Source organism: Mesocricetus auratus, unplaced genomic scaffold, assembly GCF_017639785.1.
Source record: "Mesocricetus auratus isolate SY011 unplaced genomic scaffold, BCM_Maur_2.0 Super-Scaffold_100024, whole genome shotgun sequence".
NCBI classification, from domain to species: domain Eukaryota; kingdom Metazoa; phylum Chordata; class Mammalia; order Rodentia; family Cricetidae; genus Mesocricetus; species Mesocricetus auratus.
The window spans coordinates 28,817,119-28,889,207 of NW_024429205.1; the positions used below are offsets into that span (position 1 = coordinate 28,817,119).

The 72,089-nt window shown below is 45.8% G+C and overlaps 1 protein-coding gene across 2 annotated transcripts; it reads right to left on the reverse strand.

Annotated features, from left to right (window-relative positions):
- Positions 1-14,773: 14,773 nt before the first annotated feature.
- Positions 14,774-36,845, reverse strand: Cdc42ep3 (CDC42 effector protein 3). 2 transcript variants are annotated; one of them, XM_021229287.2, is made up of 2 exons: positions 36,710-36,845; positions 14,774-16,481 (listed from the first exon to the last, which is right to left on the reverse strand). In XM_021229287.2, exon 2 carries the CDS (start codon positions 16,253-16,255, stop codon positions 15,491-15,493), a length of 765 nt encoding a protein of 254 aa, XP_021084946.1. In that variant the 5' UTR covers positions 16,256-16,481; positions 36,710-36,845; the 3' UTR covers positions 14,774-15,490. The 2 variants fall into 2 exon arrangements, with proteins under 2 accessions (XP_021084946.1, XP_005073665.1); XM_005073608.4 differs by having other exon boundaries at positions 36,627-36,841.
- Between the last annotated feature and the right edge of the window lie 35,244 nt (positions 36,846-72,089).

Here is a 72,089-nt window from a genome sequence, read left to right on the forward strand (position 1 = left end):
AGCCTCCCCGTTTTAGCAGCCACGACAGGCTACCACGTGCTTGCATGACCTTGCTGCTCCTGTCCTGGTCACTAGGAAGTCAGATGCCCTCCTCATGGCAAGGAGCCAATCAGAAGTTAGCTGGCAGGGCTGTGCTTTTCGGCTCTGGGTGTGCTTTACGGACAGTGCACAACAGTGACGTACAGAGCATAGCACAGAGCAGGTTGTCCAAACCTGGAAGCGCACCAATCCTGAGACTGTTTCATACCCCTAGACACTCCCCTTACACTGCCCTTTAAGATCCCTGCCTCGAGATTGCTTGGGGTCTTTCTCCAGCTATCTGCCATGGTGGCTGGGTGAAGGATCGGAGCTAATGGGTTTAGTTCTTTAAATAACTTTAATAAAAGACTCTATGCTTTTACATCGAAATGGGCCTCTTGGTGATTTGGAGGTTCAGAATTTGGACACAACAATCACCAGTATTGTGTAAGCCATACCTGTTCTCTGCTTCCCAACTGACCATATGATGATTCCTTAAAATCCAAGAAAGAACTACAATTGAAAAAATAATGAGTGGACTCTGCTATCTCTTTTCTACAAGGTTTCTCCAGAATTATGCTTGGCTGCCTGTTTCAGACCACTTGCTACAAGGTATCTTCCATACATAGTCTCTTAACCTTGAGATCAGCTGGGATTACCCCCTTCCCCTAACTAGGCACAGCGTTTGCTCCTCATAAAAGACACATGTAAAAGCCATGCGTGGTCATTTCTAGTCCCTCTCTTCTTGCCTCCCTTGGTTCTCAGGGTCTTTCGGGGAAGTCGAAGTCAGCCGCCTTCAGCGGAGCTCTCTTGTCCTTGAATGAGCTGTCCCTCTCTGCTTCCACAAAGTCACAGCAGTCTGGAGTGACAAATGAGGACAGGGTAGCCAACTGCACTAATTCACATCCCGTGGGGTAATATTATGATCCAAGATCAACTGAAACTTGCTTAGGCAAAAGGGGAATTCCTTGCCTCTCACACTAAACCTCCGTATGACAGGGAAGAGGCTGAACCTACAAGATGATTAGAAAGAGGGCTGGATCACTAGAAGCCCTCCCCCACCCCCTTTTCATCCGTGGCTTCTGCTGTCCTTTATGTTCAGGTTCCAATCTGTCTGACAAACATCTCCTGGACAGCTGGAGCTGAGATTAGCAGAAGCCCCACCCCTGTCTCCTAGTCCCCAACACCACGACCAGTTAGCGTGGATGGTAGCTGCTTTAGGTAACAGGGCTAGACTGGAGGAAAAACTCACTTCCCAAAGCTGAGGAACGCTCCTCACCAAAGGTATGTGGGTTTCAGATACATTGCTATACAAGCTGGTTGTGGGAGTCACAAATAAATGCCAGCAAAGCTGACTTTGCATTGCATAGGTTAATGTAGGTTTGAAACACTGACTTGCAACATCTGAAATTCTCACTACTTTGTGTAGCTGAAACAGGGATATGTAGGATGCATTGCATTTAAAATACACCAAGAGACAGCAGCTCCTTTTATGTACCTATTCTTTGGGTACACGATTGCAATTTTAATTTTATCATCATCTGTTCCTTTTGACTCATATTTCACATAATGGCAGGTCTCAATGGAAAGTATCTCTAATAAGTTTTGAAGAAAATGACAGTACAGAGGAAGAATTCAAGTGATGAGAATGTGTGTCTCCTCACCATTTCCCCTCAAGTTGTTTTTATAATGGTAAGCACACCTTAAGCTAACAAGTTTAAAATGTAGTTATTTTGCTAGCAAAATAATAGCTAATATTTATTGAATGTTTGCAAGTACAGGTAATTACAAAAGTCTTTTACTGTTGTTATCTGAACTGGTTCTCTAGCCAACTAATTGGCCTGTGAATCAAACTCAACAGTGTATTTATGTGTGTGTGTGTGTGTGTGTGTGTGTGTCTGTGTGTGTGCATGTGTGCTTGTACAATACCAGGTATCATTTTTCAAACACTGCCTCCATTCATTCATTCATTCATTCATAGGCAGGGACTTTAGTTGGCCTATAGACCCAGTGAGCTCCCAGGATCCATTAATCTCTGCCTCTCCAATCTGAAACTGCAAGCACTTGATCACTGCACCACACTCAGTTCTGTTTGCTTGTGTTTGTTTGTTTTTTGGCTGCTGGGCATTGAACCCAGGTCCTTGTGCTCACAGGGAAAGCACCTCAACAGCCCCGGTTCTTTTTATGTGGTTTTACTGGAGCACAGAGATGCTCATTCAGCAATGCATTGTCTGTCATTTTCCATGGCTCTCCTGCTACAGAACTGAGAGCTTGTGACAGAGACTGTGTGGACTACAAAGCTGAAAGCATTCATTATTGGTCTTATATAGCAAAGTTAGCTTAATCCTGGCAAAATGGTATTGTGAGATAAGACTGTCATTTAAAGTTACAGACTGGTGCTTATCATGATAGTGACTCAAGCTTTGTCTATCTGAGTACACAATATCCAGGTAACTTCACACAGGGAAACTTGGCTTCTGCAGCCAGGATACTTGGGTTCAAGTTAGACTATCACTTTGTAGCTGTGTGGAGGACACTAGCTTAGCTAGTCTGCTTCTTGGATTTTCCCATGACCCTTAGGGTTGGTGTGATGGCTAATCTTGCTGGTTTGATTTGACTAAGAAACATCTAGGAGACTAGAAAAGCATACTTCTGGGTGTGTCTGTGAGGGACTTCCAGAAAAAGAACTAATTCCATCATAAGGACCCATATCTAACCAATTGATAGATCACAATATGATGGCATTCTTGGAAGCTGGGGAAGAGTAAGTGCTGGGGCCTGATAGGACAAGTGGATTACTGTCTGTCAGTCCTTTCTGTCTCTCTCTCCTATCTGTAATGAGATGAAGAAGCTCTCATCCATCGTAGGCTTCCATTGCTATGATCTTCTGTCTAAGGGTGTGTGCCAAGGCACTGTAGACTCAGCCTCCCAAACCCAAGAGCCCAAATAAATTCTTTTCCTTCTTTAAGTTGTTCTGTCGCGTATTTGGTGACAGTGATGACAATTCTGGCTACTATGGTTGGTGAAAGCTGTGGTTGGTCACCCTCAGCTTAAGTACAGCTCTGGACCCTGACTGTTGCAGTCACAACAGTTCATCCCAGGGATCTCTATCCTTTGGATTTGCTTCTACAGTTCTAAAGCTTTGAGAAGATCTGGGCTAGCAGTGCCCTCTCAGTGGAGTGCCTGGACTTGAGAGCCTGGTGCCCACTTACCTTCTTTGTGGTGATCTCTAAGTTCTATTCGGTCACTCTCACGTAAGGTTCTCTAGAAGTCCAGACCTGACATTGGTGGGGTCATGTTAGGGCCGTGCTGGGACCCTAGGCCTGACCTTGATTCTAAGGCTGCTTGACAAGCTGCTCCTCAGATAAAGTCATTCTTAAGACTGTGTGCAGTTGGGCCCTGAGTGCATACGTGCTGATGTTGTTGTCTCTTAGTACTTGGTATCTATGAGTTCAAGACTCTGAGGTAGTTACCTGCCGTCTGTTGCTGACTACTACACTCAAGTTTCGTGTAGGGTCTATCAGCCCTTATCCCTTCACATCCTCCTGTCCATGACACCCTTGTTCTTGTCAACTTGTCAATCATGTGCTAAGATGGTCCGCAGACACCCCTGAGAAATGAGTCAGAGGTAGCCACACTCTTGTACTCAGACTTTTGGGAACTGTTGTCCTGCAAAGTCAGCAGACTCCCTGGTGATGCTGTCCCTGCCTCCATCTAGTGTGCTGACATGAAATCTACATGGGTGAGATGGGACCACTCTTAGTTTTCTATTCTTGGTCCCTTCCCACATTTCTCCCCTTTTCCATTGGAGATAGTGTGTGAAAGGCTAGGGGCCTTTTGCTGTTGGAAGAAATCAAATTACAGGAATGCAGCAATGTCCCTAGGGACTTCAAAGGAAGAAAGAGTTGGGAAAGATCTGTTGTAATTTTGCTATAAAATGCAAAATAATGAATACTGTATAAAAAATTAAATTAACATTAACACTTTCCTGAATATTTTGGATGAGGTAGGCCAAGCTGGTATTTGTGGGTGGCAGACTATTGAAGGCATATCATGAGTGACAATAGGACCAACATTAAATAAATGGCATCAGGGAAACACAGAAAATGGTATGAATATCCCAGGTGGCCTCTAGTATATGGTGTCATCCTCCTCAGTACTGGGATTATAGAACATATTCTGAAGAGCCATACAGTGTCTCTGTCCTTGTCTCTGAGCAAGAGATATGGAATTAGAACATCAGACAGCGAAGAACACTGCGGGTTGGTTGTGGCATCTACAGAAAATGCCACCTAATCATCACTTATACTGATTGGACAATAAGAGTAAGGAAAAAATACTTTCTATTCATTATTCTGAAATCTTGCTTAAAAATCATTATGCCTCATATAAGCACTAGAATTTTGTAAAATATTTTTTAAAATTTCTTATATAGACAAGGGGGGGTGTCCTTGAAAAAGGCTGCTAAGGGACATACTCGAGAGATGGGCAGCTTGGTGCTGGCTTTCCTGGTGATACTCTTGCTTCAAGTTTTGTGTTCTCCTGATTCTCCTCAAAATGTGTGTAATTCTCTATCTGTGACTCTGTCTCTGTCTCTGTCTCTCTGTCTCTCTGTCTCTTTCTCTCTCTCTCTCTCTCTCTCTCATGTGTGTGTGTGTGTGTGTGTGTGTGTGTGTGTGTGTGTGTGTGTGTACATGCCTGTGAAAGCATGAGGGTACTGATGTGTTTTTTCTTTTTTTCTCATTTAGGTTATTCTTTCTCTTTAGTCTTATTTTCAACTATTAATATCTTGTGATACTGTGTATTGTCCAACTTTTTCTGTCACACGTAACTTTGTTACCATTTGCTTCTGTCTTTTCAGTCATCTGACTGCCTTAGCTTGTCACTCATTCTCACTACACACACACACACACACACACACACACACGCACACACACACACACACTATACGTACATAAGCTGATGAACATTTTGTTTTAACATATAGGCATATCGGTGCAGAATCTGCTCCTCACTGTGACACTTGTGAACAGAAGTCTACAATCTGACACAACAAAGAGAAAACAGAATTGCCTGCCTTCATTCTTCATGCTTGCATCTAGACAGTCCATTCCCAGCACGCTCCAGGGAACAGTTCTCATTCAAACCACTGCAGATTCCAATTAGGATGTAAAATTATTTGCTCCTGACTTCCTTTTCCATTGTGTGCTCGTAACGGGGCAGGGCACCTGAAACACAGTGACTTGAGTGCATTTAGATAATGTATGGTGAAGGTGACAGGATTTTGTTTTCTTTCGTGCCAACTTGTACATTAGCATGTCTTAAGTGACAGATTAAAATTTTCTCAAAGCACTAATGTTGATTAAAAAATGTTTGTTTAGGCTTGTTCAGGACTCCTACAAGATCCAAGTCACATTCTTGTCCTTCAAGCATTTTAAAAGCCTTCCATAGCAGCTTTATCTCATTGTGTAAATAATGTTTTTCTATAGAACTACTTTTCTTTTATTAGGTAATTAACTAAAATCTCTAAATATAGAAAGCAACCAGGTCCAAGCAAGCATGTGTAAATGTGTATTTTTTGGAAATGGCTTTAATCCTGCTGGTCTCTTTGGTTTAACATGGTAGATATCTTAGGTTTTCTATTGCTGTGAAGAGACACCATAAACACAGCAACTCTTACAATGGGACACAGTTAACTGAGGTTTGCTTGCTGTTTCCGAGGTTAGGCCCAGAATCAGGATGGCGGGAAGCATGGTGGCATGCAGGCAGACATGGAGCTGCAGAAGTAACTGAGAGTTCTACATCTGGATCCACAGGCAGCAGGGAGAGAGAGAGAGAGAGAGAGAGAGAGAGAGAGAGAGAGAGAGAGAGAGAGAGAGAGAGAGAGAGAGAAAGAGAGAGACTCTGACTTGGGCTTTTGAAACCTCAAAGCTCACCCCCACTGACACACTTCCTCCAACAAATAGTTCCACTCCCTGGTGACCAAGCATCCAAATCTATGAGGCTATGGGGGTCATTCTTATTCAGAAACTCATACTTCCTTGTTCTCTTTTCCTCAAAGGTGCTCCTCTAAAATGATGCCATTTCTCCTATTCAGTTAAGGTCCATGTACGTTTTAAAAAGTTCTTGGATGACCATTAGCTTTAATTGCTGCTTTTAATCCACTTATTCATTCTCTCATCCTGTCTTTTATTGATCAATAGCTCCATGAAGGCCTGAAAACTACTGCACTTTGGGGGGGTAACTGCTGCCACTGTGAGAGACCCTTTGGATGGAGCCTGTGGAAGGAGTGATTGGATTCCAAAGTAGAAGATGTCTGGTTGCTGGGAGTTCAAACACAGGGTGTGAGACTTCTCGTAGTGTGTGTCAGGAAAGGAGGAATACACAAAAGCTGAAAACTCTGGAATTTGGTGGGGTTGGCAAGCCATGAGCCGGGCAGGCTTTGTGATTGAAACATGATACACACATGGTCTCAAGCTGAAAACATATTGAAGAGTCTAAACTCCTTTTACCATGGGGACCTGGTGAAGACTGTAACTGGGGTGGTGGTTTTAAGTGGATGGTACTGGAGTCAAAGGCTCTTATGCTATAGTATGGACATGGGATTTCAGACTAAGACCTAGCACAAGCTTATATAAAAACTTACCATGTATTACAACAAAAGATTAGCATATAAATACTCATAGCCTTTCTTTCCTTTCTCTGAACTTTCTAGGAAAGTTCTGGCAGAACCACTGGCTAGGCAATGGGTTTCTTCTGGAATTCTCTGAGAGTGGCTATAAATAGGGCAGACATACTGCAAATGCTGTTTGTTGTTATACCCTCGCTTGTTTTCCACTGTCGGCTACAGCAATGTGAGTCTATGCGGAGCTAAGTCCTCAGGGCTCTTACGGTTACACAAGCTTTCTTGCAGGTGAACTAACAGAATGCCGAGTGGTCCAAAGGTTAATGCCCACTCGGTGACAATTTCAAAGAGTACTGGTTAATCTGTAAGGAGCCAATAGGCAAGACTAAAGTCCCCAGTCCTCTCTTGTTCTCTGTCACTAGGGGGTTCGTAAGCAGCACTTCTGGGGAGGGACACGTAGCTGCCACCGTGCCTTCACCCCAAACACCTTCTGTCGGGTTCCTAACCCAGTGAGGATGGCCATGGAGAGTCAGGGTGGGTGGATGGAGAGAGGCCAGGAAGGATGCAGACTGGGGTAAACGGGAGAAGGAGATCTGAGAGAGAAGCTAGCCTGGTGGAGGGAGATCCGCAGAGGAGGCAGGAGGGGCACGGGCAATGTGGCTTTAGGACAACAGCTCTCTGGTGACTGTCAAATGCAGTGTCTGCGGAACGGTGGCGAAGCACCCAGATGATAGTGGCCTCAGCGAGTGTGTGGTGAGGAAAGCACATGGAGACAAGGGCGTAAACGGCTCCTGGAGGGAGTAGAGGATGTTTCTAGGGGAGGCAAGGCTGTCCCTGTGTTGAGCGTGCTCTCCACAGAACTCTCCGGGAGTGCAGCTGATGGACCATGCCAGCCATTGGCTCAGCTACGTGCTTTAGACTGAGTCCTGTTCTCTTTAGGTCTCTTTTTTCTGGGACTCTTGAGATGCTCTGTTTGCCTCCTTGTCCCCACCTCCCTTACAGGCAAAGGATGTGCTGTGTCCCTGCTCCTGCCTTTAGGGCAGCGGTGCCCCACCTGGTGTGACATCCCGCGTCTCCTTTAGGACCTCACTTTTCTTCTTCGCCTGCTTGCACCACACAGGAGTAGCCAGCGCCCTGATTCCTCTAGGGCGCCCCAGCTCAAGCCCCAGATAGCCAGGAGGCAGTGAGCTGAGGCGATCTGGAGGGGAACTTCCCGTAGCGCCAGTGTGGGGAGTCCAGGATGCCACAAGGGTGCCAAGGAATGGAGCCTCCCACACCTATTGTGGGTACCAGGGCCTGGTTGCCATGAGAACGCATTCATTTCCTTACAGTGTTTTTATAATCAGTTTTTCTGCGGAACACTGATGTGGGACACTTCGCCTATTCCAATACATTGCTTTCTTTGCCAGCTGGTGTCCTGAACGGTGTTTAAATGGCCCTCTGGAGAGCCCTCTGGTCCCATCATTACCCCGGAAAGGCCTCTTTAACTCGCCTGGTTTCTGTGTGGGAAGGAGTGCCGAGGAAGAGAGCTGAGAAGACAGTCTCCCTAGCAACAACACATCACCCCTTCCACAGTCTTTTTGTTTCCTTGCCGTTCTTAGCCGCATGGCAGGGTTAGAATCTGGCCTCTGCCCACGGCAAATGCAGCATGGGCCTGGAAACATGATTCAAAATGCTTTAGATCTTCCATTTCCCTCCACATGCCCCAAGTCTCCTGGCTGTTCACACGCACTTTCCACAGCAGCACCCTTATGAGTGAGCAGCAGCCAAAGGAGGCTGAGCTTTGCCTGCAGCTCGGGCATCCTTCTTTGTCTGACTGGAGCTATGTTACCCTGTCCCAACATGTGGCTCGCGAACGCGGTTTTCTCTGCACTTGTAGCTTTCTGAACGGTCAGTGCAGAGCTAGACTTTGTTTCTGCCGGGGATGGCCAACCTTTCCTTACTGCAGTCAGGGTGACTGCGGAAATGTTCCATACAGAGCAGACTAAGATGGGGGCCGGTGCTGGCTGCATGAGAGTCCTCCTGGCCTTATCCTCTTAAAGAACCTAACACTTTAAGAACGTCTGTTTTGTTAGCTTTCCATTTTAGTCAGCTGGGGCTCCTATAATGAAACGCCACGGACTGGATGGTTTAAACACGAAAGTATTTTTTCACAGTTCTGGATGCTGGAAGTTCAAGACCAAAGTACCAGCAGGGCTGGTATGTCTTTAGGCTTCTTTCTTTAGCTTGAAGATGCCTGTCTGTTTGCTACATCCTGTGTGTCTGTGTATATGTACGGGCACGCAAGATCTTAATGTCTCTTCCTCTGTAAATTAGGATGTAAGTCCTATCCAGTTCAGGTTCCCTCTTTATAAGCTTATTCAACCTTAATTAAAAAATTTTAAGCCCACACTCCAAATAGCCACCTGGACATTTAGAGGATATATCTCAACATTCGTCATCTTATATACCTCTAGTTCCATGGGGCTAGAGTGGAGTTGTCAGCCAGGCAGCACGCTCTCTGGAGGTCTAGGGAAACCCATTTCCATCTCTTTGTGGCTGTTAACATTCCTTGACTTACAGATGCATCTCTAGTCTCTGTCTCTGTGGTCTCATAGTTCCCTCCTCTTCTATGGGACCGTTTTCCTTGTACCTCTCTGCTATAGAGACCTAACTGCTATGGGGTTGCAGTTAGGGTCCACTTGGACAATCCAGAAAAAACTCCATCTCAAGATGCTCAATTGCACATGTCAAGCCCCCCCCCCCCCCCCCAATAAAGTCAGTCTCAAGTTCCAGGAATGAGGACTTTCATGTCTTTGGCAATCTAATGACTACCATAGCTATATTATTCATTAAAGTGTTTTAATAGTGGAGTCAACCTACAAAGAGCTCTTGTTGCAAAGATAGATGGGAGATGTGTGTCCTACCCAGACCACATTCTTTGATGGCACTAGACTGTCGATGCCTGCAGTTTGAAGGGAAAAACTGAACAGGGGAGCTCAGGTTTGTCCCTTGAAAGGCAAAACCAATGATGCTGAATGGTAGGGAGTCAGGAGACCACCCATGTGTCTCTGCTCCTTGGCTGACTGAAGTGGCTCTTCCCCCCTTGGAAGCCATTTCACTGTGGATGCTTTGTTAACCTCTGGTTAGAAATTTCCTAGGGGTGGAGGCTCCTGTGGGAAGGTCTTGCTTCCCTCAGCTTTTCACGTCCAGGGGTCTTGTGTGTGTTCTACTATCAAAACACTTGTCAGGTTTCCTTTCATTTACCCAAGGCAGCTGATGGATATCCAATGTCTTTATGAAGTCAAGGGAGCCACTTGTATTTTTAATAACAGTAAACTCGGCACCTTGTTCCCTTTAAAACCCAGTGGGTTACTGGAGAGCACTGTTTCACAACACTGCTTTATTTGGTCACAGGGGCTATGGTCAAACTGTGGGGAGAGAATTTTATTGGATGCTAATCTAATATCTAACACTGTGTTCATCGTTCTTGCTTCTTTCCATTTATGGTGAAAAAGCTGCTGCCAGAGAACCATAAATGCTTGCTTCTTATTTCTGATCCATCCCAATTTCACTTCCATGCAGCGGGGGTAAAGGTGTGCAGATAACCATGGTTTTCTTCTACTTTTAACAATGTATGAGTGGAATTACTGCTGTGAAAATGCCAATATTTAGTGTGGTTTTGGGCTTTTTCCAAATTCCTTGTGTCTATAGGGCATTCTTAATGGCTAGTCTTGCAAAGCAAAACCAAACCAAAAGAACCCTTTACTTGGCTTCTGCTGCTACAGTGAGTGGGCAGGGTGGAGTCCTGAGATAGTGATTTAGAGACATCAGTGTTTATCGTAAAAAACATGATGCCTTGAAGGCTTGCGACTGTAGTGGAAGGGGAACCCTGACACTCATGGGGAGCTTGTGTTAATCCTCTGTAGAACCTAATTTGGTTGATTTGAAATTCGATTTAATCACAAGAGTTTCCTGTACTTCCCCAGCACCAGGAAGGAAGACAGGCTAACAATAACTTTCATAATGTGGTTAGAGCCACATTTAGTGACAGACAACTCTCTTATCTCCTCACTCTTTGCTTCCTGGTCTCTGCTGGTCCCAAGCAAAATGCGTTGAATGAACTCTGTTTCTCTCCTTCCCATTAGACTTGCTCTAGTTACTAGGGACCCGTGTTTGTACACTTAGCATCTAACATGCAAGTTCCCATCCCATTGCAGATGACTTTCAGATGCTACTGCTCCTTAGATCACTTCAGGGGACTCCAGGTTTAACACGATGATGCCTTGCCCAACGGAGCCCATCTCCAGCAGCAGGGAAGCTGTATGGTGGAAGGGTTATTCGGCCGTAGAACTGTCTGTTCAGAGTCATTCCAGATTTACCTGTTTTGTTTACAAACAGGCTAACCATGGGTATGAAGACAGCATCCTTTGCTGTTTTAATGGACATTTTTTGGTAATGTCTGATAAAAATGGAACTTTCCATGAAAATGTAATTCAAAGGTTTTTTTTTTTTTTTGGTTGGGCTCAAGGTCGTCAGTTTAAGCCCTATAGACTGGGTGTGAGTTTTAAAAACCAAGATGGTGGCCAGCGTTTGATAACAATTCTGAGAACCATCTCTTCAGCAATTTGATTCCAAAGTGTCCTCTTCTCCCACTGGGTCTTCATGTGTGTCTAAGCCTTCAGGACTGAAAGTGTGCATTTTGAACCCCCTCCCTGTGCCTGGAATGCTCTGAATAGAAACCCTGCTCTGGGTAGGGGTGCATCCTTTTGTTTGCTCTTTAATTTTTTCCTTACCCATCTGCCCCTCTTCCCTAGGGGAATCTTACCAGTCTCCTGAGGAACCTCTTTGGATACTCCTCCTCCATGAAGCTGCTCCAGTGTCTCCTTCCCGAAATCTCGGAGCTCTTTTTTCCCAGTCATCCTTTAGTGACAAATCACATGCTTCATCCCTGCCCCAGTAGCGATTTTACTATGGTGAGCACCGCACCCAGCTTGCTCAGTCAGCCTCGCTGACTTTGATGTACAGTGTCAGAAGTATTGAGTCTGCACTGCACAATGGCTTCCACTCAAGCAGGTGTTTTCTATCAGCTGAGGCAGTCTACTTCCCATGGGGAAATCTGACTGACCTTCAACAAAGGATGAAGATGACTGATGTCCCTCAGAAGCTACCAAGTGTCATCACTATCAGAATTTTGGAAGTAAATATGGCACGACACAGTGGTTGTGGAGCAAATGCCATTGTTGTTCATCTCTTCATAAAATAAGAGTTTCCATCCCTCACATGATGCTCTAGGAGCAACATACTACAGAGTAGTGACTCCTCAAGGACTCAAGCAGGAGACGTTCAGAAGTGAAAATCATTCTCGGGTGAAAAGTACCCTGGATGAAATTGTGTATTTTCAAAATAAAGTGTGTAACCAGATTTGACAACTGGGTTAGTGTGTTCAGCAGCGGCCATTTTTCTCCCTTACAAAGTGAGCATCATCTTTACCAGAACCATCAATTAATGTGTAAGGCTACTTTCCAGCATTATGACTTTGAGTCCGGTACAGCTGAACAAGTCTTCAGGTCGCTTACCATGTGATGTGACATTTACAATGTTCTCTTGTTCTGCTGGATCTAGCCTAAGAGTGCAGGTGGGGCCGGGCGTTGGTGGCGTATGCCTTTAATCCCAGCACTTAGGAGGCAGAAGCAGGTGGATCCCTGTGAGTTCGAGGCGGGGCTGGACCGACAGACTCCAAAACAATACAGAGAAACCCTGTCTCGTAAAAAAAAGTGCAGGTGGGACACAGGACAGTTGTTTTATATTTATATAAAGAACATAGGACACAGTGTTTTGTTTATATACTTTAGTGGTTTGGGGGGGAAATGAACTATTCATAATCTGGGAGACCAAACCTAAATTGGAGGGTTTTAACTGTGGCTAGATTGCCAGTATAATCCCAAAGGTGAAATCCTCTGCAGAAAGGCCACGGTGTGGGCCTGCTCTACGGTTGATGCATCTCAAAGTAACATGACCAAGTCTCTCTAGCCTCTGTGTTAAAGGGAGGATTAGAACCACACCCTAATGTGTGTTTTCAGTTTTTTTCCCCCAAACAGTTATCAAGTTAATTTATAGACTCACAGATCTCTGCCATTCATGATGCACACATTTGCAGCAGCCTTCAGGGCAGAGTGGTAATGTATAAAGGATGAGGCTGTATCCTGGAAACCTGACCTCATTCCAACTCACCAATGGTCCTCCACATGCTTGTGGATAGTGATGCTGGCACGCTGAAATTAATGTCTTTATATTAATGGAGAGCTAAGTACTCTCACAGTTTTACTTTAGCATATAATTTTTGGCTGGAATAATATAGTTAGTTCTTTGTTAGGCCTTACCTATAAAAAGTCTTGTCTACTTTAAGAGAAAGGGTCCCTACTTACACAAATGATGTGACATATTCCTGATTGTTGGGTCACACGGGCAGCTTGTCATGCTTTTTTAGCTTATAAATAGTGGGCATTAAGGGTTTCCTTATATTTAAATGAGTGAAGATAAATGAGGAGGGAGCCACCGCTTGAGAACATCCCGTTGGCTCTCAGCAGGTGTGAGTCTACACTGCCTGTGGGACAGAAGTTAGCCACCACCACCAGGGCACCTGCTCCCGGGAGAACCAACCATCAAAAGGCTGTTAGAGGAGGCTTTGCTTCCTTGGTAATGGAAGGGTATTTGTTGCTATGTCAACTACACCTATGGGAACATTTTAGTTGTTTGGTCGAGAGAAAGTATGTGTTTTGGAGAATATGTATTTGGGTTTGGAAAAGTCTAATGGGTAAGTGCATGAGGGATGCATGACGACTTACAAGATGAAACCCTACCAAAGCTATTCTCCACCACTGCCAGAGAGGCAGCAATGAAGACCAAGGCACATTCCTCCTCCTCTCCCTGAGATCACTCAGCAGACAAAGAGGATAGTGAGACTGAATATGACCAGTGATTAAGACGGGGAAAGTGTTGAAAGAATTTGACTGACACCAGCTACAAAAAAAAAAAAAAGAAAGAAAGAAAGAAAAGAAAGGGGAAGAGAAGAAAAGAAAAGGAAAGAGTCCTGAACTGTGAATGAGTGTGATCTGTCAGAAGGGAACATTGGAAAGAAGTGGGACAAAGGTCAGAGACTTGGGAGTTGTTGGACAGACTCTATGCTCTAGGGGAAGACTTTTTCCTCCTCTATTTGGTTAGCCACCAAAGTGAATCTCACTTGTAAGTTCAAAGGTCATTTCATACATCAAATGATCCAAGTGCAGGAGCTCTGCACTCCAGGAAGGAGTTGCTGGCTGCTGAGGAGGTGCCTCTGGGACACATGGAGGAGAGAGAGCTGGCACTCACACCTGGCAGCAAACAGAGTAGGGAGGAGTGCCTGACAAGATAGGAATCTGTGTGTAATTTCCTGTTCCTGGTCCCTTAGCCAATGGCCTCAGGGCATCTGGGAATCCTCTGAAAGGGGAAGGGCCCTAGATTGATCCTCTGTAGCTGTATTAATCATGTCTATAGGACGTAGGATGCCTGACACACCTTTGTGGTTAGGACATCTGAGTCTGTGCTGTGAACAGGAAGGGGCTAATAAGCTGGGCCTGTGGCAAAGGCCCACAGTCTCACCCCCCCTCCTCTCTCAACACTAAGGTTTGTATAAAACAACAACAAAAATAACCTCACATGTTCATTTCTTGTGTTGCTGTTTCTAGAAGCAAACCTTAATAAAAAGAAGTCAAAACTGCAGAACACATAGAAATAATCTCTCAGCGTATTTTAAAGGCATGTGTACATTACTAGCTAGTCTTTAAAATCTTTTCTGTTCTTGTTTATAACTATAAATGAGCAAGTTCTTTGTAGCATTTACTCTTTATTGCATGGTATGACGTACCTAGAGTAGTGGGAGCATGAAGGGTTCTAAAATAGCAAACTCCATCTGCAGCAGCATCCTGTGCCTCCCCACTCAGTCTGTGGCTGATGCTATTAGAAATATGATAACACATGAGCAAGGGGGTGGGAACCCTGATAACGAATAGTTGTTTTTTGCAAATACACATACACAGCTTACAAGGAAGCCCCAATGGAAACAAGACAAATAACACTTGATGTATTGTCTATAAAATGTAGACTCCGCAATAAAAAGCCAAAGGCACATAAAAATATATTTCAACTTTAAAAATAACTTAGTTACAGTAATACCTTGCTTGTTTTTACCAACATGTAGCTGACAGTCAAACTTCTGCAACATGGAAATAATATACAGGGATATATAAGAACCACAAGAAGAAAACCCCGGTCCCATAAGGTTGTTCAAATATGAAGACAGTAAAATCTTAACACTGGAGAAGTTGCGATGGTGAGCCCAAGGAATACAATATACAAAAGAGTCTAAGAAAAGCAAAGGCTTAGGTGTTAAGCAAGTTTTGATTTCTTCTCACAACATGCTGTAAAGCGCCTTGGAAAGACCCATTGGCCTAGCCCTCTTCAGACAGCCTGGATTTCTGCCTGTCTGCAAACCAACAAACAAAACTGAGCTGAGCATCAGCAGTGCCTGCTGAAAAAGAGCTCTGACTCACTCCCTCTCTCTTTTTCTTTTTGCCAGGACAGGTCTGTTTTTTTTTTTTAATTTTTAAAATTATTGTTTTCAAAATTGTTTTTGCAAACAGGGCACGGCGGTTAAAAAAATATTTTGTAGGAACGGGAACATTATTTTAGAAAATGCATCACACTGCTGCAAAAAAAAAAAAAAAAAATCCAGCCAGGGCAGTTCTTTCCATCAGTTGTGGTTAGCTGCGTTTTTGTTTCTGCTTATTTTGGTAGCTCTGACTCCACAGGGAAAGAGCTGACTCCAGGTTACTTATTTTTATCCATGGCGTTCAGGACCTCATCCAAAAGTGAGGGTCCAAGATCCAGCTGCAGCGAGAGCAGGGAGCCGGTCAGGTCAGAGAGGGAGTCCTCCGATTTAGTCTTCGACTTCATGAGCTCGCAGGAGGCAGGATGCTCAAACATGTCCTCCGCGGGCCAGTCGGAGTACTGTTCCGACAGGCTGGAGGCGTGGCTGTCCCTGCCCTGGCTGGACTGAGAAGCGGACCCGCTGGAGCCCCACGAGCTGTCTCCCTGGTGGACCGTCCCGTTCTCCAACAGACAACTCTTCTCCTGAACTTTCTCTTCCACGACAGGCTCACAGCTGAGCCTTGGCAACTTAGGACGCCCAAAGGACTCCTGCTTGGAACTGAATGTCACTGGTGACAATAAGGGCAGAATGAGAGCCTGGGATCCTCCGATGGTCGGGAGGGAGATGGCATTTTTGAGCACAGGGGAGGGCGTTTCTGTGAACATTGAGTCCGAGGTGCTGTTGGCCCGGAAGAAGTCATTATGTCCAGGGAATTGGCCCGAGTGTGCTTTTTCTTGGTTTCCAGGCAAGAGCTCATAGTTCCCTTGAAGGAAGGAAATATCTCCAAAGACATCATGCTGGCCCTCTTTGCCGATGTGAATGGTGTGACGAAAGTCCCCCAAGGGAGGACTGATCATATCAGGGGACAGAATGTCCCTCAGTTTATATTTCTTTCCCTTCTTGTTATTGGCCGCTTTCAGGTAAATTGGGGTCTTGGCTGGCATTTTGGAAACCTAAGAATGTGTGTTTCACAGATGGGGGAAAGACGACCTTCTTCGCGGGTATCCCACACTTCCAAAAGAGCCCTTTTGATAAGAACCGTCACATTATTTCTTTCTCAAGTGGCTCTGAGATGACACAGGGTCTGGGAGGTCTTGCTCAGTGAAGCACCATGAGTATCTTCCGCAGAGCTGGTCACATCATCCGGTCCCCTCCACAGCACCGAGAAGCCTGGAAAAGAACCCAAGCAGGCATGATCACCCAACCTTTAGGGTCCGCTCAGCCCTCCCGCTCCCCAAATTTACTATCCCAGTGCCTGGAAGTAACAGCTAGGCCACATCACACCTAAAACCCAACTTATTTGCTTCTCCTGACTGTGATAACTTTAATCTCAGGAAGGATTCACCAATGCTGGTGTTAGTTCAGGGGAAAACAGTAAAAGAGGTACTTAGTCCCTAAACCTAAAATATCAGTGCTTTTTAAACATGGCATGGTTTTCTGAACACATCTAAGATTTTAGTCTCCCTCTCTTCTAAAACCTGCTGTCAAGGGACTAGAGATATGGGTCAGCAGTTAGAAGAACCTGCCGCTTTTGTAGGAGACCCGGGTTCTGATTCCAGCACCCACGGTTGGGGGTGGGGGGGTCATACCTGTCTGTGATCCACTTCCATGGGATCTGACACCTTCTTCTGACCTCCATAGCAGTAGGCATGCATGTAGTACACACATACATGCAGGCACTCACAAAACAATAACAAAGCCACCTGCCATCAACACAGGGCTGACTGGGTCTGTTTTAAATTATATTTTATTTGCTTTGAATGCACACTAACAAGAGTTGGGTTCTGTATACAAATGAGATGACTAGCCCTAAAGGAAGGAGACTGGAAACTATCATTTAATAAGAGACACTGACTACTATATAATGGTTCAAGAAAACCTTACTCTAATGCATTCTTACAAATTGGGAGATGGGGGGGCACAAACACACAGCTAGGACAGCGGGAAACTACAGCTGGGATCCAGTTGTGGCAGAGGACTACTGAGCCACCATGGGCTCCAGGGTTTAACAGTATTCTGGGATGGAAAAGAAAGAGCTGCTCCCTTTCAAAGAAAACACACTGGGACCAAATACAGTAAGCTGAGTGCCCCAGGACCTTTAAGAATGTCAGTATAAGTTGAGCCCTCTGTCTAGGGAGGTGGCATTCTAAGGCCGACTCTGGGTGTTAACAGTGCCAACTGCAATTTGCTTCTATCCAGAGAAATAGAGCAGCGGTCACTCCCTGGTTAAGTAACATTACAGAAGACCCCATCTGAGCTGGAGAGTGGGGAGGACAGAGGGAGGGGCATGGAAGAGGGCGAGAACAAAGAGAACGTGTTGGACTGCTCACGTGTGCCCGTGCACCTGACCAAGCTCCCTTGCTGGTTTGGAGGTACAATCTGTTTACCCCACCTAGCCTCTCATGAGACGTGGCTCTAGCTCACACCTTGGTCACATCCCAGTGAGGCCTGGGCTCCAAACCCTGCCCAGATACCCATGACTTAATATAAGTGGATATCAATGCAGGTAAAACCAACACATCCTCCCTGTGGATACTATACGCTGTGAATAAAATGCGGAGTGGTCCGAAAGATAGTCCAGGCATGGCAGCCCCTCCCTTGCTGAGGAGAAACTTTCTTTTTGAAAATCCCCCTCCATCTACCCCAGGAGCTGACACTGAGAGGCTAAAATGGCCCATCTTCTCTTACCCTGCTTCCCCTCCCTGTCCCCTGGCAGCAAGACTGACAATCAATGCTCCTAGGTCTGGGTCAGACGGTGGCTTGAAGACAGTCACATTTGCTTGGCAGCAGCTGGAGGCCCTCTACATCTGTTCCATATTTCTCTCCTTTCAGCAAGAGTTTTAAATTCACTTATCGGTGACAGGTGACAAGGGCTGTGCTCCACCACCCACTGGAAAGGTTAACAGCTAGCTCTGTCTGGGAATTGGCTTATCCGGCATGCAGCAAGCAGCATGCCGCCAGCCAGCCAGCCACCCAGGTCCCAGAAGGCAGAGTAGGAGGAGCAGAAGACACCTAGCCCACTTGGCTTTGTGTGTGAGGAGGAGGCCGCAGGTTTGCTCTCACCAACAGTAAGTACACTGACCACAGAGCCACCAGATAAAGTAAGACTCGGGTTCTGGAGGTCCTGTCCAGCTCTGGTTTGGGTCTTGTCTCAATAACAGAAGGTGAAGCCATCATAGAGAGTGTGGTGGTAATGCCTGTACCATCAGCACTACAGAGGCGGGGGCAGGAGGATTATGACTTCAAGGTCATTCTGTGCTAGCTCAAGGTCACTCCTAGCTACTTGAGGCCTTATCTCACAAAGCCAACAGAGGCAAACAGCTGAACCGCTGGAAGACCTGATAAGACACCTTCCTTATACCATAGGTACACAACACAAAGTCCCAGCCCAGGGCCCTAGGGACCTTGCCCCAGGAGGTGGTAGGCAATTCCAGAAATTCCAGGGAAGAACACCCCCCACCCCACCCTGGGAAGTATCATCAGCACACAGGGCCAGGATAGCAGCTGCCATGGAGAAGATTTACCGCTTGCCATTGACACCTGCCTGAGGTCTGCTGGGGTTATGTAAGGCAAGAAGTACCCAGGGCAGGGCATTCCAGAATACCAAGCAACAGTCCTCTGCCTCTGACGAGGCCACTGGCATCCACTCTGCAAATGAACAAAGATGGTAGGGAGGAGAAAGGGAAGAAACACTTGCTCCTATCTGAGGAAGGGGTGTTCAGTACCAAGGCTACTTGGTTGCGCCTCTTAAAGCAGCCCCTGCTTGGCTACAGAGGTTCTCTTGGCTTGGTAAGGCAGGATTGATGTTGTTGGCATGAAGACAAAAGAGACCAGAGATACCGAGGTGGAACAGGGGGATAAGGAGGGGCTGTGAGAAGGCTACATAGCAGCAGAGGGTAGGATGCCAGACACCATGTGCCAGGCCTAACAGCTGTCAAATACATGAAAGCGTGTTTCACTTTTTAAACAGGAGGATGTCGGACAAAAAACACCAACTCTTCCATCTAAGAGAGTACAGTCCTGACAGCACCCGGTAGCTATGACTCTTGTGTCCTCTTGTGTCCTCTCCTGGATCCATGAATCGTCCCAGCACTGCTTATCAGTTCGTGGATCTACTTTCTTGGCTCTTTGAACACCATTTCTGCCACTGCTCACACAGAAACTAAAGCCTTCCCTAGAAAGACATCGTATTTACTGAGGGCCTCTCTTTGTTCCCACAATGCTTCACTCTCCAACTCACAAGAACCCAAGACGCCCCTGGAATGTTAAATGTCCCCATTTACAAATGAGGCACTACTGGGGCACAGACATTGAGTCATCCTGCCAAGACAGCATATTAGAGCCAGGAGCACACTAAACCAGGAGGCTAGGCTTGTACTCTGAGGTGGTAAGACATTTAGAAAGACATTCTCTGGAAATATAGCTCCCTAGTTACCAAGGGACTGCATTCCAGAGCCTGTTGGAGACACAAAGGCATGCAGAGCCAAGGAGGATGGAGAAGAGGCTCCTGCATAAGTGACAGGAGTGTGAACAGCCCCTGCCTCCAGCCAGACAGCAGGTCATACGCCATTGGGCTCAGATTCCACATATAGGGGCTCGGTTCACTTGAAGATGTGGGAGGTACTATGTACAAGGGTATCCAATCAAACATTTGTGATAGTCAAGAGCTGGACACAACCTAGTTGTCTACCTGCACCAGATCTACACATATGGTCCAGACACACAACTTAGTAGCATTTATATCTAAGAAGGAAAGAAACTTAATACAGCCACAGGCCAAGAGCCCAGTGTTGCTCATGATCAGAGGAAGGCGCAGAAGGGAAGGATGCAATCTAACTGCCTTGCTTGAATATCTATACAGTGTATCTATAAATAGTAAGAAACTGACAATGGCGAGTGCTCTCAGAGAGCAAACATGAATGGAAGAGACAAAGGTGGAAAGGATACATTCATGTTGATCCTTTGTGATTTCAGGTTTCTGGACCATAGAAATGAGATGGCTATTTCAATATTAAAAATGTAACATAAATAAACGTGTAGGGCTCAGGCAGTGACTTAGAGAGTAATTTTGCAAAATTAAGGTGCCACACGATCAGAGATTACTACTGTGCTTCAGTCACTGTACTGCGTGACCTTTCTGCATCTCTGCCCATCTCCTTTGACCAAGAGCTGCTGTCCAGTCTCCCGTGTGCCAGCTCTCCTTAGCATTGTGCACGCTCACCATCTTCCTAGAGCCTTCAAAGACACTCGGGTTGGTTTCTACTTGCAGACTGTTCTCAACACACATCCCTTGACTCTGAAGTCCCACGATTACATTCTCGTGGCCTACAGATCATGGTGTTCCTTCTCTGCTACTATGAGAGTTGATAAGACTCGTCTGGGAAGTTGCCCTCCTTAGAAGACAAACACTCAGGCTCTGGGCACTGGCAAGGGCAGCTCTGCCAACAAAGGACCCAGCTCCCAGCCAATCATCAGGCATCCTCTCCCAAGGAGACCGGGGATATCCAGCTTCCAATGGGCGTGCTCCTACTTGCAGGTGCTATGAGAAATCCAAGGATGTTGTGGTAGTGTGAATGTAATTAGCCCCCATAAGCTCATCAGGAGTGGCACTATTAGGAAGTGTGACTTTGTTGGAGTAGATGTGACCTTGTTGGAAGAAGTGTGCCACTGTAAGGGTGGGCTTTGAGGTCGCCTATGCTCAAGATATGTCCTGTGTCTCAATTCACTTCCTATTGCCTTCTGATCAAGACAGAGACAGCACCATGTCTGCCTGCAGGACACTGTGTCCCACCATGATGGTAATGGACTAAACCTCTGAAACTGTGAGCCACCAATTAAATGTTGCTGTGGTACTGGTGTCTCCGCAGAGCAATAGACACCCTAATTGAGACAGATGTCAATACCCAGAGAAATACCTTAGGGGCCATTAAAGGTGCACCTCTGTAGGAAAGGAGATGGTGGGCTTGTCACTCCTGTATGAGTCTAGGTAATTCTAGCTATTCACTTGTGACAATCTTAAGCATATATGGCAGATAATGATTAAAAATAACCCACAGAAATAACAACTTGATTCTTCACTGCTGATTATTTGGGGGAGGGAGGATGAGAGGCCCTCAGAACCAAACCTGTTTTAGCTTCCATCCTGTTAGGGCCACAGGTGTGTGTCACTATGTCCAGCTTGCTCTGTCCCCCTCACCGCACTTCCTGGAAACAGTGTCTCACTCTGCAGCTTAAGCTATCTCAGAAGTCACTATGTAGCCCAGGCAGGCCTCAACTGACAGTCCCCCTCCTGCCTTGGCCTGCCACTAAGCTGAGGGTCGAACATCTTTTTCTTCTGTCATTCTTTTGGCAAACCAAATGATGCTAAACGCACTGTGATGGCTGCTCTCAGTTGTCAACCTGACTATATCTAGAATGAAGTAGAGGCAGAAATGGAGGGCACACTTGTGAGAGATTTTCTGCTTGGTTTGAAGTGGATGAATCCACTTCTAGTCCAGACCTTTGATGTAGGAAGACACACACCTTTGATCTGGATCTTGAGGCAGGAAGTCACAGCTTTAATATGGGCCATACCTTCTGCTGGAAGTCTACACAAGAACATAATAGAAGGAAGCCTTTGCTCTTTTCCTGCCTGCCCCCGCCTTGCCGGGTCTCATACATCTTCACAAGCATTGAAGTGGAGCCTACTTCTTTGGAATTGCAGCATGTATTGAAGACCGGCTGAGACACCCAGCCTTGTGGGCCTGAGCAACTACTAGATTCTTGAACTTTCTGTTCACAGCTAGCCATTGTTGGATTAGCTGAACTGCAGCCTGTAAGTCATTCCAATAAATCCCTTTTATATGTATTGAGAGAGACAGAGACAGAGACAGAAAGATCAAGAGATTCATTCCATGAGTTCTATGACTCTAGAGAACCTTGACTAATATGAATACCAAAATAAGTAAGCAGACAGCAAGGGTGTGTGGGACAAGGGTTATAAAAAAACAAATTACTGACTGAAAAAAATCAGCTCCTGAATTGCTCAGAATTGAGTGTACTGGCAACTTACTAGGTTTTAAAGAGAACAAAGATGTTGAACGGGGGTCGGGGAGTGAGGAAGTCATTTATTTTAAGAAAGGAATGCTTAGTTTGTCTACTAATTATTTTTAGATTAATCCTTAGTTGGGAGAAAGGATACAAAAAAAAAATGTCCTGCATCCTGCAAAACAGGTTGCAATGCTAGTTCAAAACACACGTGAGAAAACAAGGTAGGTGTGTGAGGAGGGTGCCGCCCTCCTCGGGGACCATTCTTTTCCTTTCCTTGTAGGAAATGAGCTGGGATTCAAGCACCCTTCCTGACTCGGTTACAGATCATTCAGGGGCATCCCAGCTTTTTTTTTTTTTTTTTACCCCCATCTGTACTGGATATGGGACCCAGGGCCTAGGCATATATATGTTCAGGCACTGAACCACCAAGCCATATCCCATGCCCAAATTCTGATCATATCTCCCCTTTGTCCTTTTGCTGGAGCACGGTAACCACGAGCCCTCTCCTGGCGCCCAGCGACAGCACCCCCATATGCCCATTAAAAACATAGTTACCCTTTCCTGTATAAATCAACAGTCTTAGGAAACCTGACGGAATGGCCATCCTCCACCTGGCTCCCAGCCTGAGCATCTTCTGAGTGTTCCACTCTGCCACCAACTGGGAGGAGAAAGCAGTAACTCCTTGATCTCTCCCTTGCACTCAAGACTCCTGAACTGCACTGGCCTCTGGGCTCTACTCTTTGGAAGCACAAAGGCTACCTGGAACATGTTTCTGCATGTTCTGGAGAGGGCAGCTGAAGGTGAACCCAGCAAGGTAAAAGAACACTCCAACAGTTAAAAGAAAACTAACTAAGGAAACACTAATCTTTAGTGATCTGAAGGCTTCTTTTCACTGCAATGAAAAAGAGATTAACTTGTTCAGGGAGGGCTCTAGGGCAACTAAGCAGAAAATACCAGAACACAGATCTTGACTTCTTCTCTAGGGAGGAAGCACGGGGTGCCAGGAGAGTGGAGAACGAAGGGACAGTGTGTGCTCTTCAGACCCATGGCCCCACAGGGGGAGGGCATGTACCCAGAGCCTCCCACAAGGCACATGCATGGCGTTAACCCTCCCACAGGGGAACACTCACTAATCTCTCCAGGGTTCCATTCCACACTCCCCCATAAACAGGCCCACAGACCTATTTCACACTCCCCCATAAACAGGCCCACAGACCTATTTCACACTCCCCCATAAACAGGCCCACAGACCTATTTCACACTCCCCCATAAACAGGCCCACAGACCTATTTCACACTCCCCCATAAACAGGCCCACAGACCTATTTCACACTCCCCCATAAACAGGCCCACAGACCTATTTCACACTCCCCCATAAACAGGCCCACAGACCTATTTCACACTCCCCCATAAACAGGCCCACAGACCTATTTCACACTCCCCCATAAACAGGCCCACAGACCTATTTCACACTCCCCCATAAACAGGCCCACAGACCTATTTCACACTCCCCCATAAACAGGCCCACAGACCTATTTCACACTCCCCCATAAACAGGCCCACAGACCTATTTCACACTCCCCCATAAACAGGCCCACAGACTTGCCTCTGAAAAGGCGTTCTGTTCCAATGCAGCTGTTTTCACTTGCTAATATGCCTAGCCAACCTTGGGTGTCAGGAAATTTAAGCCTTCCTACACAGCGACCTCTCAGGCCAGTCCTCTTGCAAACCTCAGTAGGGTGCTTCTTCCAGGAAAGAATTTCAAAATTCACAGAGAGAAGAATTTTGGCTTGGGGGAGGGGGGTGCGGGGACCAAGACCAGAGGCCGGCAATGGCATCCTAAAGGAAGGACATGCTTTTCATATTTCTGACCCACTCTACTCCACCTACCACGAGATAAAGTGCCCTTTCTATCTTTAGAGTCTTATCTCCTGCCCATGGCTCTTAAACTGAGGACAGACCAGCATATTGCAAGACTGTGAGCTTCTATGAGCCCGAGCTCTTGCTGCTGAGCTTTGTCCTGCAAACCCTTGCCAGACTGAGCAGCCTGGATTTTATGAACCCACTCAGAAAGTCTGATCGCCCATCTTCAATTATTTATAAATGGACCTCTTGCTTATGATTAAACAACAGCTTGTATTTACTTTGCGTTTACAACCCCAATTATATGGGGACCCACAAAAAACCATGTGGGACACTCACTGCTAATTTATGTACACTTCTTACATTTAACAGGACTTAATTGCACAATGTGAAAGATCTTTTAGAAGCATAACTAAATGACAGGACTCCTACCTCCCAAGGTACTCACACTTGTGAAGAGAGCCCATTAGGGTGTTTTCCCTTATAAAGTAAGTTACAAGGGCAGACTATATGGACATCAACTCCTGACAGTTATAACCAGGTAAGCCGAGGGCAAGTTCTCGCATGCCTGGTTCATTTTGCATGACTGGTTTTCTACAGAGACTTAGCCTCAGTGCTGGCCAGAAGCAGGCAGCACGCACTGTAGTTTAACAAGCAGGACTCCAACAAGGCCATTACTGTGAGCTGCTCACCTGCTCCAAAGCTAATGGATCCAACTCGGTCTGTGATGATACAAGGATAATATCAACGCAGAAAGAATTTTGACCCTCTCGTTTTCAGCACTGTTCAATCATTGTAAACGTTGCCCCATAGCCAAGATCTTCCAAGACTGCTTAGGGGCTCAAAAAGAAAAGCAGAAACAACCTGCTAGCCGTTGCCAGTGCAGAGCCCGGGTCCTGACAGCAGTGCCACCAAACAACGCAAACTAGGTTGACAGGTGACCAAGAATTCAGAGCACTACAGACAGGCAAAGTTATGGTCCTCTGCTGTGGTGCTACCTTCTCAAGTTGTACACTCTGAAAACTCTTTTGGGGTCACAAAAGGGACAGAGAGGATTTCCAAGCTATCCTCCTACTTGTTAGGGCAGTCTGTAGTCACTCACGCTCCCTGAAGGGTTAGAACAGGCTTCTCCGCATCATATATACACTGGATATGTGGCTATTCCACTGTCAACCATGTCTACAGAGGACTCCCCTAGGTTAATTATACACTTGTCCATATCCACACGTTTCATTGAATGTATGCATGCTCTAATTAGGCTGAAAACTCGTCTACAAGCGCAAACTGGGTCTTATTTATTATTGTCTCCTACAACAATCACATAGCACACACTGAACTCCAAATTTGTAAATATTTAATCCATAACCAATTTGATTTTACCATCACAAGAGACAGGTTGATTGGTTCCAAGAAAGCAACCCAGTGTGCAAATGATGAGGTGGATCTAAAATGCCTGGCTTTCTAAAGAATTGACATGTGTAGTAGCTAACAGACAAGTGCTTGCTGTGAGTCAGGCAGGTTTTGGCTCATGGCATACTTAGACCCCACCATCTAGGAAACAGTCTTGAATTGAGTTCATGTTTCGGGTCAATCAGCAGGAGCCAGAATTTCTGCCACATCTGAATGTTCATTTGGTAACATGACACCTACCAACCAAAACTATCTGTCCCCGAAGCCCAGCAGCACCAGAAGAAAGGATGTGTTGAGATCTCAGTAGCAATGACCTAGAGACGCTAACTTGACCTTGCCGGACACTCAGAATTGTTGGCAAGGGTCCTACACACGCACCCTTCCACCTCTAACTCACTACAGCTTCTTAATAAGTTTGCTGCTATGAACAATAATCTCAAAAGGAATTTGACTTTGTGGTTAAGGTCAAAAGATTAAAAATTTAAAGCAACAAGAAAACCTCTGAGCCTCAAGGAAAAAACAAACATCCTGTTCTTAGAAAATATCCCATGTTGTTAATTCTTTTCCCAGAGGAAGCATGCACACGTGGCAGTGCCTAATCTCAGGGCTCAACTGGGCGGGGGACAATAGCTCTCCCACTCTGCTCACACTGTACTGCCCTCCGCACTCGCCGAAACCAAGCTGTGTCCCCAGGTGGAACGCCAGCCCTACCTTCTTACCATCAAATGCTGTTCATAACATCCTCTGAGACTGGCCTCACAGTCACTTCCTTCCTGGAGGAAGTTTTCCCAAACTCACCTCACGTAATCCTGCTTCACTCTGTGTGACTCAGGGGACGTTCTCAGGTGTTATGTAGAACTTATGTCATTTGTTATTTTCCTGTTTTCTGGCCTTGTGGCTTTTATGCGGACCTCAAGAGTAAGGTGAGCAGGGAGCTATAAAGGAGAGCTGCTACTGTAGTCTTTTTACATGCTGGCCACTAACAGAAGTCCCTCAGTTTTCACCACGTAAGCTCTTGTTTTCTTTCTCTCCATCTCCCAGGTCAAGAGCCCACAATAGCCGGACTGGATCTGGGCCCTGACCTGTTTTGGTAAGTAAAGTTTTATTGGAACACACAATGAACAGGCATTTGTTTTTGTACTCTCCACTGATCGGCAGTTCTCCGTGGATGGTAGTTCTGTACCCACAGCAAGCAACAAATATCTGCAGACATTTTTGATCATGTGACCTTAAGTAGATGGGACTGGTTAGTGGCACCTCATGGACACAGGACAGGAATGCAGTGTAACAACCCCCATTTCCAGGACAGTCCCTCCAAGAAATAACTACCAGGCTGTGAGTCTCAATAGACCATAGCAGAATTGCCGCTGCTCTACAAGGGCAGGACTGACAGCTGGGCAGAGAATGCAGTGGCCTTCAAAGTGTAAGATGTCAACTGACCCCTTACAAAAAGGGTTTGAACCCCTTCTTTAGAAGCTTGCACCTCTGCAGGGCTAGGAGACTGTGGTCCATCCCAACCCCTGAATCACACGCTGCACGTGGTTTCAACTACCACCTCTAATGATAACTTCAGCTCACACACACCTACTTAAGTCTGTACCAGAACCACTGAAAGCGGTCTGTGGGCGGGGCCAATCTGAAGGTAATGAAATTGAAAGTAAGCTCTTAGAAACATTGCCATAGCAACAAAACATGGTTGGAGTTCTGGCCACCACTGAGGTGGCTAGCTACTGAGAGATTTGGGGTGCATACTGCTGATGTTACTGTGCAGGGCCTGAGCTGTGTCTCACTGTGCTCAGTAAGTGGAATTATTCCACCACAGATTGGAAACTGAAGTCAATAGGCAAAACAGTAGCTCTTCTCAGAGAATCCAAGAACACTGGATTTCTCTCTTGCATTCTATGGCTCCCCACTTTACTGTCCTGGGAAACCCCATCTTTCCTCCCTCTGGCTGCCCATGGTGAGGGCTTCATCTGCTTTCTTCTCTTCGTAAATATCAAAACCCAGCCATCAGTCCAACTTGTCCCTAGCTATAGTCTCCTGTCAGCTTCAAAATTCTATCAGCGAGAGTCTCTCTCCTCATTTGCCCCACAATCCATCGCTGTCTTGCTCATTGCCTCCTATCTTTTTACCTAGAATCCACCCACAATCTTAAAACCCTTCAGGGGCAGGCCCGCCCTTGCAGTCTGGAGATAAGATAGCACCGGATACAGAGGCCAACTGAGGAGCTGCCTAGCCCTGCAGCCAGGGTTCTTCCTAGTTGCCAACGCCTTGGGAGCAACTTCGCATCATGTGCACATCTGACGTCCACCAACTATCACATGGTACTGCAGCTACTGCTTCCTTACCCAGCATGAGAAGGAACCATTTCACTCAGAAGGTGCTAAAGAGAGCATGTTTGTGAAGGTGACATGACTGCAGAGTGTCCTATTAGAGTTAGGACTGTCTTGGACTATTTGGACCTTCCAGTTACACTCAGGTCCAACTTAAGGAATAATGAGCGCTCCTTGCTGCTCTTTCCTCTTAGGGGGAAGTGAGTTCAGGAGAACTTGGAAATCTCAGGCAAGTACAATGGGCATTCTATCGCAAAGGGAAGCCCGAGGCGGAGCAGGCAGCAGCCACAGGAAAGGACTCCACTTCTCCTGAGAACAGATTCCCAGGACTTCAGGAGGATGGAATGTCCTAAGGCCCAGCAAATACCTGTCTCCATCTGGTCACTTTGTAGAGCCTTTGAAAACCTATAGTGAGTGGTTTAAAAATACACAGCCAAACTGTTTTCAAAATGAATGAGCCTCTGTATTGATCGCTGCATCTGTTTTTAGTGAAATTGAGATCAGCCGGTACTGGCAAGTTCTTCCTCTACTTCCTTGGGAGAGCCGTCAGGTGGGTCGTACACACATGAAACTGATTTTGGCAAAGCTGGAAGAGAATCTTGCTGATAGGACAAATGATCCGAAAGGACATAGCAGCTGCACTTATCTCTAGACAGCATGGGACCCACAAGGGTCCCTCTATGCGCCTGTGACAGACCAGGGCGTAATATTACCTTAAAAGACTCGAGTAGGGGCAGGGTGAAGTCAACAGGAATCAGATGAATAAGTAGGAAGTCCTGCATTTGGGTTCAAGCTAATTACATAATCGTGTAAGTGCAGAATGAGGCAGGATGTGGCTGGCAGCTTGTATGAAAACAGACCTGGGCATTAGCTTACCACAAGCTTACTTGCGAGCTGACATTTTGAGGTGGTGGCTGAAAAGACCAAAGCCCTTGAAGGCTCCTTGCATGGGCCCCAAGCAGCATGAGACTTTTCCATAGCTTGCTTTGCTGGACCTTATCTGGAGACCCCATGCTTTAAGGGATTCTAGAAGCCAATGCCCATCACAATACTTTTTACCGGCTTATACCATTTCTGTCCCCCTTCCCTGTACCAGAGTGCTAATCAATGTCAGTGATTTCCTCTGAAGACTGGTGTTTCCTCCTCTGTGAACTTGAAATTGAAGCGTGGGCATCTTCTCAGGGCATGGCATGCCTGGCAAAGGTCTGGTGGGCAATGAGCACCAATCCAAGGGAGAGGCAGCTGCTTTGGTTTTAGTTAATTCCAGATATAGTCAAGATGACAGCCAAGAATAGCCATCGCAGAGGTTTCTTCTGATTGTATCTCTAATTGTTTTAACTAAAGTGTAAAGTCATCCAAACGATGTCAAACTTTTCGCTCAAGACAAAACTGAACACGAAACAATTCCTGTTTTGACTCCTTACACAGTAGCTGAGCCCCAGCTGAGTATGCCCCACCAGGCTGGTGGCAGCCGTTACCTCCTTCCAGGTGAGCCACTGAATTGAGGGGCCTTTCATGAAGGATCCAGAATACAAACCACCACCAGCATGAGCATGCACCAAGCTTCCCATCAGGTCCCAGCTCTGCATGACTAGAAGACACCTCACCCTGAAGACATCGGAAAGTAAGAAGCCATGGCTAGTTTGGTGTTGTGACCTGCCTACCGAGATCCAGGTGGCTCCAGCTTCTGGGTACAGTCACCTAGCCCGAGACTGGTCCCTCACATTCATCAACAACCAACATCCACTAAAGAACTGTGCAGTCCCAGATGCTGTCCTAGGAAAGGAGGCCATAGTAGCAATGTACAATGTGTAGAGAGAGATGCTGTTCTAGGAGAGGAGGCCATAGTAATGATGTACAATGTGTAGAGAGAGATAAGGGAGCACAGCCTCGGATAAACGGTTCATAGGCTGTGGCCAGGTCTTCGATAGAGACAGGAAACCCAAGCACCCTCGTGCTCTCAATGAATATCTGGGCATCACAGTCATCCCCTGGGCAAAAGAAGCCTCCATGGAGGTTGCTACTTCTCTGCTGTACTCTAAAAGTGACCTGGTGCAGGCTCCCCCGATTTCTATAGCATTCTCAGATGGCATGGCCACCAGGCCACCTCCCCTTGAATCTGAATGTTCTGTAGTTGGGAAGAAATGACTTTAATAAGCTGGGCAAGTGATAATGACTTCTTAACAATTTATAAGACACTAGAGGAAGAACTGGGTGGTATGACTAGTCTAAATTGTCCACTTGATAGTTTCACTAGGGAAATAAGAATGCTTAGATAAAGTAGGCTCAGTCTCTGCCTCCAGACAGCTTAATTAGGCAGTCATAGGAATCAATGAATTATTTTTAAGCCTAAATTTATTTTATTTTTTAATTAGTTCTTATTTAAATTAGAAAAAATCTTATTTTACATACCAATCCCAGTTCCTTTGCCTTCCCATCTCCCCATCCTCCCCACCAACCCTCCATCCCACCCCACCCCCACCCACTGCCCAGGGAGGGTGAGGCCTCCCATGGGGGCATCATCAAAGACTGTCACATCATTTGGGGCAGGACCTAGGCCCCCGCGTATCTAGGCTGAGAAAGTATCCCTTTGTAGGGAATAAGCTCCCAAAGTCCATTCATATACTAGGGATAAACAATGGTTCTACTGCCACAGGCTCCATAGACTGTCCAGCCTCCTAACTGGCCCCCACGTTCAGGGGGCCTGTTTCGATCCTATGCTGGTTTCCCAACTGTCAGACTGGGGTCTGTGAGCTCACTTTCTCAGGTCAGCAGCATAGTCTCGACCCCTTTGCTCATCCCTCCTCCCTCTCTACAACTGGAGGAATCAATGAATTACTGATACAGTGTTCAAGCTCGAGATCTCAGCACTCGGGAAGTGGAGGAAGGACCTGTCAGTGCTAAGCCAGCCTGGGAGACACAAGACCATCTCTCAAAAACAAGCAAGCAGCCGGGTGGTGGTGGCGCACGCCTTCAATCCCAGCACTCGGGAGACAGAGGCAGGCGGATTTCTGTGAGTTCGAGGCCAGGCTGGACCGACAGCCTCCAAAACAATACAGAGAAACCCTGTCTCATAAAACCAAAAAAAAAAAAAAACAAAAAAAAACCAAGCAAGCAAACAAGTGCCACACAGAAGAAAGCCCAGAATGCTGTGACATGCCCCAGAAAAGGAAAAAGAATGATAATTCCAGGAATTTAGAGCTGGCTGCCTCCCCCATTTCTTCAGATGAGAATAGAAGCCACCTGGAGAAGGGAGCATCTGCCTTGTGAACAGCTGGCCACCCCAAAGTGTATGGTCTCCACTCCTGCTCGGATTAAAAAAAACAAAAACATTTTCAGCCTGAACTGACCCTAGGCAAAAAATTAAATAAATAAAGGGTAAGAAATCAAATACATTTCCAAATGACCAAACTGGGTTTCACTGGGAATGCCTTTGTGTGTTTAAAGATGAGTGTAGCCTAAATGATTGTGATGTATTTGAATAGTACTGGTCTTTCTCAACTAGATGCATGACAGAGATCTATCACTGAAAAGATGTGTCTATAAATATGACCTGCAGGGTGTCACCAGAACAAGATGGATTCCCAAATGTGTGAGCTGTCCAGACAGAAGCCTGCCTTTGAAGTCCTTGCCTTGCAGCCTGCTCTGGCTCCTCAGGCGAGAACTAAACTGCTGTTTGCCAGCCCAAGGCCACTCTTTACTATTAGCAGGACTAATAGGTCACAAGGATGGATACTGGCTTATTAGAGTTAGGGATGATCTGAGCTCATCTAACACCAAATCCTGTTAGAGAGGAAACACAGGCTCCAAGAGAGGCCAGAATCCCACCATTCTGATCCACGTCAAGATACCAACCTATGTTTTCAGATTAGTCCTTCCCACATTTTGATTGTCCCCGGGTAATCTGGGTCAGTTGTATCAAACGGAGCCACCACTGATTTGCCAGCATCCTTCCAGCATGTTCTTTCGGCCCTATCCCTGTACTGCTTGCAGCTTGGCAGGCTGTACATACGACTGTGATGTGGTGCTCCCCACGTAGTAATCCTGCAGCCATTGTGAGGGCAAAGCAATCTGAGACAGAGTGAACGCTCTCTCCACCTGCAGCATCCCACAGGAAGGGGACATCATCAAACTGGCTTTCCACAGAGCCCCTTGCTGTTCTTTCTGAGTCTTTGGGAATGCTTCAGGAGTCACCCCATTGGGGCATTGCAGGAATGTGACCACTGCAGCACTGCTTAAGGCTAGAAGGCCAACCCTAACTTTCTGAGCATGCCAACAGCTTCTGTATCACAGAACATCACTTGCTTTTTAAACTTCCTACTTTAGAGTTCTATTGTGAACTAATCATGTCGTAAGCAGTAATGAACACACAAATTCATAGTGGGGCTCGTCAGTTTCCATGCACAGTTGGGCTACTTAGAAGTTGTCTTGTGGGAGGTGACTGGGGGTCGGAGCTGCTGGGTACTGGGGTTCTTGCATATAATTCCAGAATTCAGGAGGCTGAGGCAGAAGGCCCACATTTTCAAGGTCAGCCTGAGTTAGACACCCTGTCTCAAAAATCAAGACAAGAAACAAAACAAAACCACAACAAAATGCCATTGTTTAATGCCTATGTTTCCTACTATAAAGCCACACAGTTTTAAAAACTACTTTTCCACCAGAGGCCCTATCACACTCTGTCTGTTATCACTCTACTCTGGTAGACCTGGTCAAAAGTTTATCAAGGCCAAAGGGAACGCTTTTTTTGTTTTAAGAAAAACAGCAACAATAAACCTTCTCTGATGAATTGTTGATTGCTGTAGATTTGACTAGTTACCTGTCATAGTGTGTAGGATGTTGTTTTGTTTTGTTGTCTTTAAAGGAAGGGAGCAAGAAGGGAGAAAATTCCCGATCAAGTTGGACAGCCCCAACTCGGAGGCGATTTCCAGACCTTGTCCTGGGGACTAAGCAGCAGACTTCCCAGCTGATGAGAAACAGGAAGCAGGATGGTCCTGGGCAAGTGTGCTGAGCCTCTCTCTCTCTCTCTCTCTCTCTCTCTCTCTCTCTCTCTCTCTCTCTCTCTCTCTCTCTCTCTCCCTCTCTCCACTTATCTAGCGGCATCCACGCGTGTGCACCACTGTCACAGCCCCCTTCTGCCAAGGACAGAGTTCAGGGCCTTCCTACCTATCCACCCGTGGTTCCTGACTTGCCCGGTACCCTCAGGGCAGAATCACCCCTAACAGGCACTGAATATCCACTGAGTCCGGGGGCTGCAAGCCAGGTCTCCTGGATAGAATGACTTACCAGGCATGGTTACTTAGCCCTACTGCCTCTGACTGATCCAAAGATACGGCCTGCCTACATGAATACATGGGGCTGTATTCATTCCTGGTGCTGCGATGCCTTGCTCCTAGCTGGCTTTCTGGTGTTGGGTTCCACATTTTCACCTAGTGAATCTCTTTGTTTAGGATGTAACCTGCTTAGACCAACTCTAGCAGCTTCACGCTAGTTTGGCTGTACATACACAAGACTGAGCCACTCTTAATTAAATAATTCAACTTGTATTCCCTAAGGCTGGCAATTACTTCCTTTGGATGGTGATATGGTAAAATAGAATAATACAAAATTCCTTTCCATATTTGATAGCTTTCCTCCCAGACAATGAAGGTGTGGTATTTAGCACTAGGTCAAGCATACCTGAGTTCAAACCATGCTCTGCTACTTACTTAGCTGTGTAATGTTGACCAAATTACAGAACTCTTCGGAGCCTAAGTTCTCATCTGGAAGTGATGTACTTTGCCATCTAAAGACTAGCTATGGACAATCACACAACACTAACATGCAAGATGCAAGCAATGTGCCTAGGCTGTCTGACACTGAGTTACTAACTTCAGGTTTTCCCAGTCCCCAAACTCAAAAAGGCACCGGTTTCCATGTAGAAATTGCCACTCAGGCACACCCACATGTGGGTGTGTTCTTTACTGCCTAATTTTGGGCAAACTACATAACCGGCCTGTCTTCAGACACTGCACCTGTATAATGCAGATACTGACTGACACACCTTCTCTCATGGAATGATTACTTAGAAATAAAGGAGTTAATGCAGGCAATGGTGGCAGGAAAAGAGTACTTAGCTTAGCATTTAGGACAGGCTTAATGATAGAATTACTTTTGATGTGCCAATACGTGGTCCATTAGAATTCTCTGACCTGCACTCTGAAGAGATTTTGTTTCTAAATGAATCTGCTGCTAGTCTCAAACTACTCAACTTTTTCTCTGGGAAATAGAGTGTATTTAAAAATACAATTTTTATGTTCTTGATCAATGAAAAGAGAAATAGGCCTGTGAAACTCTAGTTTGAAAGAAACTAGGTTAGCCTACATGAAATCAGACTGAAGGCAAGAGTAATGATGAGGATGATGATGATGATGATGATGATGATGATGATGATGATGATGAGGAGGAGGAGGAGGAGGAGGAGGAGGATGAATCATTACAGTCTTCCTGGGGGCTGTCTAGGTCAGAAATTATATTCCACCCACTGGGTAAATGCTAAGTCAAATGGGCAAAGAGCTTGTGAAAATTTTATGGCTTGGTTAAAACCATAGAGTGATACAGGTTAAAGTGAATTTATCCTTGGTGCTGTTGAATAGCAGGAATTTTACAAGTGGAAAAGGGCAGCTTTTGTGAACATGTCAGACATAAAACAAAACTCCACGCTAAAGGGGAAGAACAGACGGGGCCAAATGGCTCGGGGAGCCGAGCTGCGGTCACTGTTACAGTTTTCTATGCATCCTGATTCCACTTGAGTTCACAATAAAATCAACAAGAAAACGTGTACTGCTCTACTCTAGTTGTCTTTCTTCAAATGCAAAGCAGAGTTTCAGAGCTCGGACTAGCGGGGCAGGAGGGAGCTCATCTGACTTCATGTCTTCAGGGGCTGCCACAGCCTCAGCACCAGGTTCCAGGCATGGAATTCAGAATGCAAATCTCTAGCAGATGAGAAGGCTGGAAAACAGAAACTGCCATGGACCCAGAAGGCTTCCAAAGTTCCTCTCTAAACATCCCATCTGTGAGCCCAGGGGCTGGGAGTGCTGTTTTATGCCATGGGTAGGGCCTATCGATAGGGAAACCTTGGCACTTCCAGATGGACTGTCAGCCATTCCTTGAACATAGATTTTATCGTTTATTTCACACCTGACAATGCTAGACATTTCACAACTGCCTCATGTCTGAGTCCTTTATCCTGAAAAGGGTGTTTGTGTATACTTATATCGGAACTGTCTATCAAACCACAATGGTGGAGACTTCTGGAACAGTCCAGAAGTATTGCTTCCTAGTTTAGTTGTCAGATGAAAGATATTTTTTATAAGTCGGAACATTGCAGGAGTCTTTTAATGGACGTAGGGATACCCCTGGGGCACACTGGCTGCTTCCTGGTGAGGCTTATTTCTCCCTGTGATGTTAAGGGGAAGTCCTAAGTCTGGGTCTGCTATTACAGGGACATCTGCTACCCTCCTAATATTTTCAAGGCCAGCACCCCTCCTCCATCCCCCTCCCAGAACTCAGGATATTTGCAAGGGCTACAAGCTGCCAGGGTGGGGGGAAGCTGAAGAAACCTTGTCTCCCTAACACATACATCAGTTCCCTCCCTAGAGCCCCCACACACTGCACACAGCAGCCCCCTCCCGAAACACACCAGGCTGCAAAGATTCATGTTCCAGTCCCGGTCTGGCATTCCTCTTCCCGCCCTCGTTTTAATTCACTCACTTTTTCCTTGTTTTAAACACAATGTAATTACTTGACTGTCAGCCTGGGCTGCACTCTGGGGCTTTTACTCCTTTCAGCACAGATGTCCTCCCAGCTTTGAAGCTGTTGTCTGCGCAGTGCCACAGCCGGCTCGGTAATGTAACATTCAAGTGCATATTTATTTTTAAACTGACCTCTCCTAGACGGTGCAGTTAAAGCAGGTCCTGCCAAAAAACATGCTACTTTCTATTTATAAGATGAAACACATGCCTTTGGGAGCAAAGGCGAGGGGGGTGGTGTGGAGTATAATAATTCATGAAGAAAAAAACGACTGGCCAGATAGGTCCATTCGTCCTCATGCCTGTGTCAAGACACTTAGTGAGGAGGACAAGGAAGAGAAAAAGAGGAGGAGGACGACGACGAAGAGGAGGAGGGTGAAATGTCTTGTAAACGCTTCATTTGTTCAGAAACCGCAGTTAAAAAAGAAAAAAAAATTTCAACTGCCAGATCTGCAGGTTGGAGCCTCAGTTACCATTGCTGCCCCTGCCAGCGAGGGAACAGCAGAGCTGCGCGGTGCAGCTATATGTGCTGCCCGGGTGCAAACACAACTACCGGGGCGCGGTAGCCAAGCGCGGTTTGTTCTGATGGAAACATGCAACACGAGCCCAGAATGCCTGTCAATAACTCGGAGGGGGCCCTGCTGCCTGCAGCCCCACCCTAAGGAAGCAAGCGGGCGCCCAGGGCAGAGCCCTGCATTCTGATTCCCTCCTGCATGGCTTCGGGTCCCATTTGGTCCTCTGAACATCAGCTCAGGAAGGCGGAGCCCTAGGTTATCCTCGCACCCTTTAAGTCTTCCAAGCCCAACAAACACCAGCACAAACTGGAAGGGATGGAGGCTGACGGTGGGACAGACTCACAGGTGGCGAGGCAACCTGGGCTACACACTCACTCACCAGCAGTAGCCTAGGCTCCTCGCTTCTGCCCCGGGGACGGGCGTCGGCCAGGGTCGCCTCCCGAGGGCGCAAGCAGTCCTCACCGGTGCGCGCGAGCGATCCGGAGGGGCGGTGACGGTTCACCGCGTAATCTGCTCCGGGGACTGTGCGCGGAGTCTCCAGAAAGGCAGAGGCCGCGGGACGGGGTTGCCGGTGTGCGTCCCGATGCTGCGCCGCCAGCGGCCGTTGGAAGCGTCCGCAACACTGAGCGCGCGGCGGCCGGACGCGCGGCCTCAACCTGCCGAGGGCGGGGCGCGGGGCGTGGCCCGGAGCGGGGCGGGGCTGGTGAGGCCCGGGGCGGGGAGAAGGGTGCTGGCCGCCCCGGACCCTCCCTCCGCCGTACCTGTCCCCTGCCCCGCACCACAGGCGGCGCGGCAGCGGGCTCTCGGAGGACAATGGGCGCCCACTGTCACCTCCCCCGAGACGTGGCTTCTCTCAGAGGCAAAGCCGCCTGGGGCTCCCTCGGGCACAAAGGAAAAGTGGCAGTCGAAGAGGTGGCCCGGGAGCTTTGCTGCCGGCGCGGTGCGGGAGGACAATAGGACTCCACCCGCACCCACACCCTCGTGTCCCCGCCTCTCCCTGTCCTACCTAGCCCATCTAGCAGTGCCGGCCTTCGCCGCAGAGGGAGGGGACCTGCGGCGAGGAAGGGACACCTGACCGCTTCGCCGGCCGCCGAGGCACGGCCGCAGCTCCCCCCGGGGACCCTCGAAGCTGCTGTAGCTCCGGGGAGGGACGGGGAGGGTCGCGGGCTGTCAATGTGAGGCTCGCTCCCCTCGTAAGCTGTCGCCAAAACCCGGAGCGCGGATCTGGCGCGCAGGCGACGCGGGGCTGGAGGCAGAGACCCTGAGGGACCAGGAGAAACGCAGACGCGGCAGGTTTTTCCTGTCCTCCGCCTCCAGGTCTCCCAGGGATTGACCGAAAGCTGCAGAAGCGGGTGGCGGCTCTGCGCCACGGCGCAAGGGGCGCAGCTGCTGCGGCTCCGCACCGTAAATTCCGCCCGTGGCGACACCTGCGCCTGTCGGTCACCGGGCCGGGGCTTAGGGATGTCCCGCCCCTCTGTGGGAACCTCAGTGGGAACCCAGAGAATTAATGTTAATTGTCTTAACCGGCCGCCGCCTCTTCCCTCTTCCTCCGTCAGCCCGGTAGGAGACAGGAAAAGGTGGCGTTTTCCGGCCGTGAGGTCCCCGCCGGCTTGGTTGACCTGGAAAAGGACCTGGAACCCGGAGGAGTCTCACGCTCCCGGCCTGGCTCCAACCCTGGGACTCTCAGGTTGCCTGGAAATCCTGGCACAAAGCGGAGCTCCTGGCTTCCAGAGCAGTGTAGGTTTCAGGTCATCTTAGGGGTGTCGTCCCCCCTTCCCCAGCCCCATCGCTCTGAAACCTTAGACTCGGGTGCACGTTAAGCCCAAGTCATAAACTACGCTGGATGTTAAGGTGAAGTTGAAAAGGAAGCGGACACAACGGTTCGGGAAAGCAGAAATACTTGGGTGGAGTGTTAAAAAGCCTCAAAATAATAGTTGGCAGGTTAAATGGCCCTGAGGTCGGAAGTCAAATATAAAACTGCAGAAGTGATACCAGAATTTTGACAAGCAAAACAGTCGGTGAAGATAAGGGACCCCGCATTGTTTCCTTTCTTCAACTTCTCCGAAGTTTCCCTTAGCAGATACCTGGGTTCCATTGCAGATTCCTCAGGGGTTCATATTTCAAAATATATGTTCCATTTGGCACTAATGTATATATTTTATATATGAATTTATTGAAAAATATTAAATGTTACTGGCCTAGTTGGATAAAGGTGTTTTTATAAATATTTATGCACGGCTTCCATTACATATGGTATTTTAAAAAGTACAAATATGCATGTATATACATTTATGAAATACCAAATGAAAAAATCCTTTTGCACACATAAAGACATTCCTTAGACATATGTCCTATGTGTGATTTCTTTTTCCATTTGTTCTATTGTTAGCTGCTGTTCAAAGCAGCCTATTTCCACATGTCTAAGTAAATAATTTCTTTTACAGTTTCTGCAAACATAGGGTGGCAGGTGGCTAGAGGTTAGGACTTTTATTCCAAAACTCCATTTTTCACTCTTGGGTGCTGTTCTGTCCTTCTCAATGCTCTCTCTCTCTCTCTCTCTCTCTCTCTCTCTCTCTCTCTCTCTCTCTCTCTCTCTCTCTCTCTCATACACACACACACACACACACACACACACACACACACACACACATTTTACCCCAAGCCCTAAACAGTACGTGGATAGCCTACCTCTTCGAGCATCTGGTGACACTGGTCTGATTTATCCTGGCTTCTCTGTTATTTGTGCTGAACACCTCATGTTGTGAATTTTCCTTCCATATGAGTTCATTTCCTGACCCGGTTATGTCAGCTTTTAGGTTTCGTGTGGTGGGCTTAGAAGTTACAGTTGGGAGGCTTTCCTGCTAAAGAGGAAGGAAAACTTTGCTTTGGGAAGATTGAGGAGTGTGAGAATTTAGGAATGTGTTAAGCCTTGAAAAAAATCAATGGGAATCTTGGAAGCCTGTGACTAATAACTATAGCACACAGGACCAATGGACTAGTCTTTTTCTTAGTTCTGACTTTAGAGAAGAGCAGAGTATGGGACGTGTCCCCCACACCATCTGCATAAGACACACAGGACGGCATGACAGTATATACAGGCAGGGGCTGTCCACACCTGCTCACAACAGAGTGTGATTTTTATGTAGCCTTGGCTGACCTGGGACTGGATATATAGGCCAGCCTGGTCTAGAACTGTAGACTGTAGAGATCTGCCTGCCTCTGTCCCCAGAGTGCTAGGATTAAAGATGCATCCACCACACCCTGCACCCCTTTTTCTTTTCTTTTCTTTTTTTTTTTTTTTTTTTTTTTTGAGACAGATGCTTATGTAGCCTAGCCCGGCCACCACTACCCTACAGAGTCAAGAATGACTTTGAGGTCTTCCTCCTGCCTCAGCTGGAATTACAAGCATGCACCGCCTTGCCTGGTTCATAGCAGTTTTTCCTTTCAATTCCTTATCACCTCTTTAACTTTCCCCAAATGAAGCCAGACTAGACTCAGGTGGGCTGGGGAGGCCTGGGGTGGGAGAGGCTGGCTGAGGTGGGCTGGGGTGGGGGAGGCTGGCTGGGATGGGCTGGGGTGGGAGAGGCTGGCTGGGGTGGGAGAGGCTGGCTGGGCTGGGGAGGGAGAGGCTGGCTGGGGTGGGCTGGGGTGGGAGAGGCTGGCTGGGGTGGGCTGGGGAGGGAGAGGCTGGCTGGGGTGGGCTGGGGTGGGGGAGGCTGGCTGGGGTGGGCTGGGGAGGGAGAGGCTGGCTGGGGTGGGCTGGGGTGGGGGAGGCTGGCTGGGGTGGGCTGGGGTGAGAGAGGCTGGCTGGGGTGGGAGAGGCTGTCTGGGGTGGGCTGGGGTAGGAGAGGCTGGCTGGGGTGGGCTGGGGAGGGAGAGGCTGGCTGGGGTGGGCTGGGGTGGGGGAGGCTGGCTGGGGTGGGCTGGGGAGGGAGAGGCTGGCTGGGGTGGGCTGGGGTGGGGGAGGCTGTCTGGGGTGGGCTGGGGTGAGAGAGGCTGTCTGGGGTGGGAGAGGCTGTCTGGGGTGGGCTGGGGTGGGAGAGGCTGTCTGGGGTGGGAGAGGCTGTCGGGTGGGCTGGGGTGAGGGAGGCTGTCTGGGGTGGGCTGGGGTGAGAGAGGCTGTCTGGGGTGGGAGAGGCTGTCTGGGGTGGGAGAGGCTGTCTGGGGTGGGCTGGGGTAGGAGAGGCTGTCTGGGGTGGGAGAGGCTGTCTGGGGTGGGCTGGGGTGGAAGAGGCTGTCTGGGGTGGGAGAGGCTGTCTGGGGTGGGCTGGGGTGGAAGAGGCTGTCTGGGGTGGGCTGGGGTGAGGGAGGCTGTCTGGGGTGGGCTGGGGTGGGAGAGGCTGTCTGGGGTGGGCTGGGGTGGGGAGGGGTGGGGTGGGTGGGTGGGAGAGGCTGGCTGAGGTGGGGTGGGGTGGGAGAGTCTGGCTGGGGTGGGCTGGGGAGGGAGAGGCGGGATGCTCAGGATCCCTGTCGCGTGGGCGTTCATGTTTCTGTCCACTTGCATTTCCACCCAGCTTTGATGGTACCAGACTCCAAGCTGATCTGCAGTTTACACCAGCCCAGCCCTGCTCTCTCTGCCCTCGACACTTCTTCCCCCCAAACTTCAAAACCTCCTTTCTCTATTCATTAAGATCTTTTTTCAACCAAGACTTCTAGGGTGAGGCTTTCCCTCCCCTAAAATAGCAGCCCCACCCAAATTCCCTTTCCCTGAATAAGGCAGGAAAAATAGTTTCTTCATGACCTGACATGACATCATCTATATTTACAATCTCGGTTATGGCCTGATTTCTGTAATGTATGGCATAAAGTACTTTGTAGTTTCTGTACCTAAAACAGGGCCTGGCACATAGTAGGCGATCAGTAATATCTGTTGAATAAAAAGCCCTTAATAGCAATCAGCAGTGAATCTAAAAGTCTTGTTTATGAACTCTAACTACAGGATATTATATTAAACATTCCTGGGATACGCCGCTTGAGTGCTGAGACCGAAATTTCAGTCCCTTCTCTTTAGTCTAACCGAACAAGAAATACAAAACACATGGAACGTTTTAAGTTCTAAAATTCAAACATTTGAAAGTAAGGCTCACAAAAAAGAATGTCTTTATAGTCCATGTATAATGCATAACTATTTTTCTTCTGGCAAAGCTGAAATGTACTCGTGTGTGCTCAGCTGGGGTTTTCCTCCCCAAATGCCACGTTCGGACTGGACTGAAGCGCTCATGTTCTCTATTATCCTCCAAGTGAGATCTAAGTGTGTGTATGTGTGGGGGGGCGGTAAGAAAGTGGAAGGTTGAGACTTTGTATTTGATGGTGCTGGGATGAAACCCAGGGCACATGTTAGGCACATATTCTGTCACCGAGCTACATCCCCATCCTGATTAAAACTTCCTCAGTGTATCTCTGGCTACCGCTTAGAGATCCCCTTGGCTCACTGATTGTAACTGCCCTTGAGAGGAACTACACTAACCCGTGTTAATGAACTGGCTTCACTAGTTGCCAAAAAAACTAAGAAACCTTCTAACCAGCAATTTCCTTGTAAATAAAGAGGCTCAGGTCACCTTTGGGTTAAGAGCCTGAGTTTCATCGAATCAAACGGAGCAGGAAACGGTATATCTGAGACTATGTTAGCTTGTAGACATCAGGGCTGGTGTACAGGTTTGAACAGGGCAGAAAGTCTGCCCGGAGCTTTGAAGACATTCGTGCAAGTCTAGTAATCTGTGGACGAGGCCTTCAGACACAGATGACGCTGTGATTTAGCTGATTGTTAGTGGAGACCAGAGACTGATGGCAAGAATCGCCTAAGATTTGTGTGGCTTTGTCACTCTCTGTCACTAATCCTTTTATGTGCATCTCATGCTGTCTTCATTTCGGGTTGTTTTGTCTGTGGTGGGTAGTGTCTTTTACTATGCTGCATAGAGGCACCAAGACCACGGCAATGCTTATAAAGAAGACATTTAGTTCTGAGTGGCTGGCTTACAGTTCAGAGGCTCAGTCCATTGTGATCGTGAAGGACCATGGCAGCGTGCAGGCAGACGCGGTGCTGCAGCAGAGAGCGCTACATCTTGTAGGCAGCAGGAAGGTGACTGTCACACCTCGGGAAGTTTGAGAAAAAGACCTCAAAGCCCATCCCCACAGTGACACACTTCCTCCAAAAAGGCCACGCCTACTCCAACAAGACCACACCTCCTAATAGTGCCACTCCTCTTGGGGGCCATGTTCTTCCACACCACCACAGGTAGTAAGGTGCTTAGGCCTGTAATCTGCAAGCTAACAACTTCAACAACAACAACTTCAACAACAATAAAACCTTTTTCACTTTCCAGAAGAGATTTGAGGCAACTTAAAAGGCTTTTCCCAGCTTGAGAATAAGTAAACCATTGCTATCATGATCTCTGGATAAGGTCTTTCACCAGATATCTGCATGTTTGCCACTTAGCTGTCTTCGGTTTCTGCTTTATGTTAACTCCCCAGAAGCATCCCAAGATAAAGTCCTGACCCTTTTCATCCCTTTACCTCCTCATGCTTCTCCATAGGACTTAGCACCTGATACACCAATAGCAAGTTTGTTTATTGTCTCCCCTGGCCCCACATCATCTGAACAGAAATTGCAGGAGGACAGAAAAACTGCCTGTTTTATTCACTGCTACACCCCAAACCCTTGGTCAATACTTGGCACACAGCAGGGATTTAAGCGGTTTTTGAAAGAGAAAATAACTCCCCAGTACCTAATACCTGGCACACGGTTAAGTATTTGTTGAACGAAAGGCTACTTTGACGAGAGCAAATGACAGGAAAGATTTGTGACTCTCTGCAGGTCATCTAGATAGTGATCAATTGCTCTATGTGGATCTCTGTCCCGACTGGTTCTTCCTCTGAGTGTGCCTGCTTACAAATCCAGACTTTTGTCTTCTCAACAGGATTTATTTGGTGCCGGACAAAATGTGCATATAGAGTTGCGATAATGACTACAATGCGAGCAGGAAGAAACATTATTTCACTTCTGTTGGAGAAATGAGAAGAAAGGAGGGGGGATATCTGTGATAATCCCCTGTGTTTCCTCTCCTCCACCTCCTTGGGCACAGAAAAGACATACCCGTAAACCTCCCTGACACACGAAAAGCAAATCCTTGCATCTGCGGATGCATGCGGTCTCCAAGGTCTCTCCGCTGCCAGTCATCTTTCTTGTTACCAAGTCAGAAATCTCTGTGCACCAAGGACAGCCCCTCTTCTGAGGGTTTATCACAGGTCACTTAGCTGGGGTCCCCCCTCCCCCCTCCCCCAACACACAGAGGAACCAGGAAATGAACTATAGAAAATACACAGGGCCATCCTGGCATTTATATCACAGAAAATGATACTTAAATATTTGTGGCTGTGACCTTCAAATGCAGATGTGGGCACAATCTGATCACTGCTGGAAACCAGTGACTATGAGACACTTGCCAGCCACCAGTGATAGGCGTGCTCATGTGGTTTACTCTCAGGGGCCAGACCCTCACTTCACTAATTCTCTGGGCTCTTGAATGCATCTCTCATACTTGTTGGAGTGGTTGTCAGATTCTTCACCTGGCTGTTTACTTTCTAGGTGGCAACAGAGTAGGCACGCGGCCTTGACAGCACTGATGTACCAGGTTGGTTAACAATGGTAGGGAACCATGTCACACCTTCAGCCCACACTCATGAGTGCACACTTTGTGCCAGGCCACCAGGCCACCAGGCTACCAGGCGCTGGCCCTCCCCTTGGACTGTCCTATATGTCTTTTGCCTTCCTACCGCACTTGACTACATCTAGAAGTCATGTTCTCAAAGCTTTCAAGTAGACTTTCCTGGGGCATCTAGATGCCTCTGGCTGTGTCTCAGAGCACTTTTCTGAGAGTCAGGAGACCTTCAAATTGGGCACCTCTATGAGAGCTGACTGATACACAGAAAACCTTTCCTTTTTATCTTAGCCCATAAATGCTGTGAGAGTCACGTAACATCAAGTGTAAACTGTTCCTCTGAGAGCCTACAGAAAATCTTTGTCCCTAAGAAGGACCTAGGACTTCCTTGGGTTTTAAAAATCTTATCTTTGTTGTGCCTAATTATGAGTCTGTCTAGAAAGCAGAGATAAGAGTTGTATTCATTCATTTCATTATGCCGTGACTCCGAAGATTTACAGCGCAGATTTGCTTGCTAGTGAACATGTTATGATATTCTTATTGTCATTCAGCTTCTATTTGTTGAACACCAGAATTTCGGGCACAGTGACAGGAACTCCAAGGGATACAAAGATGAACACACTTTCTACTCATGGGCAATTTAAACTTGAAGCCATGATAAGACAAGCATACAACTCACTAATGCAAGGTACTATGCATTAAACATCAGCTCCACATTTTACAAACACGTAATAGCAATATATATTCCTCATCCTCCCAAGACAAAGTCTATGTAGACCATGTTGATCGTAGACTCACAGAGATTCTCCCTCCTCTGCCTCCTGAGTACTTGGCAAGAACATGTATTCTGATACGTTATCTGATGACAGGGACAATATGCACTGAAAGTAGAATCGTGTGGCATGGATAATATAGGATGACATGTGGCTGTGTGTTAGTGGTTTGAAGGTTTCTCCTATAGAAATGGAATTGTAAGTGGGACCTGTGCGGCTCATTCCAGGAGCAGCTGTCCCTGCTGTGCTCTGGTGAGGAGCTCTCTCCTCTCTGCGCCCCACCCCCTCACCAGAGTGTGCTGAGATTCCTTCCTGACTTTTTGGGCTCTGTTAAGAGCTCAGTATTTATGTCACCAAACTCATACATTAAGAATTTTAATCCCTGAAGAAATGGTGTTAGGAGGTGGGTGGGGCCCGTGAAAGGTGATTAAGGGCACCAGGCCTGAGCCCTTGTGATCAGGGTTACAGCTCATAAAGCGGGCCCCTCTGTGCAACATGAGAGCACCGTGAAGCCAGCTGCCTGGGAGCCAGGAATCAGCCTCCACTCAGTGCAGAGCTTGGTCTTCATGTTGGATTTTCCATCCTTCATAACTGAGAGGAACGGTTTCTGTAAGCCTGGACCCAGTATCTAGAATAGTTCTTTGGTTTACCAAACCAAACAGACTCAGACAGACTCCAAAGGCAACAGCTGAGACCACTTTGAGATGATCTGCAATGGAGATATTAGTTTTGGATAGAGGAATAAGAGTGCTTCGATTAATATGGGGTGATTCCTGAACTTTCTATCATGCAGGTTTGAGGGCACCGCATGTGGTAGGCATCTTCACAACCAGGCAGGATGCCGAGACACAGAAAGTGTCCATGAGGGCTAAGGACTCCATTAGTGAGTTTCATGGAGCAAGAGGACTCCTAGCAGAATGGTGGGGATGAGTTTCATCTCTGTCCTCCTGTGTCCTCCTCCTTTGTCACCTTCTTCCTCTCCTCATCACCTGAGCTCTCACTTCCCTAGATTCTTATCTTTTACATAGTGGCTCTAAAATCTCTCTCTCTCTCTCTCTCTCTCTCTCTCTCTCTCTCTCTCTCTCTCTCATGTGTGCACGTGTGTGTGTGTGTGTGTGTGTGTAACTGAATTCTCCATTTGACTTATGTTCCTATATTCTTTATCTTCAAACAAAAGGACAAAAAAAATCATGTGAGCCGATGTGAGCCGATGCAGAGAGAAATACAGAGGATGTTACTTATTAAGCAACATTGTTTCTCAGTCATTGAAATAATCAACTTTCTATTAGGGTCTTTGTTAAGTTAGTAGACTTGGGTAAAGGAGTTATAACAAAGGAGAGATTCCAACTTGTTAAGGTTCAGCCTCACTGAAAGGAAAATGTATTTGAGGAGGGCTTAAAAGAATCAAGGGGATGCCAACATTGTTGTAGGATGAATTGAATCATTGTCCTCATGTGTTAGAGTTCTAACCCTCTAGATACCAGAATGGCCATATTAGAAGATGATAAGTGAGATAATCAAGGCTAGGTGAGATCATCTAAGTCAACTAGAATCAGTCTGACTGCCATTCTCATTACAGAAACTTTGAAAACACAAGGAGACACCAGGGACAAAGCGCTGTCTTCAAGCCAAGAAGGAGAAACGGGCCCTGCTAATCTTAGGCTTGCAGCTTCTGAGGAAATAGTTTTCACATACTTTAAGTCATCTAGTCTTACAAAATTCCCAGTGTTGTTTTGCTATGGCAGTGTAATTAAACAGAGATGCAAAGTATGGATATACAAATGCAACTCTAAAACTAACAGCCAGAAAACAATGGCTGTTCAGAGGCCTGAAATAATAGCCATGTTCAAGAACAAGGTAGATTTGCAGTTTGCTGGCACCCTGAGGCTATTTACCAAGCTTATGGGTAACCAACAAGGTAGCCAGTGGGGTGCCTGAATGGAGTGGACCTCTAGACTTGCTCTTGTGAGCCCAGGCAGCTTGACAGATGGTGGCTTTCCATAGTAGGTATTTCTAGTCTATGTGTTTTCAAGTTAATAAAAGCTGGTCTTCTGCTTACTCATAGTCCATAGAGTTTACAGAACTTAAAGACAAATATTGCCAGAAAAACACAAGCTACGATGATTACCAGACGAGGGACTCGCCTGGCTTTCCTCCAATGTTTCTAGTCCTGAAAGCAAAAAATGTAGGTGCATCTGATTATCCAAAGATCATCAAAGCTTCACGGAACCTTAAAAGTCAACTAGTCTTGGCTCACATTTTAAGGCGGGGTGAGGGGGGGATCTGAAGCTCCAAAGAAAGTTACCGATTGCTATTTGGATGTCACTGACCCCCAAAGGTCCATGTGTTGCAAGGTTTGTACGCAGGGGTTACAATACTGACAGGTGCTGTAGATCTTCAGACCTGGGCCTTGTCATTGAGAAATGCCCATGGGAAGTGTGAGACACATTGTTTTTCCATCATACACCCTCAACCATTGCTATTGGTTCCATTAACCACAGACCAAAGGCAACTGGTCCAGAACCTTCACTATTAAGCAATAACCCTGTTCTCTTAAACCTAACTATCTCAGGGGCTGGCAAGATGTCTTAGAGTATAAAGACACTGGCTATGTAAACATGATGACCTCATTGGAGAGAACCAACTCCTGAAGATTGTCCTTTGACTTCCGTACATGTGCTACAGCATACATACAATAATAATAACAAAAACTAAAAGTTTAAAAACTAAAGCTAATAATCTTAAGTATTTCATTATAGGAATGCAAAGCGAAACAATAACACGTTTCCCCGCTAGATCATCCAGTTTTATATCCCTAATATAGAAGTCCTAGTTTTTTTTCCCCCCAAAATGATGCTGCTTTTATTTGAAATGGAGCTTTCATAAAGATTAAGATATGGGACTTTGGTGGCCCATGCCTTTAATGCCAGCACTCGGGAGGCAGAGGCAGGTGGATCTCTGTGAGTTCGAGGCCAGCCTGGTCTGCAGAGCTAGTTCCAGGACAGCCTCCAAAACAATACAGAGAAACCCTGTCTCTAAAAAAAAAAAAGATTAGGATGGGAAAGTGCCCTGAGTTATGACTGTGGGAAAGTCATGGTTCCCAGAAAAACACATGCTGTGAAGTCAGGTTGAGTCCCGGGCTCTCCACCAGCAGGCCTTGTGACCTGGGGTCACTATACCTCAGCTCTCTCAGCTTCACTTTCATCTGTAAGGGTGGCCTAGTGTGGGGAGGTTATTACAGCACATGTTTTGAAGGTGATGTGAAGGTGAATGAGATTGCCTTATTTTCAAACGTTCACATCTATTTTACCCCCTTCACCTCCTTGTCTCTGGGAACACTTCCTATTATGGGATATGTTAACCAGGGAGGGAAAGTCTAGCACCTCAACCATAGTAGAGAAAAGAGAAACAGAACATAGACCACTCAGTGATTAACAGATAGGGCATCTGTAAACATTTAGATTCTCCGGCACGCAGGAAGATCTGAGAGACATTAAAATAGCAGTAACAATGCAGGACAAATCTTCCATCTCCAGAGAGGTCACAAAAGGTCACACAACAGGTGCTTCAATGTGCTTTGTGAAGCCTGAAGGCCAGAACAGGTGCACCGCAGCCATCCATACCAGACTCAACCACACCTTAGCAGGCCGTGAAGGAGGGGGTGTCCCAACCATGGCGGGAGGGGTTTTGTAGCTTAGATTTCAGAAACAAGGAAGGCCAAGCTGCCTCATTATCAAAATAGACCCAACAACCAAATTCATGCAAAGAAGGGAGCTCTAACCTTTTGAGCCTTGCTGACTTTGGAAGGGGCAGGTCTCTCCCTCGCGTAGCAAATTCCTTGATGCAGGGAAGCACTTGCCTTATGGTCTGCCTTTCCAACGCAAACCAACTATCCACACTCAGCCACCCTCTCTGTCAGGCTCTCCTTTTGTAGACTCAGGATCTCTTGGCCTAGTCCCCCCAGGCCAGGGATAGATCGCCCCTTGAGTCACTGCCACAGGCCATTATGGACAGTTTGGAGTGGTGCTCTCTTGGTGGGAGGAGGCTTCTGACTGCATACACACTCACAAAACGAGCAAACAAATGAAATTTAAAAACCCACCTTTCCTATCCTTTCAAGTGAAAATCACTGTAAAACTCTCTCTCTCTCTCTCTCTCTCTCTCTCTCTCTCTCTCTCTCTCTCTCCCCCCTCCCCCCCTCTTCTGACATCACCATCCTTTCATTTGAGAATGATGAACATGGAAACGTCACTCAAAGGGAAGATTCAAGGTAAAGGTTTCTACAGCCCACAGCCTGCCTCCGAGAGGGCCCTAGAGAACCGCCCTTTCTGCTTTAGCCCAGGCTACTTCCTCCTGTCTAGAATGCTTTGTGGCAGTGACTCGAGACTTGTGCTTAGGGTCTAACTTCACTGACAAGGTTGTAGTATTTCAAACAGTGTTCAAACACCAATTAAATTGACTACCCCCTTCTCATCCAACACCGCACCCCACAAGTGCACACATACTATTAAGGGTCCAGAGAACTTTGAGGATAATAGAAACTCTCACTCACTGAATATGTGAAGTCAAAATGGTAATTGCCACTTGAGAGAACAGCAGGGCTGGTCTTTACAGAGTTAAACACAGTATCACCACCAGACCTTATACTACCAATGAAGTCAAGAACCACACAAAGACCAACATCAGAATGCATATAACAGCTTGGCTTGTAACTAGCCCCAGGTGTGTGATACAAATTGTGCTACAGCCATACAGCAGAAAGGTTATCAAATCACACAAAAGCCCAGATGAATCTTGATGTACCTGTTGTTTAGTGAAAGAAGCCAGGACTGAAGGCTACATACCTTATCAGGCACTTTACATGACATTCTGAAAAGGCAAAACTCTTATAGACAGGCTGAAAAATAAGTGGTTTCTAGGGACTCCAGTGAAGAGAAACATTTGGATAGGAACACCCCCCTCCACACACACAAACTTCATCAACACAGTGAAATTTCTTTTTGTTATTATCAGGTTAGATACATGAGACTATGCACTTGTTAAAGCATGGAGAACTTTAAAGAATAAAGACGAACTTTATGCAAGATTTACAAGTCACTTGGGAGGTTGGAGGACCTCAGGTTGTAGTAGAAAATGTGACAAAACAGTCTACCTGTAGGATAAATGACAAAACAACTTCACAGAAGTGAGTGTGGGAAAGTGTTAAGTGAATCTGGAATTGAATGGGTCTGTAAGATTAAAGGCATGCTAGTTTATCACATTGTTTTCTATGGGGTGGGGGCTAACAATTACGAAAGTGCTATAAACTACACTGGAGTTAATCAGCTGAGAAAATAGAGAGTTGGAGGTGGAAGCCTGAGTCTCCATCATAGGAGGGGAAGGGTGCAGGCTTTCAAGATTTAGCTCTGTGGGCAGGAGCTGAAATGTTTAGCACATATATATATTTAGCATAATATAGATGCCAGTGATTACAAATAGGAATTTTTACAGACCTATGACTATGCATGTAGGTTAACATGGACGCATGTCAGCATGGACATACAAACATGGGGATGAGCCTAGAAGCCATAGTATCACGTCTGCAAGAAGCACACCCAAGATCTTGGTATTTAACACCATTGTCCAATAAAAGAGCCAGTCAGGGCTCCTTAAATAAATGAATGGTTCTTGGAGGGACTGATGGAATATATAGGATGAGCCTTGAGTATCTTGTAGTTCTAGGAATAAAAAGGCTCCTGCAAAACACCATGACTATGTGAAAGGAACATAGGAGTTGATAGAAAGCTCCCCGTGGTCAATTCTAGAAAAAATTGAGCAGCATCATAAAGTAGACTTGAGTTATAACCCAGAACATATAAAATAGATATCCATGAGACCGTGTGGATGAGTAAATAATCAAACGGGGCACAGCTCATAGTGTCAAATTGGTCATGTAGCTACTTAGTCATTGAAGAAGATCATAAATCCTTGCTATTTCATTGCAGGCTGAACTGTGTGACTTCATTCAGAGAACACACTATGAAGGGGAGGGGCAGTAGAGAAATCTAATAAACAGTAACCTGGACAGAAGACAGAGATCAACATCAGTAGTCACAATTCAGGTTGCTCATGGCAGCCTTTGTGTGATGCCCTCAGTATTTGCTTTATCTCTGTGATCTATACCTTTCAAATGCATGGTGTCCATCCAATAATGAAAAAAAATCAGATAGTTTCTAATTGAGGGAAATTTTGCTTCGAAGTCTGTGGAGAATGCCAGGTGTGGAGATGCAAGCCCAAAACACTGAGGAATGAGCTGAACTCAAGGTCAGTCAGGTTACTCTGTCTCCAAACAGACCATCTAGATCATCAAAACCCAAGACAATTTTAGAAATTGGTACTGCAAATACTAGCCTAAGGAGTCATAAGTAAAAGTAGCCAGGTGTATTGTATGGGATCCAGACACAGACAAGATGTTGGCAGACACTGTGTGAGGAAGCTTGGATAAAGTGAGGACTTGAATTAAAATAGCACTTCATGTTTGGCAAGGTGGGCTCAGGGGTTAAGAGCACATACATACTGCTGTTGCAGAGGACCTGAGTTTGATTCCCAGGACTAGAATTTGGTTCCTCACACCATTGCTCACAACTCTTATAATTCTAGTTCCAGTGATCATGAGGGCACCAGGGCACACCACACACACACACACACACACACACACACACACACACACACACGCACGCACGCACGCACGCAAGCACGCACGCACACAGACACTTTAAAATGAAGTAAAATATTTAAAACAGTATTTTAATATTGGTTCATCAATTGATACGAGTAGATAATGTTGATGTAAAATGTTAACAGGTGAGAATAGTGTATTATCTCATAGTTTATTTGCAAATCCAAAATTATTTAAGAAATTTTTCTTTTTAAAAAAATGTTGGTAAGGAATGTAGTGCTAATGGGGATGTAAAATAGTCCAGCCACTATGAAAGTCAGATTCTGTGAAAAACCCATGTACACCACTCCAAATCAGCACACCACAGGGACACTTAGACATCAATTCACAATAGCTAAGTTATAGACCAGCCTTGGAGTCCAACAACAGAGGGATGGATAAAGAAAAGGTGGCGGCTGGCAGTAGTGATGGGCACCTTTAATCCCACACTCGGGAGGCAGAGGCAGGCGGATCTCTGTGAGTTCAAGGCCAGCCTGGTCTACAGAGTGAGTTCCAGGACAGCCAGGGCTAGAGAGAGAAACCCTGCCTCAAAAAAAAAAAACACAAGCAAACAAAAAAAAGCAACGATAAAGGAGAGAAAAGAAAGAAAGGATGACACATATACACAATGGAATTATTTTCAGTCACTAAGAAGGATGGAGTTCCACTTGCAGGAAAACGGAGGCAACTGAGCTAATCATGTTAAACAAACCAAGCCACTTGCAGAGAGACAAATGGAGTCTTCTTTCCCTTACATGTGGTCGCCAGGTTTTATGTAAATGCAATAAGAACTTGGGTACATAAGTGTGACATGAAAGTCGAGGTGTAACTGTCTGGAGAACAGGTGTGAGGAGGGAGAAAGGAAGGATGGAGGGCGGGAGATGTATAACATACTCAGTGAATAACATACACCTGTATGAAACATCCTTGTCTAGCACAGTGTCACGTACAATGGACATATACAATGGGCATATACATGTACATATGAAGGCATAGAATTGTCTGGAGCTGGAGTTAAAGGAATTTGTTAAGTCATGTGACAGAGGTGCTGCGAACCAAATTCAAGACCTCTGGAAAGACTCTTAATTGCTGAGCCATCTCTCCAGCCTGAGACTCCGTATTGTTGCTCCCGTACTGATGAAAAGAGTGGCCACATGGAATGAGACGTGAAGTCTCCACTAACAAAATCAGCTCATCTGTATTGGTATATAGCTTCAGTATACAAAACACGACTGAACTGGAAACACTGGACATAGAAGAGACTCTCAACCTATGGGTCCCTTTCACAGGAGTCACATATCAGCTGTCTTGCCTGCCAGAAATCTACATTATAATTCCTAACAGTTGCAACATTACAGTTATGAAGCAGCAACGAAAATAATTTTATGGTTGGGGTTAGCACAACATGCGGGACTGAAAGTGTCGCAGCATTAGGAAGGCCAAGAACCAATGCATTAGAGGGTTCCGGTGAACCCGCCCCCTTACCTGCCCATAAATAGGACGGTATTTGTCAGATCTTTGGCAGGCGACTCCCGTTCCCTTTGGCCCAGTATTGGCCACTGTGTGGCTCTTTGGGTGACTGGTTTCTGAGTTCACATCATGTTAAACGTTTGCCAATCTACTTGGGAGTTATATAGACTCACGTCCTTGTTATCTCTGAGGAGATGGGGGACAGGGTAACCCTGAAAGCTCTGTGCATCCCAAGCATCTTATGCACAAAAAGAAAAAGCAACCTTTTGCCACCTAGGAGTAGCAGGCTTTTCCCCTGGCAGAACGCTGGCATTCACAACCCACACACACAGTTCCAGGGTTTTCCGTTTAGTCTCATACTTACAGAATGGTTGAGATGTGCAAGGCCTTCCCTGGGAACTGTGGACAACAGAAAGATGAACTAAACGTGGGCCTTGCTGATCTTTCCTCAAGGAACTCATAACTGATAAAGAAAGAGTCTCACATAAATAATGAAACAAGAGAGAGCAATCATTGGAAATTAATAATGCCAAGCAGATATAATTACTCAATTTTCCTCTGCTGCTTAATAAAACGTACTCAGGGGATCATATGAAGCTATTTATCTGTTAGTCACACCTAATTACACCTTTGGTTAAAATCCTCATAATGTTTTACCCACGTCTTTCATTTATATTCTTCTAAGGTCCAGTTAGTCATCAAGTCAAACAGATGAGAACATCTTAGATAGCTTCTCACAGCCATTAGGATAGCATATCCAGCATTTAACTGATTACAAGCGTCTGTCTGGGCCTGGCCATTTACTGGTACAACCTCATCTGCACACCGTCATGTTCCAAACAGTGTGTTATGGCGGTATCCTGCACCATCTGTTCTTCTGTCTTACGAGGGATCCTTTCCTGCCTCCCCTCTGGTCCTTCCTCTGACCGCTCTATCCTTTGCCTCTCAGCAGCAACATCATTTCTGTTTTAGGATCCTGCCCACTTGGCTGTTACCCCTCCTCTGTGCTACTACAGTTCTGTCCCATCTATTGGCTTCTAGAATGTGCACCCATCTCCTGTCGTTCACAAGCCCTTACTCACCCTTAGACATGCCCTTTGGTAGCCCTCCTCCCTTAGAGTTAATCATTCCTCCTCTGATGACTCATTAAGACTTAGTTAATCTCTCCATTATAACACTGGGCTGTCTGGGCCTTACGCTATTTGCTACTGGGCTTTGCCTAGCTTTGTTACTGACAGTGTCTCGTAGCCAGGGGTGATCTTGAACTTCCAATGCACCTGCACCCTTCTCCCCTCCTCCTCTTCACTTCACCTATTTGCAAACCATTTCAGAAGACACAACTTATCTTCATATTTTAGCACAGGCGGGACACATATGATTAAGATAATTATCCTTGGTGCGGTTACTTGGGCCTCTAGGTTACATCTCAAGGTAGGTGTAAAGGTGTTTTAGTTGGCCCCATTTCTGGACATTCCAACAGGTCTGTGTAAGACACAATGAGTTACACACAACAGAGAGACTGGAATTTACAGGTTTATTCCATCTCTCGAGATACCTCTTTTGCCTTCATGACATAGCACAAGGAAGTAGTTTGGATCCGAATCTGCAACGTAAGAGGGCAGCTTGTCAACCACACTATTGTCTTCTGTCAGAGCTAGCAGGCAGCTTCGGCTGCGCATTCCTGGGACATGAATAATGTGGGTTGTAATTACACTTCAGTATCTCATTCATCACCAATCCTGTAGACACTGAATATAGCCTAATTAGGAAATGTGAAGCACCCTTTTCTGGGAAGGGGTGTTTAAGGGGAGGAGAGGGATCCAGGCTTCTCCCTGACAAGGGTGGGTCTCACTTAGAGTCCCACACAGGTTGCAATCTGGTACTGTTCAAGAGTAGATGTGGCCTGTCTAGTCACATTCCTTACAGCACTGGTAAGAGGCTGAGAAAGAGACACAGCTGGGAATGGGACACCTGAACTTCTTTCCTATGATAGTCTCTTCAGTGCACTGTGCAGGAGATGTCAGGATTGATAAGATAATCAAATAAGTATTAACATATTAATACAGTTGCTAACTCTCCATGCCTACCATGATTATTATTTACTGCCCTGGATTTTTCTCAACAGGACTCTGAATGTTTTGCTGGCAACTCCTCATCTGTTCATTTTCTTTTGCTCTTGCTTGTGTTTCACCACGGTGCTTATACGGCATTGAGGAGGTTGCACTCTGTCTACCAACATGCAGAGAGTGGAAGACTAAGGACGTCCACTAACACGCAGGGTAAGCCACTGTCTTTTCCTCTGTACACAGGGGCACACGTATGGAGCCAAGTCTCCTTGCATTCCCCCAGCCTTGGTAAGACCCTGATGGTTACTATTTACCCCATGCTCCAGGTACTCTGGCATTAGCATTTACAGATCAACTGGCAAGAAGAAAACAGATGCTTGTGGTCACGGGACATGAGAGACAGTCACCTGTTCTGGGAACAAACACTAGCCAAACACACAGAGAACCCTAGTCAACTGATTTAACTCACAAAACTTCAATGTTGCATTAAAAGATTAAAATTTATCATTAGCCCGTGTGTGACCCTCAGTAAGACCCACCCATGTCAGGGAGATGCTGGGATCCCTCTTTTTCCCCTATTATACCCCCCACCCAGCCTCTGTCCACACAGTATGGACTCTGTTGTCTCTCTCACCTTGACCATGAGTGAACTTCAATGGTCTAAGATTTGTTGTTGATAAGACATAGGATCTCAGCAGCCCAGGTCACCAGAATCCTCTTTCTTGAAGCATGACTTAGCCAGCCTACAGCATCCTTGTGGTCTGACACCTAAGTTTCCAAATGTTTTCTACAGCCTTCACTTAATAAAACTTGGCCTCCCTGGAACTTCTGTGAACTACTGGATTCTACTCACTTAATTTTGCTAGCTGGCCATGCGTGGCCTTCCGCTGCTCTGTCTCCTAACCTGGTGCTTGCCACTCTCTCTAGATGCTCTTTAATTACCTTAGTTTCCATGCCTTACTTACTTGTGTCAATTGCTCTTGTCACTTTGGTCCTCATCTCAGCTGGAATTTCTAAGCTATGCCTACTTTGCTTTGAGTGTGCACCCTTTACTAAAATGTCTTACAACTGGAATGAGAAAGAATAACTTTGTTGCAACCATTACTTTGCTGTTAGGGAAACTGAGGCAGGCCTCAGCCCAGAGGTCCCTTATCTAAATAGTTTGTTGTTTGCCTAAACCCATGATATTTGTTCTGAATATCTTAATGGTGGCTTTGAAAATTAGTTTTCTTAACTGAAATAACTGGTTTTCTAAGTGAGATACAAGAGGCTATTTGGGAGAGAAGTCAGGGGCTGTGAAAGGAAACAATGTACAGATGTGAGGGAGGGAAACATCAGGAACAGGCAATGGTGGTGTCTGTAGAACTGAATTCTACAGAGGACAAGAAGAGCAGGAGAGGAACTAGCATAAAGGATTGCAGGCAATGTGGTGTTAGAAGTTATGAGATCTGCCCCATGATAAACAAGATGATTGTTGGAGAATGTGGCCTTTGGATGTTTGGACAGAGCAAGCTCAAGTTTAGAGAGATATTTCTTGATGGGAAAAGTGTATGTGATTTAATGTCAACAAGGTGTTTCAGTGGGATGACAAATTAGCCACTGATCCTCACTGCCAGGGCACAGAAAATGAATGAAGTCTGAGAATGCTCTGGAAACTAAATATAATTCTTAGGAAAAGGATTTCATTACACTGACATATTAGGGTTGGTGGTGGAATTGCTGGGGTATGTGAGGGTAGCCCAGGTGAACATATATAAAGATATAAAGATAGATAGATAGATAGATAGATAGATAGATAGATAGATAAGCAAGTAGCCAGGGCAACTGAGTATCATTCACACATAATGCACAACAGGAAAAATCAACATGCAGAGAATAAATAGATATCTCCCATTGTCTTTGTCCTTCTACCTGGCCTATGATAGCGGACATTTGAGCAGACTAGAATGGGGTCCTAAGAAAAACTGGAATAGAGATACAGGGATGGAGCAATGCAATGGCTCTAATGGCTCTTTTCTAGATTGGTTGGTTTGGGTGGTGTTTGAATTACTTTTCCATTGCTGTGCTAGGACACCATGATCAAGGCAGCTTATAAAGAAATAATTTATTGGGGCCTGGGGTCTTGCTCATAACTATCATAGCAGGGGACATGGCAGCAGGCAGGCATGACACTGGAGCAGGAGACAAGGGGGGGAGAGAGAGACAGACAGAGAGAGAGAGAGAGAGAGAGAGAGAGAGAGAGAGAGAGAGAGAGAGAGAGCGCCACAGTGACAGACAACCTCCAACAAGGCCACAAATCCTAATCCTTCCTAAACAGTCCACCACTCTGGGAAGTAAGCATTCACATCTAGCAGCCCATGGGGCCATTCTCATTCCAACAGCACACATGGGAGAAAATCTGCACAATGTTTTGTGTCTTAGGGTTTCTGTTGCTGCAGTGAAACACCTTGACCAAATAAGCAGGTTGGGGAGGAAAGGGTTTATAAGGCTTATGGCTCAGCACTGCCGTTCATCACTGAAGAGAGTCAGGACAGGAACTCAAACAGGGCAGGAACCTGGAGGCAGGAGCTGATGTGGAGGCCATGAGGGAAGCTGCTTACTGGCTTGCTCCTCATGGCTTCTTCAGCTCACCTTCTTATAGAACCCAGGACCACCGGCCCAGGGATGGCTCCACCTACAATGGGTTGGACCCTCTCCCATTGATCACTAATTAAGAAAATGTCTTATACCTGGGTCTTATGGAGGCATTTCCTCAACTGAGGCTTCTTTCTCTCTGATGACTCTAGCTTCTGTCAAGTTGTCATGAAACCAGCCAGTACATCTGGAAAAAGAAGAGTCAAGATCAGTGGTAGAGCGAATACTTACGAGGGGATGGTATCCAAGAAGTATAAGTGAGAACCCAGAAACCTAACACAGAGCCGATAGAGGCCACCCGGTGTTGCAGAACTCTACCAGGTAACAATGGGAATAACCTTCAATGGATGAAAAGTCCACTGGGGTTGCATGAATCAAAGAATGGAGGACTCTTTGCTATCTGACCTTCTATGAGGGTCTTTGAAGGGCAGGTTTCTCAGGCCCACACAGTTTAGTCCGTATGTAGCCTGGCTCTCTCAGACATGTTAAATGGTTGAAGATGGATTCCCTAGGGAAATGCCTAGAGAAGGAGAGAGCCAAGAGTGCCATGAGAGAATCCCTAACAGAAGTTAGTGGGGGAGCCAAGCCAGGCAGACTGCCCCAAAGATTACTACAGGGAGGTGGGAAAACATGCACATAGGGGGTTTTCAGAGTTTGGCAAGAGTCAGAATCACTGTTTCCACTCTTCTTTTGATGGTACTGTTTATTGTATTGCTTCCTCTTAATTAAACGTCTATTGAAATAGTCTTATAATGAGCATATTGGCAGGAGAAGAAACTTGTTTTTTTTCTTTTCATTTTTAATTTCAGATATTACTAGACAAGTTGGGGCCACTGGCTGAATATCCCAGCCAAAGCAACTAATCATGTGGAGAATGTACAAAAGGATTTTCTGTGGTGGCTGTTACGCTGAGGTGAGGGACATTTGAGGACTAGGAGGCTCTCAAATGATTCATTTTCAACAGTATTGCTGAAGAAGTAGGAGTTAAGAGTTAGGGAGGTCAGAGAGGTAGCTCGGTAGTTAAGAGCACTTGTTTCTCTTGCGGAGGACACAGACCCTGTTCCTAGCAGTCACGTGGTGGATCACAATCATCCATACCTCTAGCTCTGGGGGATCTGTTACCTTTTTCTGACACATATGCAGTACCCATACATGTGTGCACACACAAAATGAAATAAATAAATCTAAAAAGAGGTGCTAGCAGTTGGAGGTAAAGAAAATAGAAGCAGAGCCTGAGACAATGTTCTTGACACAAAATCAGCCACATCATGTAACCGTTGTGAGGAGAAAGATTAGAAATTTGGCTTTAACTGTACTGCACGGTGCTTTTTTCTCTTCCATTTTGCCATTATCCTATAGTTTTATCCCATTCAGCTTTCTGTTTCCTTCCGTTAGCTCTCAACAAACACAAAGACAACTTTTGTTTACTGTCTCAACATTACGCCTTTTGTCTTAGAGTTAGCAGCTTGCTGAACTTGTCTTTAAATATGGTTTTCCAGTTTCACCTACATCTCCCATCTCTGACTTTAGATCACTTATTCAATCCTTACTCCACCCCCATATTAAGTCAGCACAGACATTTATAAATTAAATTTCCAACATTTCCTTTGTGTGTGTACAGGTACGTGACCATTATGGACACCAGCAGGTGTGGAGTGGTGCATCCAGAACAGTCTGTGAAACAAGCTGCTCGTGCTGTGACCATCAGAGCTGGAGAGGCAAGGACACCCAAGCCTGTGGAGCCCAGAAGACCACGAGTCAAGTACCAGACAATGGACAATGAGCTCTTTACACAGCTAAATTTTAAGTGTGCCCTGGTTCTTCCACTCTTGGAATTAGGAAGTATGTACTTTTTGCTGGGTCTTGAAAGGAGCTCAGAGTTAAGAGGCCTTGATTATTTTAAAGAGATGCCAAACTTTTAATGTGTTGGAAATTTGAAAGACTGTAGGACTTTTAAAAGCTGGACTGTGTTTTATTTTATGATGTCAACACAAGACTTGCGATAAACAACGGATGAAAGGATATGGTTTAGTGGTTATGTTTGTGTGTCGTGCTGACAAGGGGTCAATTGTACTGGTAATCTTAGTTTCATTTTTGTTTTTGGTCAATTTTGCATAAGCTAGGATTTTCTGGGAAGAGGGGACCTCAACTGAGAAAAATTCCTCCATTAGATTGGCCTATGTCTGTGAGATGCTTTTTATTTATTAAGAACTGATACAAATGGTCCCAGTCCACTATGGGCAGTGCCAGTCCTGGATAGATAATTCTGGATTGTACAAACTGGATGAACAAGCCATGAAAAGCAAGCCAATAAGCAGCATTCCTCCACAATCTACTTCCATGTTCCTGCCTTGAGGTCCTATCTTGGCTTCTCTTAGTAAAAGACTATAAGCTGTAAGATGAAATAAACCCTCTCCTTTCCAAGTTGCCTTTGGTGAGAATGCTTTATCACAGCAACAGAGAGCAAACTAGGATTATGTCTCAGGAGGATTCAAGCAAAAATACTCCTCCATTAAAAGAGGGAAGGAATACTTGGTTTGGAGACATCCTACCCTGCCAAGTCCTAAAGACTCATTCCCTCTTTGTAGACGTGTGGGTCTTTCAGCCTATCCTGTCTCCCTTGCTAGCTCAAATGCTTCAGTTCAGTTCAAACATATGGGCCTGATGTTTTCCCAGCAGAACTTTTATTTTCTTCTTTTCTTCCCCCAGTGACATTTTAAAACTGAAATTCTATGTTTCTTCTTTTTCAGCTACCCCTGCTCATGGAGTCTTAGTATTAAAGATAGTTTTTGCTTTTCTGCAGCTGGTCATAATTAAACTCACCCAGTTCTAGCCATTTGTTTTATTTTTTCTGACACTTGTGAATCCACTTTGTGTTTTAGTAATTTACATTGGCTAAAATCCCTAAACTATGTTTTGTCAATCATTGCATATGTGTATAGTCTCAATTCCGGAAAGACCCGGGTTCTCCCAAGTTTGCCTTTTCTCATGTCACCTGTAACAGTTATTTTTCATGGACAGGGCTCTATAGCATATTTGAGAGGGTGCTTCTGAGTGAACATGAAATTAAGGCATTTCAAGAAGTTGCAACATTTCTAAATAGCAGAGAGGTCAAGAATGCTAGATAAATTGGATATAAATATTTAGTAGCCATTCAACTGCTGCATAAGTAAGAGTAAATGCAAGCCTATATGCATGCAGACTACTGGGGCTCACATAATCCATTTTCAGTGCAAACTATTTTAGTGTATTAAATATTTATTAAGCACCTAATATGCTCAAATCACTGTGCTATATCCACGGAAAGAACTGCAAAAAAACTCAACCGATGACCGCAGGGAAAACAGACAGAGAGAAACGATACATACTTTCCTCACATGGTTAATGCAAGCAAAGAAGGGGATGATGGGATTGCAGGGAGGGGCCCTGAGCTTGGTGTGGTGGTGAGGGAAACGATTCCTGGTAGACAACAGCAGCAGAAATCTTGCCATTTAGGAGGTTAGCAGGGGAAGGAATGGGCAGAGTGGGAAGGGCATGAGACAGAGTTAAGTCACTGAAGGAGCATTTTAACGAGATAAATCCAGCGAAGGACCTGCTGTTTAGTGTTATTGAAATGGAAAGCGGGCATTTGGAAGAGTTAGGGAGAGATGGACGATGGAGGATTGGTCCTTCCTGATGGGGAGCTAAGCCAGGCTGGAGAGGGTCCCTGGACAACAGCAAGCAGAAGACGAACAGGGTCAACCTTGTGTTAGAGTGGCCGCTCTGCAGCCAGCTGAAGGGCAGATTTCCTGAGTGGGTTCAAAGAAGGAAAGTGGGGTGATGATCTAGGAGGGAGACAAAGGGGGACTCGGGCTTGACTGTAGTAACAGAAGCACAGGAGGAGGAACGGGTTAGAAGGTAATTCGGAGGGAAAATCGGAGGACCTGGAGATGGCGGGATGTGGGAAAGAGGCAATGCTAGGCTGACTTCCGGATTTCTGATTTGAATGATGGAGTGATGTGTGTGTATGGGAACAAAGGAAGAAACTGAACAGGAGGAAAGAGCAATAGTTTAGCTTTATACTTGTTGGGTTTGAGGTGCTCATAGGGCCACTGAAGTGGATACAGGCCCACCTTCAAATGGGGAAGCTATTTGGGGAAACTGTGTCCTCAGGGGAGAGGCAGGCTTCACTGAAGTAGGGAGGAGTGCCTGGGGAAAGGCAGATGTGCAGTAGTTGGGTAACTATGGAGATGAAGTGCCAGGTTATTATAAGAGGAGGGGACGGCTGGGAGTTCTACAAGATGAGAGTGTGGGAGGGTCAGGGTAGGGCCAGAAGCTTTGTGTCTGGTGATGAGGATGGCTTTGCTCCCAGGGTTAATAGAGTCATGAGCCCTGAGGCTTCTGCATGGAGTTTAAGTGTTTACAGTCTGGGTTTAGTCTTGTTCAGATCTAGTCCATGGTAGTTACATAGGTAGTGATTTTAGCTTCATGTGACAATATTTTCTGTGATGGTGATGTCTGGGTAGCTGCTTCCATGTGTGTTGAGTGGAACTCAGACTGACAGAAATAATGCAGCACATTTAGAAGATAGACATGTAGCAGCACAGAATATTTTAAATTCTCTTATACATTGATGATAGAGACAAAGTGGGGGAAATAGAGATAAAGAAAACAAATGCTGAGAGATATAAATTCAGCAGCTGGAATTTGTTAGTTGAATGTGGTTTTGATGTCATTTGCAAAAATGAAGAGATGCCTTTTTCCCTCATTTGACTCAACTTTTTATCATTGTTTCAAGACTAGTGTGTGTGTGTGTGTGTGTGTGTGTGTGTGTGTGTGTTACTTTCAGACAGTTTAATACACTTTTGACTCAACTTTGAACGCCCTCTGAAGTCTTCTGATATTTCTTGTAGGTGCTGCTGGTTTGGATCTTGCAGCTGGGCACCCCATTAATCAGGAGATTCAGCTTCAGCATCGGGAAGTGTTCTGAAATGGGAAGCTGTCTCAGCGCAGGAGTGAAGATTGGAAGCATTTAAGCGGCAAATCTTAAGTTATCATCATAGCTTTCTCCCACACCTAAACCTTCACACCACTCCCCAGGTCAACATCTTAGCATCCTTACCTAAGAAAGTGGCAAGCAGCTTTCCACAACCTGGTTTTATCTTCATCCACTAAACCGGAAGAAGAACATCTGCCCTACTTACCCAGTAGGGTAAGGGCTGTCTGTGCCTGTTTTCACCCTGCTGTCCTTCCTCTAGTGCCAGGACTTCCTGTTCGTAAAACCTGGGCTCCCTGATACCTCAGATTTCTCTAACACCCAGATTCCTGTTTCTACCTCTGCTGATGACCAGTATCCCCTCTGCTTGAAAATTTGTCTACCATCTTGGACCTACAAGCAATGCTCTTCAGACCTAGTATAGCTCTGGCAGATTGGCAAGCCTTCTTCAGACCTGTTTCCCGCTCCCTCTTTCCCTTTCTTCCTTCTCTTGCTCTGACACATTTTCCCGCCTTCCAAGTTGTATATCTGAAATATCTGAACCATTCCCTGTGGTCAAATATCCTAGATTGTGAGGATCCTGGGGACCTGAATCTAATAAAGAAACTCTCTTCTCACCTAAATCCTTTGGAGTATTGTCATCAAATCCTCTGTCAGTCCAAGAGTCCAGCAAGAAGTAGGGTCTAGTACACCAGAGAAAGGCACGGAGAATACAGAGGGGACAGGGACATTCTGCAGGCACGGAGAATACAGAGGGGACAGGGACATTCTGCAGGCACGGAGAATACAGAGGGGACAGGGACATTCTGCAGGCACGGAGAATACAGAGGGGACAGGGACATTCTGCATAGCAGGAGAGTGAAAGAAAGGAACGCACCATGCATTAGTTAACCACTGAATGCAGCAAGCTATCCCAAGGATAACCAGAACAGTGGCTTATTATTTTTTTAATGACCTGTAGGTTTATTTGGTTCAGGTTAACATTTGGCTTCTTCTGCTATTTGCTGTGTAAGGTGCCTGGGGGCGGGGTCACTCACACGGCTGCACTCAGCTGGGGGCTCTGGCTATGATGGTCTCCATTCTTCCAGGGCCTTTGTGATGTGGACTCACGTCATTCAGTGTGCCATCCTGAAGTGTGAAGTAGCAGTTGGCACCTACAGGACAGTGGCAGTACTCTTGTGAAGTGAAGGCATGAGGCCAGCAAACTATCACTAATGTCACATTCTATTAATCAAAACAAGTCACCAACCACAGCAGTTGATGGAAGCAGTGGCATGCCTGTGCTGGTCCAGGGGTGTTGTCACAGATGAGTTTATAGACAAACTACATTGAGGAAGGAGAAAAGCTACACCGAGTGCCTTGACTGATGAAGATGTGTGTGATGCAGACATCCAGGAGAACATTTATATTTAAGAGAAATGTAACTGCCCAGGACTATTGTGGCCAAATATGTTTTATGCTCCACGTCTCTATATCAGGAAATATTTTGCCCTGAACGCCATCCTGCAACCCAGCAGGACTTCCTAAGACATTAGTTCTCAGGGCAAATATAATAAGCACAGTCAGCTACTGTAATTTCTCTCCAGAAAGTGTTAGTTTAAATGAAAGCAGTAAATTTTCCTCTTCTGCAATAGCAAGAAACCCTCGCACCATTTATGTAGTGTAATTCATAAGTTATAGCACATGTTTGAGCAAAGCATTTTGTTGAGCAATCAAGTGTATTAATCCAGAAATATTGCCTTATTTCAGCTTCTGAACGCTCAGGTCTTCCATCCAGTGGATGAAGAACAAAGAGGACAGAACTCACATGGGAGGGGTGAGGAGGGGCAATAGGAAGCCTGGCTTCCTTTGCACACCGTGTTGTCATTTAGTTTCTGGCCAGCAATGGTCATGTCCTTTCTCCCTGCCTGTTGGAAGATAAAGGGATCTCTTTGCCTGGTCCACCTGCTTCTGTGGGTTTTTTGGAGGAGGGGCTGGGGTTTGCTATAATAAGATAATAAACATTCCAAACACTTGGAAGTGCTGGGAACATTGCTGTGATCTCAGTAAACACAAGTATGCTCACAAAAATCATCAGTCGTTGAGGGGTATAGGTGGATTTTTTTGTAGAGTCTTTGTTTTATTTATTTTTAATTTCAAAAGTCATACATGAATGCAGGCTAGCTGTGAAAAGTTCAGGAATATAAAACAAAAAGCACCTACATTCCCTCTCATCACCTCTCTCTCCACAAGTAACCAGAATTGTATTTACATGTTCCTCCAGATCTGTTCAAAACTTTAAAAGTCTACTCGCAGATTGATGTATTAGCTTTTACATAAACTATATTAATTTCATGAATTTCCATAGTATTCATAGGTATTTGTTTCAGAAGTCAATGGATTATTTTCCATGGCTGTCAATCTAAAACACAGGCCCGAGACAGTCTACCTGGACCACAGAGCTGCCTCACAGACACTCATCATGTCGTTTGTTTGTTGTGAATGCACTTTATCTTATGCTGTCAGACTCATCGTTGTGAAAGTTATTTGAAACATTTCAAGGCAAGACATGAAATTCATAATTAACTCATTGCAGTTGGCTGTTTCTCCCTCAACATCTGTGGGAGGTCATTTGAAGTTCACACACTGACTTTTATCTCAGATAACCCATCTCTCATAACCAAAGCAAGACTCCCTTGGACTGCTCCCTGAAACCCTCAGAGAGCATGGCTACCTCAGAGAACTCTTCAGTGCTTCTAATTTCTCCTCTGGTTACTCATCTGGATGAAATTCATGGTTCCTGGTTTGACTTGTGCTCTCGTTTAAGCTGTACCAGTGAAATACTCTTCTGGGGAGGAGGCTTCTAGGGTGTCTACTGTGTACTAGGTACCACAGATGTGCAGATTATAAAAGCATCTCTCAGGAGACCAGACACAGATTAAGGGATGCTGGCAGACTCTCCATGCAAGTATGGACTTGAACAGAGATCTCAGAGAAGAGTAACTTGGTGAATGCTCTCTATCTCTCTGTCTCTGTCTCCCTCTGTCTCTCTTTCTCCCTCTCCCCCATACGTTCTGTGTGTGTGTGTGTGTGTGTGTGTGTGGGTATGTAAGGAGGTGAGTAAGTGTGTCAAGGACTGAACATAGTCACTGGTCCTGTAATGTGGAGAAACCTAGGAGTCTTATGGACCCCCAAAGTTTACTATGATCAGACCATAGAAAATAAGGGGGTAAAGTGAGAAATTAGAGAAAAAGTCATGTCATATATCAACTATGTTAAGGATGTTACTTTTCAACTGTAAAAGAAAAAGCAATGTACCGAAGGTGTCAGTGGTTTCACATGTGCATATGTGGGCGTGCATACATTTATGCGTCTTTTTTTTTTTTTGGTTTCTTTCTAGACAGGGTTTCTCTGTGGCTTTGGAGGCTGTCCTGGAATTCCCTTGGTAGTCCAGGCTGGTCTCGAACTTACAGAGATCCGCCTGCCTCTGCCTCCCGAGTGCTGGGATTAAAGGCGTGCGCCACCACCACCCGGCCATTTATGCGTCTTGTATGGGAGAGTAAATGGCAGCGTGGCTGACAGCTGAAGAGATGCAAACATGGACACAAGAAGAGCAATTTTAAAAGACTCAAATTAGCATGGAGAGTAAAAGGTGAGGATTAAATGCCTCAGTATTCCTAAAACAATCGGATTGGCTCTATACATTTTTTAAATGTCCCTTTATTATTTCATATTCTGATAGTGAAATGCATCTCAAGCTTCAGGTATTATTGGAGGTAAAACTGTGAGGTGTGTCTAGCTCTGTTATGACCACCTATATTCAATCAATTCTGCTTTCTTCTGTTGTGAGCACACAGGACACGACACTGGCATCCATTCTTGTTGGGGAAGCTGGAGGGGAGGAAGGTCTCCCTAAGACAGAGGAATGGTATGCACATGTGGGAGGGAGTCTGAGGAAAAAGCCTGAGAAGAGCTGACGCCTTGAGGATAGCTCACTCTGGTGAGCCTTCAGTGCGCTACAGGAAACGGGCCCCAAACTTCATTCCTTACTTCCTGTCCCTACCGCCCTAGCTTTTCTCAATTTCATTCATTTATTCATGATTCAGATTTTATTAAAATCTGTGAGCCATTTATCTAATGTGACACAGAATTCCCAGAGTACATGATCGACAGTGTCAGAAGCACATTAAATCAGGGACAGAATTCATTTCTGTCCTGGACACAAAGACTTGGCAGGACAATATTAACTACAGCAAGAAACAGGAAACCCGAACAAGGATCACAGCAACTGCCCTTTGAGGACAGGACTGTTTCTGAGAAAAAGATTCTGTCTTCCAAAGATTTGATTATTCTGATTTAATCTATTCATTAAAATATCTTGAAATAAAGCCTATTGAGGAGATGGAGAATGGTGCTGTCCAGATAATATTGCTAAAATACATCTTTATCCATTTTTGTTTCATGGGATATTGGTTTCTTATTTTATTTCTTAAACCTAGCTTGATACATTTATTGCTGTCATCCTCCAATTCTGTTAATTTTACTGTAGAGTTTCCAGTCTTCCCTGCCCGATGCTTGAATAAGCCCATGGTGGAGAATAATAGGAGGAAATGTTAAAAATCAGGGAAAGATTTTAACATGGCAAATGGTCTCATATGCAAATATATCTTTTACTGAAGTAGGGGCCTAGGGAGAAAAGTGGGAACATAGAGGAAGTAAAGAAGAAAAGCTGGTTGCTATGGAAACAGGGAACACGTTAACATGTGGAGGGAAATCGGCAATTGTGTGTGCCTTGTAGAGCTGTGTCCAAATCAATAACCCAATCCCTGGTTTTCCAAGATGTTCGTGGAGATTTTCCCATCTACCTACCTTGGAGGAAGAAATTTCGGTAAAGAAATATCAAACAAGAACTCATAATTTGAGCTGAGCGTTGGTGGCGCATGCCTTTAAAGCCAGCACTGGGGAGGCAGAGGCAGGTGGATCTCTGTGAGTTCGAGACCAGCCTGATCGACAAGAACTAGTTCCAGGACAGCCTCCAAAGCCACAGAGAAACCCTGTCTCAAACCACTCCCCCCAAAAAAGGACTCATAATTTGTGTTGCTCACCAAAACCCTGAACAGGAAACAGAGACGACGGAATGAAAAGCATAAGCTTTGGAGTCATTCAGACCTGCTGCAAGTGTCAGTTGTGAAGAGCATTTATGCTTTAATTCTGTTTCTTTTCTTTATTTGTAAAATAGGGTTATTTTGCAGGGCTCTATATACATAATCTAGGAGTTTAAATGCACACATATATACACATATAATCTCTCTGTGTAAAGATATAGTTTATCTTCATAGCTACATTTATAGTCAGAGTGTAATCTCAATGGTGGATGCTTTTGCTATAATTGTTTTAAAGTGCAGTTGTTGTAGGATTGGGATAAGCTTGATAATCACCCCCCTCAAACTCCCTCACAGGTATTCATATCTCCCACAGATATCCATATCCCAAGTCTTGGAACCTGTAGATGCTATTTTATATGCCAAAATGACTTTACAAATGGGATCAAATTGAAGATCTTGAGATGAAGAATTACCCTGAATATTTGGGTGAGTTATTTGTAAATTTGAGATCTTTATAAGATGGGTGCAGGCACCAAAAAGATGCTGTTTTTTTTTTTTAAACAGCGCCTCACTATGTAGCCTTGGCTGGTCTGGAACTGACTGAATAGACCTCAAACTCATAGAGATCTGCCTGCCCCTGCTCCCGAGTGCTGAGAATAAAAGCCTGTGCTACCACGAGCGGCTAAGATGGAGGAAGACAGCCACAGGGGAAAAGATGTAGGCAGCTTTGGAGGGCAAACATGCTATTCCGAAAGTTCCAGCATGCGGCTGCTTCATAGCTCTGTTTTAAACATCTGATCTCTTGAACTGCAGGATAATCAATTTGTGTTGTTTTAAGTCCCCAAGTTTGTGGTCAGTTGTTACAGCAGCCATAGGAAACCAATACAGTCGTGGTTGGAAGGAATCTGTTGGTGTTTCCACCACTGCTGCCTAGCTCTTTGGGTGGTCCATCCTTAGAATCACATGGCAGTTTCACAGTTTCTGCAGCTTTAAGACTGCTGAAGGTACTCAGTGGAAGCCTCTCCCAGGCTGTCCTAGGAGACAGGCAGGTACCTCCTCTACATTGCCAGCAAGCAAACTCCACCGGCACCTGCACCTCCTTTGCAATAGACTTGGGATGCAAGGGGTGTTCAAGGGAGCAGGGAGAGGCAGGATACATGCACACGTTATAAGTAGCGTATTGCTCTGTGTGGCTTCCCTAGGGGCCTCTTTACTGAGCCACCAGGGCAGTTGTTGTTGTTGTTAGAGACCTACATACTTTGTCAGTGTCCAAGACCCAAGGGGGTGTGGACAACAAAACACATCCTGGGGGGGGGGTGTTCAGGAGCTGTGCAGCATGCCACAGTCTCTGGCTGGAAAGATCTGCTTCCCCCTAGGCGCATTACTCAGGATGTGCTTGACCCTTACCTGCTATTCCTGAGATGAGACGTTCTCTCCAGTATCCCTCTGTGAAAACTCTGTGCTAAACTCACGGGAGGGGGACTGTCTTTGAGAGTCCTCACACCTGCTGAAATGCCACACCGTCTCCCAAAGGCAAAATCAACTTTCCATACTCGCCTCAAACAGTGATGGAGGCACAGGGGGCGCACAAGAGGCCGTTCTGTTCTGTCGTGTCTTACTTCCTGTGCTCCCGAGAACAGCTCTCAGCTCAGCTGCATTACAACATTCCTTCCAATATTTTGGAATACTTTGTGCCCCTCCCCCTTCAAATCCAGGCATCCTTCAGTGCTGGGATCATGTTCTATGGAGCTCAGTGTTCACAGACACTAGCACTGTCCTTGGCGTATACATTATTACTATACGTTCACTGGATGATAAACTTTACCTTTCGTAGTTAGAGACATAGTGGCTGTCTATCAGATATAGCGGCTTCTTTAAAACTAAGGTATAACTTACATACACTCTGCTAAAGCATTAACTAATCAGCTTAATAATATTGAGAGTTGAATATGTCATGACCGTTGACTGCATCAACTAAAAGCTGACCACAGGACACCTCTCTTTCCCTGTTAGTTCTGTCCACATTTGAACTTCTGTATCAGTAAAACCATATTGGACACTTTCCCACATTCATTTGCTCTGCACAGATAGCACGCCCAAGTTGCACAGTACTGTAGAATGGACAGTATTTTTTGTTTTACTTTTTATCTGTATTCCAACACATGAATACATCACAGCTTCTGTACCTAGTTTCCTACTCATGAATGTATGGACAGTTTTGAGTTTGGGCTGTTATTATAAATAAGGTTTCTTAGAATACCTTTCTACAAGGGTCATTGTGGACATACCATTTAAATTTAGTTTTGGAAGTACTGGAATTGTTGGGTGGCCGCTGTGTAACCATGTGGTTAACTGCTAAGTGGAGATGTGGAGGTTGGGGAGAGGGAATGGGAGGGTGAGCGTCTAAGTATATGTAAATAAGTCTCACGGAAGCTCACAAGTTTGTAAGAACACACACACACACACACACACACACACACACACACCTGTGTACATACATTAAGGGAGTTTGAACAGAAATATTCTGAATGGGTGGGTGCTGCTGCTCCCTGAAGACATGGGCTATCCAATGATTCTATCCACACAGAAGTTCGAAAATAGACAGAATGTTTGTGCCAGGCATGGAATACTCCTCTGCAAGTTATTGGTCAATGGTGCCCCAGGGGCACCCAAAACAACACATGCTAATGTCATTAATCTTGGTCTCGCGTCATAACTAGCTGGTAAGACTCCTTTGCTGAAAGCACTACTCACTTTGGATTCAGGACAAAGAGAAGTCAGCCTGGAACTGACCTTGGTTCACTTCCTTCTGGATAGCTTACGTAGTACCAGAAGGTGCTGTGCAGGCTGCTGGGGTAGGCATCAGTGGTTTCCTCAGCACGGCAGCCTGCCTGCTACAATAGAGACCTATCGGAGAGGTATGGCCACTGAGGCAGTAGCAGCATGCCAGTTATGGGGATAACCAGCCACATTCTGACTGGACATGAGGCGTTTCATTCTGGGTACTGTAAACCAGGCTTAAGTTCACGGCTGGAAAGATCTGCTTCTGCCTAGACATATTACTCAGGACGGGTTTGTGGGGGAACTGTTTGTGGGGGAACCTACTGTTGTTATTTTGTTAAATGGCCATGCAGTCAAACTGCCTTCTATTTATGTTTGTACCCATAGATTTGTGCTACTGTCAACTTTAGTCAGAGAGGGAAATGACAGTCCAAATATTTCACTTTTTTAAAAAAAAGTTAGCCGCCTTATCACTGGTTTTGAAGGGCTTTTTAATATTTTAGATACAAATCCATTATTAGATGTATGTACTGGCTGGTTTATTAATTTTCTTTATTATAACTTTTGATATATAAAAATTCTAAGTGAGTGTATACTGGTAATCCCAACATCCAGGAAGCTAAATCGGGAGAATTAGGAGTATGAACTCAGGGTTACATGGTGAGACATTGTCTCAAAAAACCTTTTCCTTTTTTAATGAAAGTCAGGTGTTTCTTTTCAGTTAGTGCTTCTTGTCGTCAAAGGAATATGTGCTTATCCTAAGAATGCAAAGTTACTAAATTTGTACTTTCTACAAAAATAAGAATTAGGTTTTTAAATTTTTTTGTTATATGGCTAGTTAGCTGACTCAGCCATTTGTTAGCAAGTCTTCCCTTCTTCATCTTGTTACATTTAGTTTAAAAAAGTCAATTGGCTCAAATTTTGATATGAATCTAAAACTACCTTATCAAAAATAAGGCCTTTAAAAAATCAAAGAACCCTATATATAAACTCTATAAACTCAATGCCTGGGTTCTGTTCTATCTACCTGTTTCTCATCAGGCACAGTTACAATGTTTTCACTAGTCTATCGTTATAGTCAGCTTTGGAATGAGGCATGATAAATGTTCAAGCTTGATTCTTTTTAAAGATTGTTTTGGCATTCCAAGTCAGGTTTAGATCCAGCTTGCGAATTTCTCACTCAAAGCCTGGTGAAACTGGAATCCTGAGATAGCAGGGAAATTCCTCACCAAGGTGAGTCAACCAATTCTCCGCACTTTCCACTAAACACAACCTCCACCTGCAGGGAGGCCATGACAATGACGGCTGACAGTTGCTGGAGCAAGCCCTAAGCACATAAGCCTAGCCTGAGGTCTAGAGGAGCCCGAAGAGGTTTTTATAAAGCCACTCACTCCGTATTTCAGTGTGGATTCATGTATCTAGTGACTGACGGATTGAGATGAGTTTCTTTTACCAGGGGTTAACACGGACTTAAGGCAGATTTGAGCTAGCTTCTTTACTGTTGGAGGGTTTTGCATGGGGACTGGAGACCTCACTTAGGTTGGTAACAAGTCTCGGGATAGGATTGACGGAAACCCAGGGCTTCACTTGGCCCAATCCCCCCAAAAAACACAGATTTTGAACATGGTGACTAGGTCGTGAGAACTTGGAGATAAAGTTCTAGGTATCTGTCTTTGCTATATTGTGGATTTGATGCTATCAATG

Coding starts and splice junctions, on each gene's coding strand:
- Cdc42ep3 (XM_021229287.2), bottom strand. CDS start 16,255: ATGCCAGCCAAGACCCCAATTTACCTGAAAGCGGCCAATAACAAGAAG.